The 72089-nt window shown below is 42.8% G+C and overlaps 1 pseudogene across 1 annotated transcript; it reads left to right on the top strand.

Moving 5' to 3' along the window:
- Positions 1-39290: 39290 nt before the first annotated feature.
- LOC308578162 lies at positions 39291-68440 on the top strand (annotated as a pseudogene). Its single transcript has 9 exons — positions 39291-39428; positions 52181-52260; positions 53934-54129; positions 56927-57067; positions 57848-57948; positions 62423-62576; positions 65024-65125; positions 65972-66151; positions 68249-68440. The product of its transcript is annotated as an uncharacterized misc_RNA (transcript).
- Positions 68441-72089: the final 3649 nt, after the last annotated feature.

Here is a 72089-nt window from a genome sequence, read left to right as displayed (position 1 = left end):
ATCCCAATGTCCATAATTTTTTAGCAACTTCTAAATATTCCTTTCCAACCTCTGTCGTCTTAATCTTTTCTATAATCTGGTCTTATATCACTGTATCCCTTTTTTCCTGAAAACCTCAACATTCTAGCATTCATCAAGTTTATAATAGTCCTTAAGATAGCTTTTAAATTTTCTCCATTCTTCTTCCGCCGTCTCTTTTCCCTGATCACGGATTCTGCCTGTCATCTCAGCCAATGTCATATAGTCCATCACCTTCATCTGCCATTCTTCCAGAGTGGGTAGATCTTGTGTCTTCCAATACTTTGTGATGAGTATTCTTGCTGCTGTTGTAGCATACATAAAGAAAGTTCTATCCCTCTTTGACACCAATTGGCCGACAATGCCCAAGAGAAAGGCCTCTGGTTTTTTAGGGAAAGTACATTTAAGTACCTTTTTCATTTCATTATAAATCATTTCCCAGAAGGCCTTAATCTTCGGGCATGTCCACCAAAGGTGATAGAAGGTACCTTCAGTCTCTTTACATTTCCAACACTTATTATCAGGCAAATGATAAATTTTTGCCAGCTTGACTGGGGTCATGTACCACCTGTAAACCATTTTCATAATGTTTTCCTTTAAGGATATGAGTTTCTTCACTGCTTTAGCTTCCACTGGAGACACCCATCTGGGGGTTTTGTTTTCCAACAGATCTTTATATCTTATCCAAACATTAAACAATGCTTTTCTGACAATATGATTTTTAAAGGCCCTATGCAGCTTAATTTTATCATACCATAGATATGCGTGCCAACCAAATGCATTATTAAAACCTTCCAAATCCAAAATGTCTGTGTTCTCGAGGAGCATCCACTCTTTCAGCCAGCAAAACGCTGCTGCCTCATAGTACAATTTTAAGTCCGGCAGGGCAAAACCCCCTCTTTCTTTAGCATCTGTCAATATTTTAAATTTGATTCTGGGCTTTTTGCCCTGCCAGACAAATTCCGAGATATCTTTCTGCCACCTCTTAAAACATTCCATCTTGTCAAGAATCTGCAAGGTTTGAAACAAGAATAACATTCTAGGCAATACATTCATCTTAATCACTGCAATTCGGCCTAACATTGACAATTTCAAATTTGACCATATTTCTAGATCTTTTTTAATTTCTGACCAACATTTTTCATAGTTATCCTTATACAAATTCAAATTTTTAGATGTCAAATAAACCCCTAGGTATTTCACCTTCTTGACCACCGTCAACCCTGTCTCCTCTTGGAATTTCTCCTTCTCCATATCTGTTAATTTTTTTCCTAAAACTTTAGTTTTTTGTTTATTCAACTTAAATCCGGCTACCTGGCCAAACTGTTGGATTATTTCTAGCACCTTTTTCGTACTAGTGTTTGGCTCTTGCAAAGTCAATACTAGGTCATCTGCAAATGCTCTTAACTTGTAATGTTTAGCTCCGACCTGTACACCTTTGACCTGCTGGTCATTTCTAATCATATTCAGCAACACCTCCAGAACCAAAATAAAAAGCAATGGGGAAATTGGGCACCCCTGTCGTGTTCCTTTTTCTATCTTAAGTTCCTCAGTTATTACATTATTTACAATCAACTTAGCTTTTTGTTCAGAATATATTGCACCCATACCATTCTCAAAACCTTGGCCTACCCCCATCCCATGAAGATTCTTTGTCATAAAACTCCAAGAAATATTGTCAAAGGCTTTCTCCGCGTCCACAAAAATCAATACTGCTTTAGTATTTATATTCACCTCTAACTTTTCCAAAATGTCTATTATATTCCTTACATTGTCTGCTAGGTGTCTTTTTGGGAGAAAGCCTGCTTGGTTCTTATGAATCTTTTCCATCAACACTTTTTTAAATCTTTTTGCCAAAATGTCTGCAAAAATTTTGTAATCCACATTAAGTAGTGATATTGGGCGGTAGTTCTTCAATTGAGTCTTTTCAGTCTCTGTCTTTGGTATGAGTGAAATATACGCTTCTTTCCATGATTCAGGTGCCTTTTTTCCCTCTAGAATCTCATTACAGACTTCTTTTAATGGTTGAATCAACCACTCCTTCAAAGATTTGTAGTATCTGGAAGTCAGTCCATCTGGTCCTGGAGATTTGCCCAGTTGCATATTCTGAATGGCAGCCTCTATCTCTTGTTCTGTTATTCTCTGATTCAGATCCATCTTACTTTGATGAGAGATTTTTTGTAATCCATATTTGTCAAGGAATTTATCTATATCTTCTTCATTTTGCGGTCCTTGAGTCCCTTTTTTAAAGTAGCTCAAAAAGCAATTTCTAATTTCATTAGGTTTAGATATGTTCTTTCCATCCACTTCTAGGCTTGTAACTGTATTTAGTTTCTGCCTTTTCTTCAATTGCCATGCCAGGAGTTTGCCACATTTATCTGCCGATTCAAATGTCTTTTGTTTCATTTGCTTTATCTTCCATTCAATCTCTTGGTTCATCAATTCCATATATTGTGCTTGATATAACTTAATCTCTCTTAAAATCTCCTGGGACTTTGGTTTTACTCTTAATTTTTTCTCTCCTTCCTTTATCTTTTCCAAAATCTTTTCCTTTTTCTCATTCTGTTTCTTCCTCTTTATTGAGTTTTGTTGAATCAAAAAACCTCGCATCACAGCTTTGCTTGTGTCCCAGATCACTCTTTTTTCCACATCGGCCCTTAAATTTATTTCAAAATAGTCCTTTAAAGTTTTTTGGGCCTTCATGAGGATCTCCTTATCTCGAAAGAGGGTGTCATTCATTCTCCATCTAAATTGACCAGTTGTTGTAAGTTTCATTTCCATCTTCACAGCGTTATGGTCGGAGCAAGTTTTTGGGCAGATTTCTACCTTCTTAATCTTTGGAGCCATCCCACTAGTAATCCAGATTTGGTCGATTCTGGTCCAGGTCGTCATTGCTTGGGAGAAAAAGGTTCCCTCTCTCTCAAGAGGGTTCCTTGTTCTCCATATGTCTATTAAGTCCATATTTTCCGTCATTTCAAAAAAAGTCTTAGGAAGTCTCCCTTCCTTGGTAACTGTCAGTCTTTGTGCCTTGTCCATGTTAGTGGAGACCACACCGTTCATGTCTCCCATAATTATCATATTATAATCCAGATAGTCCGTCAAAGTTTCATGAAGTTTCTTGAAGAATTCAGCTTTACCTTCATTTGGTGCATAAATTCCAACTATCAAAAATTTTTCTCCTTGTACTTGTATCTCAACTGCCAAATATCTCCCTTGTTCATCTTTAAACATCATTTTTGGAGCCCATTTCTCTTTTACATAGATCACAACTCCTCTTTTTTTGACTTTGTCTGATGAGATAAATTCTTGTCCTAGTCTTTTGTTTATAAGTAATCTCCTGTGAGCTCTGGTTATATGGGTTTCTTGTAGGCATATCAAATCCAGTTGTTCTCTGTTCAGAATATGAAAAACTTGTCGTCTCCTCAAAGGCATATTGAGCCCATTACAATTCCAACTAAGGAATTGCAGAGCCATCTTGTTATTTTTCTGACACTCCTCCAACAGCTCCAAGTTGTTGCTCTTCCTCTGATGGTGGTGGAATGTGTCCAAACGAAAGATTCAAAATGTCTATTGCTCTCCTCTGTTCTGCAATTGGGTCCACAGTTCCCTTCTGTAGGTCCTCTCGGTTTCTTTCCAAAAATTTCTCTTTGTCTTGTATAGTCTTTATTTTCACCTTCTTCCCCTTGTAATCGAAAGACAATCCCTGTGGAAATTCCCACCTAAAGAGGATGGTATTCTTCTTTAACAAAAAAACCAGATCCTTATAGAAGGTTCTCAGATCCAAGATATATTTTGGGATGTCTTTAAAAATCTGTACAGCTGAATTTCCAATTTGCAAGGCCTTTCCAAAATGTAGTCTTAATATTTTGTCTCTTTCTTCCTTGGATCTAAGGGTAATCAAACAATCCCTCGGGGTCTTTCTGTTCTGTTTTTTACCCAGTCTAAACGCTGTTGTGATTTTAAATTCGTCTTCCTCCAAATCTTCCCAGCAGTCAGCAAACTCTTGTGTTAAAAACTCCATGAGATTGTCACCTTCGTTCTCTGGAATTAATCTCAATTTCAAATTTCTCTCTTTTCTCTGTAATTCCCACAAAGCCAGAGTTGCGTCATGCTCGTGCACCTTTTTGGCAATCGGTTCTAAGTTCTCTTGAGTCTCTCCAGCAATAGCTCTAGCTTCTTCCGCAATTTTACGTGTTGCAGAATTTTCATGGACCAATTTGTTTATAGATTCTGTGTTCAGATCTAATCTTGCTGATAACTCTGTTAATTTTTGTGTATTTTCTGAGCTCTGCTTTGTTAGAGTCTCCAGGGATTGGTTTATCTTAAGTAAAGCTTGTGTCACAGCATCCATGGAGACAGCTGTCACTTTTTCTTGTCCTGTTATTCCTGTAGGTCCTGTAGGGGTTGCGCCTGTAATCGAGCCTCTCTTCTTTTGTTGCTGTTGCTGTTGCTGGTGCTGTTGTTGTTGTCTAGTCTTAGCTCTTGTGGCTATCTCTTCTAGTGGACCACTCATGTCCCAAGGTCGTTTCCCACGGGAACCGTTTCCGGATGGAAAATTCCACTGTCTTGAGCTATATCGGCCTTTACTTTACCCTCTAGGGGGAGCAAATCAAAATGTCCAGATACAGAGACAAAGAAAATGTCCAAATACAAAAAGAAAGAAAGAAAGTTTAAAACAAGTATATCAGGAGGCTTGTAAATATAAATTGCAGCAGTTTTCCAGTAGATACTGTCTCAGCCTACTCTGGTATACTGTAGCAAAAGAATCCAGGAACTTTGTATCACAATGTAACCTTCACAGGGAAAAGTCAGTTCAGTGCCCTATTGTCTTATTTAGCAGTCCGTTTCAGGTTATTGAGGCAGCAGAAATTTTTTTCTTTTAAATAGATCATGCAGTTACTAATGTCTCTTTTGCCTCCCCTCTGCCCTGCTAGCTAGAGGGGAGATCTAAAGTCCAAATGTCAGATTTAATTAATCAAAGGCAATGTCTCTTGCGGATGCAGCTTTAAAGTTTCGTTGCTTTCACTTTCATGCAGTCGGGGGAAGGCAGACTTCCTTAATTTTCACCTCCCCGTTTTCAGCCAAATTTCCAGACTTTAGTTTCAAATAGACGTTCAGTCTTACTCACGGGTTTTTTCAGTCCGAAATTTACAGGAAGGAATCGGCGCTCTCCGCTAATAGCGACGCGGCTTCACCCTGCGGGCTGGGTAGCGATTCTCAGCACCGCGCTCCCCCGATGTCGTTCCGGAGCCTTTAAAAAGGCTCTTTCTGCGGTAAAGGGGGGGCGCTCCTGGTGCCCACCGAATCTCCTCGTTCACAGGCTTCCGCGCCTGTGATTTTAGGGGTCCCCCGCTTGCCGTAGCGGGTCAGACCCGAACTCGCAGAGCAGTCCTCCTCCGGAGCTCGGAAAGAGGACCGCCATTAGCGCTGGCGCCGACCGGAAGTCACCCAGGATCCTGATCTCTTGTGGCAGAGAGTTCCACCAGGCCGGGGCCAAGGCTGAAAAGGCCCTGGCCCTGGTCGAGGCCAGCCTAATCTCCCTGAAGCCCAGGACCTCTAACATTTTTTTATTTGCAGACTGTTAGATCCTCCGTGGAGAGGCGGTCCTAGGCTGTATTCATTCGTTTGGCCCAACGTGGGGCTCGTACCCATGACCCCAAGATTCAGAGTCTCAGCGCTCTGCCGCCTGAGCTACTCACACAGCTGCCCTCTTGTGCACCTCACCTCAAATTTGTCCGATTTGTGCATGCCTGGGATTGACTGCATGAGATGGGAGGTGGGGTGGTACCCAAAGTCAGAGCTCAGGTAGCCAACGCGGAGCCGGCCCTCACTGCCTTTCAGGTCCTTGGGGTGCTCGTAAGGCGGCTTGTGGAGCACGTTGATCTAGCAAGGGGATTCAAGAAAGCCGGGTTACGGAAATGACATGGGGGTGGGGGACATGAGGCCACATCTTTGAAGTTGTTCCAATGTTACAAATATACATACCTTTGACTTGACAGCCCAAGAAAGACATGCAGAAAATCTATGCTTTAACCGACTCTCCTCATTCCGCCATTTGAACGAATTTGGGCTCCACCTCCCTCCATGAGCCAAGAAGCAGGAAGTCATGTAGGCAGCAGGAACAGGGCATCCCGCCAGAATTCCCCAAGCCTGAGAGCACATACACGGCACCCCACCGAGGGAGGGACCAAGGGGGCAACCATAGACATCTGCCAAGGCAGTTTAGCAAGGCAGGTGTTCTGAATGCCCATCTCCAGACAAGTCCAGTGGGAAAGGACGTGTCAAGAGTTTTATTGTTCTTTCAGTGATGGAGATTTAAGGGGTCTGATAAAGGGACCTCATAGTGAATGCATAACCCTTGTATACCCCTCCTCATTTGTGATGTGCTAGTGATGTAGTGATGATGTATCAACGATGCTGCTTGAAGTGTATTCTGGGGGGAAGAAGGAAGTTATAAAAGTTGACATTGCCCCATGCTCGGGGTTCTTACTCCTGGGCAGACCTGTGGTGCAACAGTAAGAATCATGGTCTACTGACCACTGTTTTGCTCCAAATTACCGGGCTGGGACTTCCTCCTTTTACTGACAGCATGGACCCATGGGGGACAAGTGCCCCGGTGAGCTAGGCTGTCAAGGAGTCACTCACCCTGGAATTTTTTCGCTTAACAGCCATTGGCGCCAATACAGAGCAGGCTTCCTAAACCTTGGCCCTCCAGCTGTTTTCAAACTACAGTGCCCATCATCCCTGACCACTAGACCTGCTAGCTAGGGACCATGGAGCTGTAGGCCAAAAGCATCAGGAGGGCCAAGGTTGAGGAAGCCTGATAGAGAGCTCTACCTCTCTTTCAAATCAGAGCCGGCAAAGGCGGTGGAGTTCCTGCGCGGGTGCCTCGAGGCGGTTGGAGGGTGGATGGCAGCTAACTGGTTGAGGTTGAATCCTGACAAGACTGAAGTTCTGTGGTGTGTGGGTGGGTGGGGGGGACTCCCTGGTCCTGAACGGGGCAACTGTGCCCCTGAAGGACCAGCTGCACAGTCTGGGGGTCATTTTGGACCCATGGAGGCACAGGTCTGTTCTGTGTCCAGGGCAGCTCTATCTGGGATGCAGGATAAGACCCTCCCTGCCCACGGACTCTCTTGCCAGAGTGGCGCATGCTCTTGTTATCTCCAGCTTGGACGACTGCAATGCGCTCTATGTGGGGCTACCTTACTGCAATTAATCCAGAATGTGGTAGCCAGACTGGGGGCCGTGAACAGCCGCAGAGACTACATAACACCAGTCTTGAAAGACCTGCATTGACTCCCAGTACGTTTCCGGGCACAATTCAAAGTGTTGGTGCTGACCTTGAAAGCCCTAAACAGCCCAGCAGATGAAACTTTCCTCTGGTTGTCAATATTAAGAGGATGCCAGCAAGATCAAGCCTTTCTGTAAAATAAAGGATTTAAATCCAGTCTGACTGAGACCACATACCACCGGTCCCAAGAGATCTGCTTTGGCTCCCAGTACGTTTCCAAGCACAATTCATAGTGTCGGTGCTGACCTTGAAAGCCCTCAATGGCCTCGGCCCAGTAGACCTGAAGGAGCATCTCCACCCCGGACACCGGGGTCCCTCTCCCGAGGGCCTTCTGGCGCTTCCCTCCCTGCAAGAAGCCAAGTTACAGGGAAGCAGGCAGAGGGCCTTCTCGTGGTGACGGCCGCCCTGTGGAACGCCCTTCCATCAGATGTCAAAGAAATAAGCAATTATCTCACTTTTAAAAGACATCTGAAGGCAGCCCTGTTTAGGGAAGTTTTTAAATATTTAATGCTGTCTTGTGTTTTTAATATTTGGTTGGCAGCCACCCAGAGTGGCTGAGGATACCCAGACAGATGGGCAGGGTAGAAATAATAAATTATTATATATTATTATATATCCAAAGCCAACATGAAAGCATTCAAACTCTGACGGAACGGAGCGGCGCACACCTCTTCACAGCATAGACCCACCTTGTCCAGGCAAAGGTTCCCATGTCTCTCGGCAATAGCCTTTCGGAAGCCGTGAGACAGTGGATACAGCATGCTGTGATGGGGGTGCACCGAAGGGAGCCGGTTCTTCTCCAGCTGGTCAGCCACAATACTGACAAGCTTCTTCATTCTCTCGTCGTAATCGGTCCAATCACAGACGATCTGAAAGGGGGCAAAGAAAACCAGGGTTCTAGATTCAGGTAGGTAGCCGTATTGGTCTGATGAAGTCAAAATATATATAAAAATTGTCCAGTAGTGCCTTAGAGACCAACAAAGTTTGTTCTTGGTATAAGCCAGGCACCCCAAGCCTTCGGCCCTCCAGATGTTTTAGACTACAATTCCCATCATCCCCGACCACTGGTCCTGTTAGCTAGGGATCATGGGAGTTGTAGGCCAAAACATCGGGGGGGGCGCAGGTTGGGGATGCCTGATATAAGCTTTTGTGTGCATGCACACTTCTTCAGATACACTGAAGCGGAAGTCCCCAGACCCTGATATACAGAGGGAGAAGTCCCCAGACCCTGCTATATAAGAGTAAGGAGAAGCCCCCAGACCCTGATATATAGTGGGAGGGTGAGTTGGGGTTTTTCTCCGAAGGGTAGTATGTGATAGGAATTTTATGGTTTTAGATATATAGTAATGTTCATAACTGCACATACATAGATCAGTACAAGAAGGCCGACCTGGAACCATTTTGATTCCTAAACTGACCAAATCCTTTCTCTGCAAGGTTAAAAATGGAAAAGCCTCCCCATTGTCTCTTCCTTTAATCTGTGTTTGAATAAGGTGTGAGCCTGTGACCTGGCCCAGGAAATAAGTATTTTAGCATTACAAAGGAATGGCCAGGCTCCCCAGAAAATCCAATCAAGTAACCTGCTAGACAGGAGATAAACAAGGAGAAGAGAAAAACAACATTTAAATTTCTGTGATGTAGGTGGGATGTATCTGAGGGGTGGTCTTAGGTTACACCCCTTCTGTGATGTATGCATAATGTTTCTGGGGGTGGTCCTGATCTAGAGAAGGGGAATTTCAAAAGTCTTTATAAGGCCTCGCAGGCCATTGTTCTGGGTCCTCTTCCTCTCCTGCGTGTGAGGGGGGTACCCTGTTGCAACAGATCAATAAAGATCAAGCTTACTAGCTGCTTTGCTTCTCAATATTCTCTGGTTGGCCTCTGTTATTTTCTCCTACCAATAGGGAACCTATGTAAGGACTCTATATGGGCTCTTGGATACCCCATAAGGGAAAAGGGCATATTTTTATTTACAACAGATGGCGACCACGCACGAAGGGACTTTTGGTTACCCGGATTCTGGAAACGAGGAAGGACTGGTTATCCAGCGTGCACCAGGCAGTTTGCCAGGAGGAATAACCAGTCTTCCATCGGTCCCAGGGTCTGGCAATAACTGGAGTTTCAGCGGGGCTAACCAGAGGAAGCAAATCTTGATCAGGCCGGCCTTAAAAAAACCAGTCAAGAGATCCCGGGATCACCAGGACAGCGCTTGTGAAGTGAGTATGAGTAGGAAAAATGGGTAGTGGGGTGGGATTCTGCAAACCACAGCAAACCTATACTTCTCAAATCCTTACTTCTTTCCTCACTTTAACTCTTGAAAAATTGCCTTCTCCTCCTTTCTGTCCCCTCGATCTCAACACCAGCCTTAGCCCTTCGGAGTATGCCCAGGCAAGGGTTGTGTGTGACTTCTTTCACTTAATTCTTTATGCCGACCTATTCCTTCGGAGTTTTGCCCAGAAAGGTCGTGCAATTTCTTCTGCACTGAAAACTATAATTCCCAAGACTATAACTCCCAGCGCAGCCGCACCTCTGCCATGGCGATCTTTGTTAGAAATGACCTGTGAACAGAGAACGCAAGGGCGCTGAATTCCTTTCCATCTTTCATATTCCAGAGTCTCAATCTGGCATTGCAAGTGTGCAAGCGTTCAGTAGGGACTCTGAGTTAGATTGTAAAAGGCAGGGAGGTTGCTGTGAGTTGTAGAATAGAGATTTGTCCAGGTATCCCCAGGTTTTTTCCCTTGGATCCCCAAGTTTTCCCCTCGGAGATTTGTCCAGGTATCCCCAAGTTTTCCCTTGGATCCCCAAGTTTTCCCCTCGGAGATTTGTCCAGGTTTCCCCAAGTTTTCCCCTCGGATCCCCAGGTTTTCCCCTCGGAGATTTGTCCAGGTATCCCCAGGTTTTTTCCCTTGGATCCCCAAGTTTTCCCCTCGGAGATTTGTCCAGGTATCCCCAAGTTTTCCCCTCGGATCCCCAGGTTTTTCCCCTCGGAGATTTGTCCAGGTATCCCCAGGTTTTTTCCCTTGGATCCCCAAGTTTTCCCCTCGGAGATTTGTCCAGGTTTCCCCAAGTTTTCCCCTCGGATCCCCAGGTTTTCCCCCTCGGAGATTTGTCCAGGTATCCCCAGGTTTTTCCCATCGGAGATTTCTCCAGGTATCCCCAAGTTTTTTTGTCCAAGTTTCCCCTTTTCCGGACCCTTCGGAGTTTTGCCCAGGTCCAAAACCCTTTTAATTGAAAATGGGTGCACCTCAGTCAAAAGAAAAATAGTCCCCAGACCCCTGGCGTGAAAGAAGCCCAGTTGGTGCTTACTTCCCGCCTGGACTCTGACAGTCCCCTTCAATTTGTGTTTAAGAAACGTTTTTCCTGTGTTTAAATTGTACTTAGGTAACATCCAGCAGCTGCTTATCTTAAATGTGCCATCTAAAATAAGAATGCAAGCTTGCTCCAAATTCTAAATCTAAGGAAGCCATGTTGAACCTTATCAGTCTTAAAAACAAGACAAAATGGAGAATGGAGTGTGCAAATGTTTATTTGAGAGAGGCTCTAAAAGAGTTTTCCTCCCAAGTGGTAAAATCCTGTATACGTGCTACTTGTGTTCTGAAAGGAGGATTACCCCACCTCCTTTCTCTAGTTTCAGTGGGGAGGGTGATTTTAAGTCTAATGGTAAATGTTGTGTTGTAACTTTTGAGTTTGTGAGTACATCTGTGTTCCAGTCTAAGTTAACCTAATGTTTCTAGTTAACCTAATGTTTCTGCTGCAAAAGCCTAGTTGAGCCAACTGCTCTCTCAAGCTAAAATGCAGTGTATGTATTTCATTAAGCATATGCCTATGAAAGTATGGTGTTCCTTCTAAGAAAAATATCTGAGTCCAGTTTTAACTTTGATCTGGTTGGACAGAAGAGTTATTGTAAGGCTCCTGATATCAGTCTCAATAAGATGTCCTGGCCTTTTTTCTTAGAAAATGCCCCCCCCCCTTGTTTCATTCTCTCTTTCAGGTTTTTTCCTTCTCCTTCTTATTCTGTGCCAGGTGTTGTAAATAAAAATATGCCCTTTTCCCTTATGGGGTATCCAAGAGCCCATATAGAGTCCTTACATAGGTTCCCTATTGGTAGGAGAAAATAACAGAGGCCAACCAGAGAATATTGAGAAGCAAAGCAGCTAGTAAGCTTGATCTTTATTGATCTGTTGCAACAGGGTACTCCCCTCACACGCAGGAGAGGAAGAGGACCCAGAACAATGGCCTGCGAGGCCTTATAAAGACTTTTGAAATTCCCCTTCTCTAGATCAGGACCACCCCCAGAAACATTATGCATACATCACAGAAGGGGTGTAACCTAAGACCACCCCTCAGATACATCCCACCTACATCACAGAAATTTAAATGTTGTTTTTCTCTTCTCCTTGTTTATCTCCTGTCTAGCAGGTTACTTGATTGGATTTTCTGGGGAGCCTGGCCATTCCTTTGTAATGCTAAAATACTTATTTCCTGGGCCAGGTCACAGGCTCACACCTTATTCAAACACAGATTAAAGGAAGAGACAATGGGGAGGCTTTTCCATTTTTAACCTTGCAGAGAAAGGATTTGGTCAGTTTAGGAATCAAAATGGTTCCTGTGCTGATCTATGTATGTGCAGTTATGAACATTACTATATATCTAAAACCATAAAATTCCTATCACAATATTCCCCCCTTTGGGGCTAGAATTTTTCTTAAAAATTTTTGCCCCACAAATAATAACATCGTATGTTGTAAATGGATGTGTTTGTATAAATATATCATAAAAATAACACATGTTGCGTTTTGCTACTAAATTACTTGTGGCATTCTAACACTTTGGGAGAGACCATTTACTCAATAGTGTTCTATGCTTTACACCTAGCAGGAAGGTAAGGTCCACTAATGACTGAAAAGTGCAGTTTGCTTCCCCCCCGCCATTTTTGTGTTCTCAGGTGTCAAGGTAGCTCTTCTGAGGTCTCACACTGACATAGTGCTACAGCAACACATCCTGTCTGTTGAATCCCCTCAGGGCTTTCATTTAACCATGTCGCCTGGCATTCACCATAGCTGGCACAGGTTTGGGCATCTCGTGAGGGAGAGGTCTTCGCCTTGGCCTTTAGCTATGGGATTTTATTATAGGCTGTGGTCTCGCACTCGCACAATGGGAAGTTGCTCACTTGCACTTAAAGGACCAAAAAGCTAATTGCAGCCTGGATACACTTGCCCAATTCAAACTGAGTCCAATTTGAATTTATCTTGCCCCATGGTTCTCAACTCTTCAAACCAATCTGTTAAAGAAAACCATTCTTAAAAAGGGCACTTTGTCCAAATAAGTCAATTTAACTCTATAAGGGATCATTCCTGCTAAACTAAAGCATATCCACCTTCATGTACCTGGTGTTTTATGGATCCAGAAGTTTGTCCTTGGCAAAACGAGGTTTAACACATATTAAAATGGATAGGGAAAGATTGGCATAGTGTCAGGTGGGACAATGAAATGTGGTTATCTAAACATTGGACTACACAATAGTGTGAGCTATTAGAAAGTATAAAATGCATGAGAATTCTCCATTGGTGTGTAAGCAATAAGACATTAAACATAAAAACAGTTACACACAATATTCCCCCCTTTGTGGAAATTACACTGTCAGACACATTTCAACATTCTTACATAATAACACATAATACAAAAAAAAAAACTAATTAAATATCTGTTACATATCTTGACACAATTGTGATCTTTTACGTATGTATCTTTTGAATCCTGGAGCAGAGGCTTGAGGTTCAAGTGAAAAAATGTCCTTGCAATTCAACTCCTCCCCCCTTTGTCAGCCCCCCCCCCCGTCAGTCTATAGCCTTTGAAAGAGATAACTGTGGGCACTTTGAAAACTCTGGTGTTGCAGGTCTTGTGAGTTGAGGGGTTGTTGCTGCTTTTCATCATTGCACATCTGTAGAAGTGATATCCTGTAAGGGGGCAGGGTTTTGGGGAGACTTAAACACACAGTTAGACAAGGATGGGGGAAAAGGCAAAAGGGATGTCCTTGAGTTTTCCGTGGGAAGCTGCAGATAATAACAATCTTAGTGGATTAAACATTTTATTCATTATCACATTTCCATATAATTACTGTTATTATCTGCTAAGTTTGTTTGCTTTCTTTCACTTAATAAAAAATTACTCCACATGTAGAGAAAGAGAACTGTAAAAAATACAAGAAAGGTTAAAAAATAAAAAGAAAGCAAAAAATTAGATTACCAGTTAGATGAAAATGGACTTGACACAAAGACATCAGATTCAGAAAATAACTATTATTAAATAGTACAAAGATATTATCAAAACCACACATATTACTACTGGACTGAAAAAAAAAATGGGAAACCAATGGGGAAAACTTAAAATTCACCATGTGCTATCCAATAAAAGAACTTCATGAGACTGACTTTCAACATGTGATGAACATGTCCCCAAAGTAAAACACACACACACACAAATGACCTATGAGGAACCAAAAATAAATAAATGCTAAGACACACAATTAATAAGCAACCTGAAGTAACCTGAAGTAATCTGTTTTGGCATTCTAACATCACAAATGAAAATAAAAGTGTTTCTTGATGTGACATCAGCTGTAATGTTAATAGCGGAATATTGGGAAATGAGTTAATACCAATAAAAATGAATGGCAATTTAAAGTTGTGCAGGTACCTTGCACTAGCCAAAATGACAGAATTAGTAAGAAATGCTCAAACAATGTTTGGTTGTGCTTCGATTAACTTCATAGACATCATGGAGAAACTGATTAAATAAATGAAAACAGATTATTTGTAACTTAAAGTGTCAAAGGCACAAAGAGATGGAAGTTACTAATACAGCAGGGATTCAGACTTGTTTCACAGAACAGAAAGAAAGTTGCTGTTTGGCTTTAAGGGAAGAAAGACAAAAAGAAAAACAAATGCAATTACTTTTTATAGAGTATTTAAATCACTGTTTGCATCCCCTCATTATCATTTGTGCTGTGGGAGAAAAGAAAGGACACTCTGTTGAAAGGGAAAATTATTTCATGTGAGAGGTCTGTCAGGAAATGCTGTTCCTAAAATGCATAGGCATATACACACCTGTTGAAAGGGAAAATTATTTCATGTGAGAGGTCTGTCAGGAAATGCTGTTCCTAAAATGCATAGGCATACACACACACACACACACACACACACACACACACACACTGTTATAAAATCTACTCAAGAGAGGAACTCACAGTGGGAGTGCTTTGATATTACCTGTGAAAAGAATTTGACATGTCCAGTACTTAACTCTTTTGTATTAAGTAGCCCCTGGAGCAAAACACATTAAGGGTGATTTCCCTCAATGGCTATTTGGAAAGGTTTCTCCCTGCAGCACACTGCTCTCCAAACCTTCTCTCTCCCCCCTCCAATCTCTCTCTCTCTCTCTCTCTCTCTCTCTCTCTCTCTCTTTTTTTAAGCTGATCTAGCCTCTGTGCATGTGCAGAGTTCATGCCTCAGCAAACCTTTTATACCATTGAAAATGTTGCATCTTTTGGCTCAATTAGAATAAGGAAGGGAAAGGTAAGGAGTAGATTTTAAAAATATGGTTAGATTTTAAAACAAAAAAGAGAAACTCAGCAATTCAAGTATTCACCATTCAGCCCAAGCAAAGGAGTGCTTCCTTTATGTACAGGAAAGGGCTAATATCCCTCTGGCCATTCGCGGAACAATCAACCGCTCTCTTATTTATGAGTAAAAATGGCCAGAGAGTTAGAATTCATAGGATTATTTTATTTTATTTTTTTAACATTCTCAGTCATGGTCAAGGCTAATTCTACTTAACTATATGAATTTTTATGTGCTTAAACTTTGAGTAGACTTTTAAGTCTGATTTTTGTAAATAATAGACAAAATGATAAACACTAATCACTTAAATGCCTGATATCACCAGTTCTGCTTCAAACATCACGAGCAAATCTGGGCTGAATTTCAACACATCAGTTACAAATTGGGAAAGTTGAAAGGGACCTGGGGTCATCTAGTCCAACCCTAAAATACAGGGTTCATAGCAAGATTTGTACTACCAGAAACACACACATTCACCTCTCACCTTTAAAAACAAAGAGCAAATCTGGGCTGGATTTCAACTCATCAGCCACAAATTGGGAAAGTTGAAAGGGACCTGGGGTCATCTAGTCCAACCCTAAAATACAGGGTTCATAGCAAGATTTGTACTACCAGAGAGACACACACATACTTATGTACACAGACACAACTGGGGAAGAGACCACAAGCCATGCGCCTATCATGTACTATGGAAGAGGAAAATAAAAGTACCCAACCCTTTTAGCAGATCTTGAAGCTAGTTTGAGTGAGTGTTTACTTCCTTAGACTAAAGAGTGAAAGTTCCTAGATAAATTATCTTTAAAGACTGAAGTGAACATTTTTCCTAAGATAGGGAGAGGATCTCTTATAAAGCATAGTTAAAACAACCATAGATTTGATTTAAAAGGAATACAAAAGTGACAATTTTCCTGAACTTGCAGAGGAATAGTAAGCCTAATCTATGCCCCCCCCCCTTTGCAGTTCCAGTGTTCCAGTCTAAGTTAACCTAATGTTTCTGCTGCAAAAGCCTAGTTGAGCCAACTGCTCTCTCAAGCTAAAATGCAGTGTATGTATTTCATTAAGCATATGCCTATGAAAGTATGGTGTTCCTTCTAAGAAAATCTGAGTCCAGTTTTAACTTTGATCTGGTTGGACAGAAGAGTTATTGTAAGGCTCCTGGTATCAGTCTCTATAAGACGTCCTGGCCTCTTTTCTTAGAAAATGCCCCCCCCCCCTGTTTCATTCTGTCTCTTTCAGGTTTTTTTTGTTTTTTTTCCCCCTTCTCCTTCTTATTCTGTGCCAGGTAAATTTACTCCCGAGTAAGCTTCCTTTAAAGGAAACTGCACTTTTGTATTCCTTTTAAATCAAATCTATGGTTGTTTTAACTATGCTTTATAAGAGATCCTCTCCCTATCTTAGGAAAAATGTTCACTTCAGTCTTTAAAGATAATTTATCTAGGAACTTTCACTCTTTAGTCTAAGGAAGTAAACACTCACTCAAACTAGCTTCAAGATCTGCTAAAAGGGTTGGGTACTTTTATTTTCCTCTTCCATAGTACATGATAGGCGCATGGCTTGTGGTCTCTTCCCCAGTTGTGTCTGTGTACATAAGTATGTGTGTGTCTCTCTGGTAGTACAAATCTTGCTATGAACCCTGTATTTTAGGGTTGGACTAGATGACCCCAGGTCCCTTTCAACTTTCCCAATTTGTGGCTGATGAGTTGAAATCCAGCCCAGATTTGCTCTTTGTTTTTAAAGGTGAGAGGTGAATGTGTGTGTTTCTGGTAGTACAAATCTTGCTATGAACCCTGTATTTTAGGGTTGGACTAGATGACCCCAGGTCCCTTTCAACTTTCCCAATTTGTAACTGATGTGTTGAAATTCAGCCCAGATTTGCTCGTGATGTTTGAAGCAGAACTGGTGATATCAGGCATTTAAGTGATTAGTGTTTATCATTTTGTCTATTATTTACAAAAATCAGACTTAAAAGTCTACTCAAAGTTTAAGCACATAAAAATTCATATAGTTAAGTAGAATTAGCCTTGACCATGACTGAGAATGTTAAAAAAATAAAATAAAATAATCCTATGAATTCTAACTCTCTGGCCATTTTTACTCATAAATAAGAGAGCGGTTGATTGTTCCGCGAATGGCCAGAGGGATATTAGCCCTTTCCTGTACATAAAGGAAGCACTCCTTTGCTTGGGCTGAATGGTGAATACTTGAATTGCTGAGTTTCTCTTTTTTGTTTTAAAATCTAACCATATTTTTAAAATCTACTCCTTACCTTTCCCTTCCTTATTCTAATTGAGCCAAAAGATGCAACATTTTCAATGGTATAAAAGGTTTGCTGAGGCATGAACTCTGCACATGCACAGAGGCTAGATCAGCTTAAAAAAAAAAAAGAGAGAGAGAGAGAGAGAGAGAGAGAGAGAGATTGGAGGGGGGAGAGAGAAGGTTTGGAGAGCAGTGTGCTGCAGGGAGAAACCTTTCCAAATAGCCATTGAGGGAAATCACCCTTAATGTGTTTTGCTCCAGGGGCTACTTAATACAAAAGAGTTAAGTACTGGACATGTCAAATTCTTTTCACAGGTAATATCAAAGCACTCCCACTGTGAGTTCCTCTCTTGAGTAGATTTTATAACAGTGTGTGTGTGTGTGTGTGTGTGTGTGTGTGTGTGTGTGTGTGTATGCCTATGCATTTTAGGAACAGCATTTCCTGACAGACCTCTCACATGAAATAATTTTCCCTTTCAACAGAGTGTCCTTTCTTTTCTCCCACAGCACAAATGATAATGAGGGGATGCAAACAGTGATTTAAATACTCTATAAAAAGTAATTGCATTTGTTTTTCTTTTTGTCTTTCTTCCCTTAAAGCCAAACAGCAACTTTCTTTCTGTTCTGTGAAACAAGTCTGAATCCCTGCTGTATTAGTAACTTCCATCTCTTTGTGCCTTTGACACTTTAAGTTACAAATAATCTGTTTTCATTTATTTAATCAGTTTCTCCATGATGTCTATGAAGTTAATCGAAGCACAACCAAACATTGTTTGAGCATTTCTTACTAATTCTGTCATTTTGGCTAGTGCAAGGTACCTGCACAACTTTAAATTGCCATTCATTTTTATTGGTATTAACTCATTTCCCAATATTCCGCTATTAACATTACAGCTGATGTCACATCAAGAAACACTTTTATTTTCATTTGTGATGTTAGAATGCCAAAACAGATTACTTCAGGTTACTTCAGGTTGCTTATTAATTGTGTGTCTTAGCATTTATTTATTTTTGGTTCCTCATAGGTCATTTGTGTGTGTGTGTTTTACTTTGGGGACATGTTCATCACATGTTGAAAGTCAGTTTCATGAAGTCCTTTTATTGGATAGCACATGGTGAATTTTAAGTTTTCCCCATTGTTTTCCCTTTTTCCCCCAGTCCAGTAGTAATCTGTGTGGTTTTGATAATATCTTTGTACTATTTAATAATAGTTATTTTCTGAATCTGATGTCTTTGTGTCAAGTCCATTTTCATCTAACTGGTAATCTAATTTTTTGCTTTCTTTTTATTTTTTAACCTTTGTATTTTTTACAGTTCTCTTTCTATACATGTGGAGTAATTTTTATTTTATAATATGAAAAGAACAACAACAACAAAAATTAAGTGAAGGAAAGCAAACAAACTTAGCAGATAATAACAGTAATTATGTGGAAATGTGATAATAATATTGAAATAAATAAAATGCTTAATGTGCTAAGATTTTTATTTATCTGCAGCTTCCCACGGAAAACTCAAGGACATCCCTTTTGCCTTTTCCCCCTTCCTTGTCTAACTGTGTTTAAGTCTCCCCAAAACCCTGCCCCCTTACAGGATATCACTTCTACAGATGTGCAATGATGAAAAGCAGCAACAACCCCTCAACTCACAAGACCTGCAACACCAGAGTTTTCAAAGTGCCCACAGTTATCTCTTTCAAAGGCTATAGACTGAGGGGGGAGTGGGGCTGACAAAGGGGGGAGGGGTTGAACTGACAAAGGGGGGAGGAGTTGAATTGCAAGGACATTTTTTCACTTGAACCTCAAGCCTCTGCTCCAGGATTCAAAAGATACATACGTAAAAGATCACAATTGTGTCAAGATATGCAACAGATATTGAATTATTTTGTTTTGTATTATGTCTTATTATGTAAGAATGTTGAAATGTGTCTGACAGTGTAATTTCCACAAAGGGGGGAATATTGTGTGTAACTGTTTTTATGTTTAATGTCTTATTGCTTACACACCAATGGAGAATTCTCATGCATTTTATACTTTCTAATAGCTCACACTATTGTGTAGTCCAATGTTTAGATATCCACAATTCGTTGTCCCACCTGGCACTATGCCAACCTTCCCTACCCATTTTAAAAAATGTGCTAAACCAAGGAGAAGCTTCTAAGAAACATGAGGGTGGATATGCTTTGGTTTAGCAGGAATGATTTCTTATAGACTTAAATTGACTTATTTGGACAACTGCCCTTGTTAAGAATGGTTTTCTTTAACAGATTGGTTTGAAGAGTTGAGAACCATGGGGCAAGATAAATTCAAATTGGACTCAGTTTGAATTGGGCAAGTGTATCCAGGCTGCAATTAGCTTTTGGTCCTTTAAGTGCAAGTGAGCAACTTCCCATTGTGCGAGTGCGAGACCACAGCCTATAATAAAAAACCATAGCTAAAGGCCAAGGCGAAGACCTCTCCCTCACGAGATGCCCAAAACCTGTGCCAGCTATGGTGAATGCCAGGCGACATGGTTAAATGAAAGCCCTGAGGGGATTCAACAGAAGGGATGTGTTGCTGTAGCACTATGTCAGTGTGAGACCACAGAAGAGCTACCTTGACACCTGAGAACACAAAAATGGCGGGGGGGGGGAAGCAAACTGCACTTTTCAGTCATTAGTGGACCTTACCTTCCTGCTAGGTGTAAAGCATAGAACACTATTGAGTAAATGGTCTCTCCCAAGGTGTTAAAATGCCACAAGTAATTTAGTAGCAAAACGCAACATGTGTTATTTTTATGATATATTTATACAAACACATCCATTTACAACATCCGATGTTATTATTTGTGGGGCAAAAATTTTTAAGAAAAATTCTAGCCCCAAAGGGGGGAATATTGTGATAGGAATTTTATGGTTTTAGATATATAGTAATGTTCATAACTGCACATACATAGATCAGTACAAGAAGGCCGACCTGGAACCATTTTGATTCCTAAACTGACCAAATCCTTTCTCTGCAAGGTTAAAAATGGAAAAGCCTCCCCATTGTCTCTTCCTTTAATCTGTGTTTGAATAAGGTGTGAGCCTGTGACCTGGCCCAGGAAATAAGTATTTTAGCATTACAAAGGAATGGCCAGGCTCCCCAGAAAATCCAATCAAGTAACCTTGTAGACAGGAGATAAACAAGGAGAAGAGAAAAACAACATTTAAATTTCTGTGATGTAGGTGGGATGTATCTGAGGGGTGGTCTTAGGTTACACCCCTTCTGTGATGTATGCATAATGTTTCTGGGGGTGGTCCTGATCTAGAGAAGGGGAATTTCAAAAGTCTTTATAAGGCCTCGCAGGCCATTGTTCTGGGTCCTCTTCCTCTCCTGCGTGTGAGGGGGGTACCCTGTTGCAACAGATCAATAAAGATCAAGCTTACTAGCTGCTTTGCTTCTCAATATTCTCTGGTTGGCCTCTGTTATTTTCTCCTACCAATAGGGAACCTATGTAAGGACTCTATATGGGCTCTTGGATACCCCATAAGGGAAAAGGGCATATTTTTATTTACAACAAGTAGGAGTCAATGGGTATGGTCCACCTGCTGGCAACTGTGAATGACTGAAAAAACAAGGGATGGTACGCAGATGACCTGAAATAGTTTTAGGATATGTAATGAGACACAGTCGTCCACAGGTTGACCATACCGATTGAGTCCTACTACCGTTCAGAGAAATACCCCGCCCCACCCTCCCTCTAAATATCAGGGTGTGGGGACTTCCGCTTCAGTGTATCTGAATAAGTCTGCCTGCACATGAAAGCTTAGACACAGAACAAACTGAGTTGGTCTCTAAAGTGACATTGGACAATTCCTGAATTAGGTGACGCTTTTACCATTACCGTGGTACCTTGGGACTCAAACGCCTCGGTTCCCAAATGCCGGAAACCCTGGGAGTGTTGGCCCTTAAAACTCTGCCTCACCTGCAAACAGTGCGCCAGGTTGCAGTAAGCGTCAGGAAAATCCGGCTTCAGTTTCAAGGCGGTGCAATACGAAGCAATTGCCTCTGGGATGTTTCCGGAATCCTAGAAAGGGAGGGATATTTCAGCAATTGCCACTAGCTTTTTTTCTCAACCATCAAAACCAAAGATGAAGAACAGACAGAAGGCACGATGATCCACACCTGGTAGACTTATAAAGTAACATTCAACAATCATTGGAATAGAACAGGGGTCGGCAAACTTTTTCAGCAGGGGGCCGTCCACTGTCCCTTAGACCTTGTGGGGGCCAGACTAGATTTTGGGGAGGGGGGAAAAGGAACGCATTCCTATGTCCCACAAATAACCCAGAGGTGCATTTTAAATAAAAGGACACATTATACTCGTGTCAAAACATGCCGACTCCCGGCTAGATTGAGAAGGCCATGGGGCCGTAGTTTGCCTCCCCATGCTATAGAATAATATTGAGTATCAGCATGTAAAAATTCAATAGAAACCTACTCTTAACAATTACAATAAATTGTAATTAATCGTACAATAAATGAATATTACAATGAATGATTATTGTAATTGATCATAGAATAAATGTTACAATAAATGGTTATAAAACAATGGCAAGTCACAGTGTCTACAATAGCCGCAGCGAGAATCTTAACAGACAAAGGATGGAAAGGAGAATCCCATCCCTACTAAGTTGGCGTAGCTAGCAAAAAGGCTAAAATACGCAGAATTAGCAAGATTATAATACAGGCAGAATTACGAGAGGTTTTGGAAGAAACATTTCATAGAGAACAGGACACTTGCAGAGTACAGTGGTACCTCTGGATGTGAATGGGATCCGTTCCGGAGCCCCGTTCGCATCCTGAAGCGAATGCAACCCGCATCTGCACGTCGCAATTCGCCGCTTCTGCGCATGACATCATTTTGAGGGTCTGTGCATGCGGCGAAACCCGCAAGTAACGTGCTCCATTACTTCTGGGTCACTGCGGAGCGCAACCCAAAAATATTCATCCTGAAGCATATTTAACCCGAGATAGGACTGTATTGTCTAAATTTACAGGGGTGCCCAAATTTTCCCAAAGAGGGCCAGATTTGACATGAGGGCGGGGCAAATTTGTTGAGCTGTTTTAGGATTTAACCCCAAGGTTGTTGAGCTCTTTTTAGGATTGAAGTTGTTGAGCATTTGGGGGGGGGGGGGTTGCCCCAGTAAGTAAACCAGGTTACGCTCCCCGGCCACACGCTGGACATGTGTGGTCTAAAAAAAAATGTTGGGAAAATTTAAATTCTTTGGCAGGTGTGGATTGACAAAGGACAGCAGGAAATATGACAAAACCAATGCATTTTGAGATCTAGGAGAGACGAGCAAAAGGGCGCCATCGGAAATGTGACGTAGGGGTGATTGGAAGTCACAATGAGATTTTTGGGTGTGGAACTCCACCATACTTTCCGTCTATATAAGCCACCCTCTATTTGGGGGGGCTCAAATTTAAGAAAATGAGCCATTCACCCACCCAATCACCCGTATAAGACCTCCCCCCCCCATTTTTATTTCAAAGTAAAAATAGCAATTTTTTCATTTTCCTTTTAAAAAAATTATTTACAAACAAACACATAGACACAAAACAAAATTCGTATTACCCTACCACCCAAAATTTCAGACATTAAAACCACCCTCGTGGCTTCCCTCCACCGCCCCTCACCCTCCTATATAATATTTCACATTGCCATTTTTATTTCCCCCCTATTTATTTATTTATTTTTGATTTCATTTTACATGCTAGTTGCCGTACATTTTCAACACTATACATTACATATATGGATTCCCCACATCTAACCCTATACACAACTCAGCATTTACCCAAATACCCACGTGACTTCCTTCACTCACATTCACATTGCAATTTTTATCTAAATTTATATTTCTTAACTCTTTTAACTTACTATTTATTATTATTATAAACCAGATTTACAAACATTAAACCAAACATATCAACATGTTAGTTTTTGAGCAGTACTTGAACACATAATCTTCAAACCATTTCCATTATATTTTTATTTTCCAGTTTGATTGGTACCTTATTACTGCACTTGACCTTGCCAGTTCTATAAATTCAATTAGTTTCTTTATCCAGTCATCCTTTGTGGGTATATATTTCCTGTTCCAGTTTTGTGCAAGGAGTAGCCTTGCTGCAGCTGTCGCGTATAAGAATAATATCTTCCCATCTTGTGGTATTTCTTTACCTCTTATACTCAGTAAATATGCCTCTGGTTTTCCCCTCTAAATTAATTCTGATCATCTTTTTTATTTCCTCATGAATTTTTTAACGTTTCTGTAGCCCCACCATAAACGTATCGGCGTGCCCTCTGCCTCCTCACACTTCCAGCATAAATTCCAATTCTCCCCTTTTTCTTTTTGTGCCCCATCTCGGTTTGGGACGGCTTTTGCCAGTTGTTTTCCTTTTGTAAAAACTAAGATTCCCCTGCTGCCCCCCCCCCCAGTTTTTTTTTTTTTAAATAGATTTAGCAGAGACACAAAGCTTACCTTATGGATGGAAGTGAGGTTGCTGTGGGCATCGGCAAACGCAGGATTTATCTGGATTGCTCTTGTGTAGCATTGCAGAGCTCCCTGGACGTCTTGCATTTCCTTCAAGGTGTTCCCCATGTTGGAATAGGCGTCTGCAAAAGTGGGACTGATTCTGACATGGAGGGGGAGAGAAAAAGTGCCATTTTGGTACAAAAATACTCTGAAGTTACGCTGGAAATGTAAGGGTCAAGAAGGCTCTTTCTATCCTATACGGTGGTCTTTAGGGCAGTTCATTAAAAAAACTTTTTTAAAAAATGCCTTCTCCAAAGCCTTCACAAAATAGGAAAACGTCCAAGAAAACAGCTATTTTCATGGAGGGTTGAGATATTAACTGATATGCACAAAATTTCAGATATAGCTATATAATCCCTAGTGTAGTAAGATAAGACCTTGGGAGCAGGCATCTTCAAAAAAGTGTTTTTTATGAACCACCCTAGTGGTCATGTGAGACAGTGAGACCTTGGTTCTCAAATGTTTTTTATACAGGTTTCTTTATACAGAAGGTTTTTTATACAGAAAGGTTCAGCATTGTGGCATCCTCTTCATACGGACAAGCAGCACTTTCCTTTTGGGAAATTCCATGCTCCTCAATTCTGGCAATTATTAATCACTCTCAATTCCACCCTAATAATTGCCACCTGCCCGGATTTTAACTTGTCTGAATTAATTTTTATTTGAATTACTTGATGTCTGCTTTTAGGCTCGTTGTGTTGTTTTTATGATGTTAGCTGCTCTGAGCCCAGCCTTGGCCGGCGAGGGTGGGATACAAACAAAAACAAATTATTATTATTATTATTACTACTACTCAAACGCTTTGGTTCCCAAATGCCGAAAACCCAGAAAAAGTGTTCCAGTTTCCAGGCGTTTTTCGGAAGCCAAACATCAAATTTGGCTGTCAGCTATTCTTTCTGGGGCGCCTGCACCAATCAAACAGACTTCGGGAACAGATTAAGTTTGGTGCTTTGGTTTTTGCAATTTATGTGGTGTTTTTGTTTCGGAGGCTTTTTTGGTTCATTTGTTTTTGCGACTGTGCGGATCCCAGTTTAGTTACTGATTGATTGATTGATTGATTGATTGTGTGATTGCAGAAACGGATAGAAGCCCCGGTCCCCATCCGAACAATGACTATCATCAGTGCAGGTGAGAAAAAAAAATAATTTTCATTTTTATCATTTACAAGACTGTTGTATTTATTTTAGAGTACAGTACATGGATGACTGCTTTCATTTTAGGGATCAGTGGTCTCGTTAGATAGTAAAATTCATGTTAAATGGCTGTTTTAGGGATTGTTTTTCAAAGTCTGGTACGGATTAATCCGTTTTGCATGACTTTCTTTTTTTTTTATATAATAATTTTTATTACGTTTTTTTCCAGATTACAAATAGAAAAGAAAGAACATAGACAGTAGAAAGAAAGAAAAAACAGAAAATCTCAACCATTTCAACAACTTATTTCAGATTTCTATCGGGCTTCCCCACATCTCCCACATAGTGCATTCTTAACAATAAAATTATCAGCAAATTATAACCTTGTTTCATGTGTTTCTTTTTACTTTCAATTGCAGTTTAAGTTTAAATCTCTTGTTTTCAATTTACTTTTAAAATATAACATATTGTCATTTTTACCCATTTAAACCTTGATTCTTTCGTAAAAATTATCCAATTTCTTATATAAACCATTTTGTTGCTGGGGCTGATATTCCAAATCATACGGCGTCTTAAGATTCATATAACTTATAATACTTTTGCAAATAGTCCTTAAATTTACACCAGTCCTCCTCCATTGCTTCTTCTCCCAAGTCTCGAATCCTTGCAGTCATCTCGGCTAGTTCCATGTAGTTCATCAGTTGCGTCTGCCAGTCCTCCAGTGTGGGCAAATCTTGAGTCTTCCAATGCTTAGCGATAAGAATCCTTGCTGCAGTAGTAGCATACATAAAAAGAGTTCTATCCTTCTTTAACACCTTCTGGCCGACAATGCCCAGGAGGAATGCCTCTGGTTTCTTAGGGAAAGTGTATTTAAACACCTTTTTTAACTCGTTATATATCATTTCCCAGAAGGCCTTCACTCTTGGACAGGTCCACCAGAGGTGAAAGAATGTCCCTTCAGCCTCCTTACATTTCCAGCATTTATTATCGGACAAGTGGTAGATCTTAGCAAGCTTGACTGGGGTCATGTACCACCTGTATACCATTTTCATAATGTTTTCTTTCAAGGCATTACATGCCGTAAACTTCATACCGGTGGTCCATAACCTTTCCCAGTCCTCAGACATGATGTTATAACCAATGTCCTGGGCCCATTTTATCATGGCTGATTTAACTGTCTCATCCTGAGTGTTCCATTTAAGCAGCAAATTATACATTCTCGATAATAGCTTGGTCTTTGGTTCTAACAATTCTGTCTCAAGTTTCGATTTTTTCCACCTGGAATCCTGTTTTTTTATCTAGCTTAAAAACCTCATTAATTTGGGCATAATGAAACCAATCTTGCACTTTACCCTTTAACCTTTCAAAGCTCTGCAACCTCCAATTATCTCCAATGTTTTCTATTATTTCCCAATATTTCGGCCAACCGGCCTCCATATTGGGTTTTTTCCGAGCCTTGGCCTCTATTGGTGATACCCACCTCGGAGTTTTGCTTTCTAGTAAGTCTTTGTATTTTTTCCAGACCATAAATATTGCTTTCCTGACAATATGGTTTTTAAACATTCCATATGTTTTTGCCTTGTCATACCACAAATACGCATGCCAACCTAACGAGTTATTAAAGCCTTCCAGATCTAGGACATCAGTGTTTTCCAACAAGATCCAATCTTTCATCCAGCAGAAGGCTGCAGCTTCGTAATATATCCTTAAGTCCGGCAGGGCAAATCCCCCTCTTTCCTTTGCATCAGTTAGTATTTTAAACTTTATTCGGGGCTTTTTGCCCTGCCAGACAAATTTAGAGATATCCTTCTGCCACTTTCCAAAACATTCCACTCTGTCCACAATCTGCAAGGCCTGAAACAAAAACAACATCTTTGGCAAAACGTTCATTTTTATAGCTGCAATTCGGCCTAACAAGGACAACTTCAGTCTTGACCAAATTTCTAGATCCTTTTTAACTTCTGACCAACATTTCTCATAATTATCTTTAAATAAATTCAGGTTCTTGGAGGAGAGATTGACCCCCAGGTATTTCACTTTTTTAACAATATTTAGTTCTGTTTCCTTCTGAAACCCTTCTGTTTCAGTAGCTGTCAAATTTTTCCCTAACACCTTAGTTTTTTGTTTGTTCAACTTGAAACCCGCCACCCGACCAAATTTCTGTATCAGTTCCAGAACTCTTTTTGTACTAGATTCTGGCTCCTGTAATGTTAAAACCAAGTCATCTGCAAATGCTTTCAGTTTATATTGTTTCACTCCGACCCGTATTCCTTGTACCTGCCGATCCTTCCTTATCATGTTCAGCAAAACCTCCAGGACTGAGATAAACAATAAAGGGGACAGGGGGCACCCCTGACGTGTACCTTTTTCAATCTGAAGCTCTTCTGTCACCACATTGTTCACTATTGTTCACTAGATAGAGTTTTGCATGACTTTCTATGGGAAAGTGCACCTTGGTTTTGGAACACATTCAGTTTGAGAACCAAGGTACCACTGTATAATTAACTGGGGGGGGGAGAGAACATTTGTGTAAAAACCAGAAGCCTTTCTAATAGGTTTAACGGGTGAAGAAATACCAAGAGACCTAAAAAGACAGTGTATTCTATTTATGCCAGAATGTTCTTAGCCCGGATGTGGAAGGAAGAGAAGGTCCCAACAAAAGAAGAGTGGATTATCAAAATGACTGTGAAGATCAGACATCAAGATGATAGGAAATTTAAGCAAAGAAAAAAGTTAAAAGGACAAAATGGGGAAAATAATGAAGATGAAATGTGAAAAAGCATGGTGCAAAAACCTTAAGGATATAACCATCGTTAGTTCAAAGATGGCAAAATTAAGGGAGAATGAGATAGGCAGGAGAAGTAAATATTTAAAAAACCAGAAGAGGGAAGCTGGGGGAGATTGGGATTCATCTATGCTGTCTGCAAGAATGATGTTTGTGTTGAATATAAAATGCTAAAACTTAATAAAAACTATTTATATATATAAAAAAATTAAACAAGAATGGGAAAAATTTATTGAATACCTTAAAGATACATATTTAGAAATAATAATAATAATAATAATAATAATAATAATAATAATAATAATAATAATAATAATTGTATCCCGCCCTCCCTGGCCGAAACCGGTCTTAGGGCAGCTAACATCAAATATATAACATTAGTATAAAATCAAACAATAATTAAATTACCTCCTAAAAACAAATCGGGATCAAATTAAAATCGAATTAGATGGTTTTCCACAGGCAGGATTGATATAACATTGATGAAGCCAAAGTAGCAAATAAGGAAATGGAATAGAACGAATCATTGTAATTACATGCAAGAAAAGATGGCAAAATATGGAAACGGGGGGTGGGGGGTGGGGGAGAGTCCAAGGGGTTTGTATAATCCCAGTATTGTATATATTGAAAATGTTTGGAGTGTATGGAAATAAAATGATAAAATAAAAAAACTGAATAATAATAATAATAATAATAATAATAATAATAATAATAATAATAATAATAATAATAATAATAAAATTATTTATATCCTGCCCTCCCCAGCCGAAGCCGGGCTCAGGGCGGCTAACAACAATCAAAATAGTCCAACATTTTAAAACATTCATTATAAAATTAATTAAATCAAATTAAAATCAAATTAATGGCAACCATCAAGCAAAATTCTGTGCAGGTTGCCAGAGGAGGGAGTCAGTCTGCGCCCTGACCAAAGGCCTGGTGGAACAGCTCTGTCTTGCAGGCCCTACGGAAGGATGTCAGGTCCCACAGGGCCCTAGTCTCTTGTGACAGAGCGTTCCACCAGATTGGAGCCGCAGCCGAGAAGGCCCTGGCTCTAGTTGAGGCCAACCTAACCTCTCTGTGACCTGGGATCTTTAGGGTGTTTTTATTTGCAGACCGTAAATTTCTCTGTGGGACATACCAGGAGAGGCAGTCCCATAGGTACGAGGGTCCTAGGCCGTATAGGGCTTTAAAGGTTAAAACCAGCACCTTAAACCTGATCCTGTACTCCACCGGGAGCCAGTGCAGCTGGTACAGCACCGGATGGATATGATCTCGCAGCAAAGACCCCGTAAGGAGTCTCGCCGCAGCATTCTGCACCCGCTGGAGTTTCTGGGTCAGTCTCAAGGGCAGCCCCACGTAGAGCGAGTTACAATAATCCAGTCTGGAGGTGACCGTCGCGTGGATCACAGTGGCTAGGTCAGGGTGAGAGAGATAAGGAGCCAACTGCTTAGCTTGGCGGAGATGAAAAAATGCCGCCTTTGTTATAGCTGTAATCTGCGCCTCCATGGAAAGGGAGGTGTCGAAGATTACACCCAAACTCTTAACGGACGATGCTGGCACTAATTGCACCCATGCAAGAGATGGGAGTTGCCCCCTCAATCCCATATCGCTCCGTCCCAGCCAGAGGACCTCTGTCTTCGAAGGATTTAACTTCAACCGGCTCCCACGTAACCATCCAGCCACAGCTTCCAGACATCTGGTCAGTGTATCTGGGGCCGAGTAAGGATGGCCATCCATCAACAGATAGAGTTGGGTGTCATCGGCATACTGATGGCAACCCAGCCAAAAACTCCGGACAAGCTGGGCGAGGGGGCGCATAAAGATGTTAAAAAGCATCGGGGAGAGTATCGCACTCTGAGGCACTCCACACACCAAGGAGTGGCGCGATGACAATTCCCCCCCCAAGCGCCACCCTCTGTCCCCGACCGGAGAGAAACGAGCGCAGCCATTGAAGGACTGTGCCCTGGATCCCCACGTCGGCAAGGCGGTGGTCCAGAAGTTCGTGATCGACCATGTCGAAGGCTGCTGACAGGTCTAGAAGAATCAGCAGCCCCGACCCGCCTCGATCCAGCTGCCTGCGGAGATCATCTGTTAGGGCGACCAGAGCCGTCTCGGTCCCATGACCAGCGCGGAAGCCGGACTGGAATGGATCGAGAGCAGATGTTTCATCCAGAAACCTACCAAGCTGTTCAGCAACCGCTCTCTCAATCACCTTACCCAGGAATGGAAGATTCGAAACCGGGCGGTAATTGGATAGATCTAAAGGATCTAATGATGTTTTCTTTAAGAGCAGACACACCACTGCCTCCTTCAGTTCCCCTGGGAATATCCCAGTGCCAAGGGACAAATTGATGATATCCCCCAGGGGGGCCCGCACCTCGTCTGGGCACGCTCTAATCAGCCAGGACGGGCACGGGTCAAGAGGACAGGTGGTGGGCTTTCCAGCTCGGAGGAGTCTGTCCACATCGGCTAGGGATATCCGGTCAAAGTGGTCCAATACTGGACCCGAGGACAGTCGAGGGGCCTCCAGTTCCTTTATTGTATCCAAATTGGCAGGGAGGTCATGGCGGAGCAACAGGACCTTCTCCGCAAAAAAGCTCGCAAATGCCTCGCAGCTGTGTGTCGAATTGTTATTTAAATTTGGCTGTCCTTCAAGGGACAAAAAATAAAATAAAAATAAAAATAAAAAATAAAAAAACCTAAAAGAAAAAGAGAAAGTGCTTTATCCACAAGAGGAGAGCTTTCCCACAGGCACCAGACCAGCGCATGAGGAGTAATAATAATTATTAACAACAGCAACAATAATTTATTATTTATACCCAGCCACTCTGGGCGGCTTCCAGCAAAAGATTAAAATACAGTAAGGAGGAGCTCTTTCAATCTATTTTCCCCATGGCTTTGGAAGCTCACCTGATGGCCTCCTTGTAGTGCATGAGGGCCTCCTGGAGCTTCCCCTGCTGTTGCAAAACACTGGCTAAATTTGAATGCGCAGCTGCAAACTCCGGGAAGACCTGCGGGGAAGAAGCTCACTCTTAGTTTCCCTGAGAAGCATTCTAAAGAGACGGAGGCTGCTCTTTGAGGCTCAAAGGTTGTGGGCGTGAAATAAATCCTCATTTGGATTGACTTGCAAAAATTAAGGAGGAGGAGGAACCTATGGACTGCCTTTTTAGCATGCATTGGAAATACTGTTGGGAGATCAGACTGTCAAATGACCAATGCCATATTTTAAAGAGCCCCTCTTTGATGCTCAAATGTGGCAGGGGCTGGCTGCAAAATAAATCACCGTTTGGAATGATTTGTGGTAATAATAATAATAATAATAATAATAATAATGGGCCTATGAACTGCCTTTTTCGTACGCATAGGAAATACTGTTAGAAAATAAGACTGTCAGGGGATCAAGCTCAGCCGACACAGAGAACAGCATGTGCCCAGCTTTTATTTCAATTTCTGTACCGTTCCTTAACACCTTGCATTGTTCTTCTGATGAAAAAGCAGATTTTTGGTCATTCCAGGAGGCCTAGGAATATAAAAAGGGGGACAGACCCTCTTCCTTCCAAAAGGGACTTATCGGACCATGCTTTGTCGAGCCTCAAAATGCTACTTCACTTTCACTTCTTCACCATTATTTCCGTTATTGATCAAGAAAAATTTGATCGGCGATTTTTAAAAAGACCCAGACTAGGAGTCCAGGGTACGCATGCCTAACCCTTATATGTCAATTTAATTGTTGTAATTCTCCACGCACGTACCTCAAGAGCTTTCCGGTAGAGGCGGACAGCCTCCTCGATATTCCCTTGTTCTCGCTTGATGTTCGCCAGGTTATTAAGAGAATCCGCGTGAGTCGGACATAAACGGAGAGCTGTATTGTAGCATTCCTCGGCTTCGGCAACCTTCGAAACACAAAACAGAGTTTTTACACGAATATTAGTATGTCTTTCACAGGAGCCCAAAAGGCTGCTCTGTGATGTGATGGCTGGATTGAGGTTTGATACGGCCCCTCAGCTCCTGACGGTAACTTGGTATTAGAGCGGTTCATAAAAAACTCTTTTTTTGAAAATGCCTGCTCCAAAGTTCTTCTCTTACCAACAGTAGAGATTATATAGCTATATCTGGAATGGCATGCATATCAGTTAATATCTTTTATATATATATGCCAGCTGTCCTTTGTCAACAACCAATTGTTGCTGTTTTTTATATTGAATATATGCTATATGGTAACTGTTGCACCTCATAGGTAACTCAAGCCTTCTGCACGTCACAAAAGATGTATTTTATCAAAGTCATTGTTGAACTGAAATACAATTAAGAAGTATATTAATAGTGAAATGCAATTAAGAAGAAGCATATTAACAGTAAAACCCCACAATTGTTGAGCCTTTTTTAAGGATTTGACCCCAGAGGTGCTGACCTTTTTTTAGGATTAAAGTTCTTGAGCTTTTTGGGGGGAAGTTTTGCCCTAGTAAATAAACCGCCACGAGGGCCGGATTAAATCGACCAGAGGGCCAGATTAGGCCCCTGAACTGGACTTTGGACATGCCTGGTCTAAAAGAACATTGGGAAAATTTAAATTCTTTGGCAGGATAGCAGGAAATATGACAAAACCAATGCATTTTGAGATCTAGGAGAGATGGGTGGAAGGCCCCCAAAGTGGACTTTGGACATGCTTGGTTTAGGGGAACATAAATACAAGAGCAGACTAATCCGATTCAAACTCTCTTTCCCGCACACTTACCGTCTTTTGCAAGATGTATTTAAGGAAGACAGTAAGGGAAATGGTTTTGGTCATACTAAATCAAAATTAAGAGACAGAGTTGCTAGATAGTAAAAGAAAATCATTGCCAAAAACGTATAAGAATGGCATACAAAGGATGAAGAAGTTAAGTCGGTTATGATTAAATGGGCTCAAGATTTTGGTCATAACATTGAATTAGATAAGTGGGAAAGATTATGGGCAAAAACAATTTATTGAATGTACAGCACTAATTAAAAATTTAATGAAGGTGACGTATAGGTGGTATTTGACGCCGACTAAACTTGCTAAAATATATATAACTCAAGATAAGGCACGCTAGAAATGCAAGGAGAAGGAAGGGAATTTCGTCCATAGGTGGTGGATGTGCACTAAAGTCAAAGTCTACTGGGATATGATTTACAAAGAATTGAAAAAGATCTTTAAATATACTGTTATTAAAAAAACCAGAGGCTAATTTTTGAAAGTGATTTACAAATGCTAAAGTAAATTGTTTTAAGTAGAGTAAGAAGGTAAATAGGGCGATATATGTTCAGGTAGGCAGCTGTGGTGGTCTAACGCAGTTGAAATATATAAAAAATATATAAATTGTCCAGTAGCACATTGCAGACCAACTCAGTTTGGTCTTGGTAGAAGCTTTTGTATCTGAAGAATTGGACCTGCATACAAAAAATTATACCAAGAAGAAGCCAAGTTTAGCAAGCCCTGTTTAGGGAAGCTTTTAATGTTTGACGGACTATTGTATTTTAATATTTTGTCGCCAAGAGTGGCTGGGGAAACCCAGCCAGATAGGCGGGGTATAAATTTTATTATTATTATTATTATTATTATTATTATTATTATTATTATTATTATCATCATCATCAGGTGCTACTGGACAATTTTTAAAGGGTGATATAGAAATGCTAAGAGGATCGTGACTGCTTAAGAAAGCCAGGGAGTGGGAGCGGGGGAAGGGGGAGGGGAGTCGACGCTTGGTATGAGCAAAGTTGTATGTGACGATATGACAAAGGAAAAAATAAAAGAGGACTTCTTCTAGGTTCTGTACCCCAAATCCCCCCCCCAAAGAGCCCAATTTCGAGGTCACCATCATCCGGAAGGCTTTTTTCAGCAAACCCTCTGACATACAGAAAGCAAAAGGGACCGGTTTCATTTTCTTTTTTTAATTTTTATTTTATTTATAACATAGTCCACAACAACTCATACATACAAACAGACCCACCACCATTGACTAATTATCAAAATTAAACTCCTATCCCCTTACACAAAGAAAACATAACATAAAAATAAAAGACTTTATTCTGTTAAATGGCCGCCTTATTTACCTCTTGTATACTATTTCTTTTGTATGGGATTATTACAATTTTTCCTAATTATGACTTAAACCACAAAGTCTCCTGTAGAAATTAATTGAAACAAGTCCAAGTGTATATTTTGGGGCACTGTTTGGTAAAGTATTCTCTGCATTTTCCCCATTCCTTTTGGAATTCTTGTCTGGGTTGTGCCCTAATTGTCTCTGTTAATCTGGCCAATTCAGCATGGGGTAAAAGCCTAAGAAAAAGCTAAACAACTTCAATCCTAAAAAAAGTTCAACAATTTAAACCCTAAGAAAAGAGCTCAACAACTTCAATCCTTAAAAAAAGTAAACAACTTTGGTCGGCCCTTATGGCCCTTCACTTCATCAAATCTGGCCCTCTTTGAAAAAAGTTTGGACACCACTGCCTAATAGGAAAGTTTCTGTATTTTTTTTTCACAGGCCCACCAGAAATGTATAAGTGTCCCTTCTTCTTTACTGCACCTCCAGCACAGTTTTTTTGTTTTATACATTTTAGCTATTTTGGCAGGTGTTAAGTACCATCTATAAAACATCTTTTATATAGATGTTCCCCCCACCCCAAGGCAAAAGGGACCAGTTTCTTACGCTGCCTTTCTCTTTCAGCGCGTTGGCCAGGTTGCAGTAGGCGTCAGGGAAGTGGGGCTGGAGCTCAATGGCCCTCTTGTAGGTATCGATTCCCAGATCGATCAGCCCCTGTTCGTAATACACACATGCCAGGTTGCCGTGGACAACAGCGTGGTTGGGACTCAGGCTCAGGGCCCGTAGGTAGGCTGCAACGGCTCTGAAATGAGATCAAGGACTGGTTCAGTTTCATTGTCACCAGGGTGGATAAAAATCTGTTTTTTAAAAAATAAAATGCTTTGGGAGGACGATTAAGAGGATCGAGGCGGGCCGGGACTGCTGATTCTTTTAGATTTGTTAGCGGCCTTCGACATGGTCGATCACAAACTTTTGGACCACCGCCTTGCCAACGTGGGGATTCAGGGCACAGTCAGACAATGGCTGTGCTCCTTTATCTCAGGTCGGGGACAGAGGGTGGCGCTAGGGAGGGAGTTGTCGCTGCGGCACTCCTTGTTGTGTGGAGTGCCGCAGGGCACAATCCTTTCCCAGATGCTTTTCAATATCTTTATGCGCCCCCTTGCCCAGATTGTCCGGAGTTTAGGGCTGAGTTGTCGTCAATATGCTGATGACACCCAACTTTATCTGTCAATGGACTCGGCCCCAGACACACTGACCAGATGCTTGGAAGCCGTGGCTGGGTGGCTGCGTGGGAGCCAGTTGAAGTTAAATCCTTCGAAGACAGAGGTCCTCTGGCTGGGTCAGGACAACATGGGGTTGGGGGGCCAACTCCCATCTCTTGTGGGGGCGCAATTAGTGCCAGAGCCTTCTGTCAAGAGCTTGGGTGTAACCTTCGATGCCTCTCTTTCCATGGAGGCACAGGTTGCAGCCACAGCAAAGGTGGCATTTTTCCACCTCCGCCGTATTAAGGAATTGGTTCCTTACCTTTCTCGCCCTGATCTGGCCAGTGATCCATGCGATGGTCACCTCCAGGCTTGATTATTTTAACTCGCTCTATGCTTAGACTCACTCTGACACCCTATATGGGATTTGGTATATAAATTTTCCCGTGGCTTTTTTTGCTGGCCCATGTAGCACCAGCATGGATAGCTGGCTTGGGTGAATAGCTGATGTTTCCTCCCTTTGTAGTCTTGATGAGGCTGCATTTTAAGCTGTATTTTAATTAACTGGGGTTTTTTTCTATTCTATTTTATTGTAATTTATATTTGGTGTTAGCCGCCCTGAGCCCGGCCCTGGCCAGTGAGAGCGGGGTAGAAATAAATAAATAAATAAATAATTCGGGGAAGAATTATTTGTTTTAAGTTTTTCATGTGTGCGAAAACTCAGTCCAAGTTTTTCTTGGGGAAAAATGTTTCAGCACATCAGTTAAGCAACATGGATACATATGCTACCATGTTACTGTTTAAGTGAAATAAATTGCTTAAATTGTTATGAAGGAAATGTTTCTTTTCTCCTTCCAATCAAGTGCAGCAGAAAAGTTGTTCAAATAAAAAGTGTTCACTTATTAAAACTCACCATCATTTCGTCACAATCGGGCTGTATATAGCAGAACCAAATCATTTTGATATAACTGTAGAAAAGACTCTGAAGTTAGGATTCCAAAAAGGAAACCTGCCTCCGTTTGTCAATATTAAGAGGATGCCAGCAAGGCTGAACCTTCCGGTAAAAGGGGGATTTAAATCAAGTCTTATGGATTTGGGATTTAAATCAATTTGCTTTAAATAAAATCAACCCTCTAGGCAACAATGGGAGTTAGTTTGGGTATGGGTGCAACCACTAAACTGAGAATATAAGACGTAATGTGATTATACGCAAAACCAATAAAAAACATTTATATAAAAAAGAGAATATAAGCTCTATGCCTATTTGCTTACCTGTCAAATATACGCGCCTCCTTCAAGACGTTCCCCAGATTAATGTAAGCATCCAGGAAGTTGGGGTCCAGGGTCACCGCCTGAAAATATTTAAGATAATAGATTTTTGTTACTAATAAAGTCATACCTCAGGTTGAAGTAGCTGCGGGTTAAGCATTTTCGGGTTGTGCTCCGTGGCGACCTAGAAGTAACAGAGCGCGTTACTTCCGGGTTCTGCAGCTTGCGCACGTGCAGACACTCAAAATGATGCCACACGCATCTACGGAAGCAGCAAATTGTGACCCGAGCATGTTCGCTTCAGGATGCGAACGGGGCCCCGGAACGGATCCCGTTCGCATCCAGAGGTACCACTGTATAACAGCATGGTTACTTTTAAATAAGTGGGTCAACTTTGACCTAGGCTGCCTCCTACCTACCTTCCTACCTTATCGATCTACCGACTTTATCTTATTATCTATCTACTTGCCTACCTATCTTATCTATCTATCTATCTATCTATCTATCTACCTACCCTATCTATCAAATCTATCTACCTACCTACCATCTAATCCAGGTGTGGCCCAACTTGGCCCTCCAACCCCCATCATCCCTACCTAACAGGACCAGTGGTCAGGGACAATGTGAGTTGTAGTCCCAAAACAGCTGGAGGGCCAGGTTTGGCCATGCCTGAATCTATCTACCTACTCAATCAATCAATCTAACTAATCTATCTATCCATCTACCAACCTTTCTTATATATGTATCTATCTAATCTACCTACCTAATCTATCTATCTAATCTAATCTAATCTAATCTAACTATCTATCATCTATCTAATCCAGTGTTTCCCAACCTTTTTTGGGCAAAGGCACACTTGTTTGATGAAAAAAATCTCGAGGCACACCACCATTACAGCCCCGTGACGTCAGCGCGCAGCGTCACTTGAGCTCCTTCTCCTGCTCGTTCAGGGCCGCAGTGGCGTAGCGTGGGTTGTCAGCACCCGGGACAATGCAAGTAATTTGCGCCCCCTAACCCGTGGATTTGCGCCCCCTAACACTAACCCCCAGATGTTGCGCCCGGTGTGGCCGGCCCCCCCTGCACCCCCCACGCTAGGCCACTGATCCATAGCTAAAAGCAGAAGTCAACAAATGTGTCCTGTTTTTTGCTCTTCAAAATGTGGCAACCCGAAGACCCCCAGGGACCGTCCAACCAGCCTAGGAAGTGTGCTCTGGTCGCGGGGGAGGAGACACGAGGCATTGCCATCCACACCTGGAATTGAGGAGGAGCTGGAAAGGTCCTTTGGTTTCACACCCAGGACCCATTTTTTCTCTCTTCTTTTGAGAAAGGGGTGGGAAACGGGATTTGGAGGGCGCATGTGTGCGTGTAGCTGAGCTCCAGTTGCTCTGGGCATTTCTGGACGGGGCCGGTAGCGTCTCTCCTAACCCCTCCCCACCCCGGTCTCCAGCCCCCCCCCGCCCAAAGGCTTCCCCCTACCTGGCCAAAGTTCCACCCGAAGCTGGAGATGCGGTTCGCGCTGCCCACGAAGAGGACGCCGAACTCGGAGAGGACGTATTCCTTGCGCTCAGCGCAGCGGCGCAGCTAGCCGCTCAGGGGCCCGGGGCGGCGCGCGCGTCCTGCAGCCAGGGGCGAGTGCCATGGGGGCGAGCCATGGCAGGGCGCGCTGCGTGGAGCCTCGCTGCAGCCTCCCCCTCAGCTGTAGGGAGGCTGAGGCGGTGGGCAGAGGCCAGAGCGGAGCTTGCGGGCAGTTCGCCCGCAGACGCATGGCTCAGGCACGCTGCAGGCACCGAGGTGTGGCGCCCAGTGCCCCCCGCCTCGCCTAGCTACCAGTGGCATAGGAAGGGGTCTGCGGTGGGTGCGGGGCTGAAAGGACAGACAAGGCTCCAGCAACCACCCCCACCGCCAAGTCCGCCGGTCCTGCAATCCCTTGCACGCTGACTTGGAAGTACAGTGGTACCTCGGGTTACATACGCTTCAGGTTACAGACTCCGCTAACCCAGAAATAGTACCTCGGGAGGGGCAGAGAGCTGCGAGTGCGCCCCCCGCAGATGTTGCGCCCAGTGCGGCCGGCCCCCCCTGCACCCCCCACGCTATGCCACTGCAGGGCCGGGTCGCCGCCGTGAGGGAAGGGCGCCGGGGCGCTGCTGCTGCTGCTGCTGCCGCCGCCACTCCCGGCAGGCATGGGCCCAGCTGAGGCGGCGGCGGCTGTTGTGGTGGTGGCGGCGATAGCGGGCGGAGGAGGGAGCGGCGGCGGGGCCGAGGTAGCCGGCGGCGGCGGGGGAGGCGGCGGCGGTGGAGCAGGAGGGCGGCCGAGGCCGGTGAGGGAGTAGGGTTGCCCGGGGCTTGAGGAGCAGTCGCCGGGAGTTGCTGCTGCTGTTGCTGCTGCTGCCCGGACATGCCGGCCACCTCCTTGTCCGCTGTCTCGCGCTCCTCCCTTTTGCGCGCGCTGCCCCACCGCCGCCCCATTGGCCGGGTCCTGTCAGCTGATCCTGTGTTATTTCCTATGTGTGTGTGTGAGGGGAGAATGGAGAGAGAAACCTCGGCACCACCACCGCGGAGCCGCCCCCGGCTCGACGCGGATCCTCGCCGCCGCCGCCCCGCCTCTCGCCGCCCGACTCGCCCGCCTCCCTCCCACGGCACACCAGGCAATCTCTCGCGGCACACTAGTGTGCCGCGGAACACCGGTTGGGAAACACTGATCTAATCTATCTATGCAAGGAATATCAACTGTACGAGAAATGGTACCAACTAATGGTACTAACAGGACACCGGAGGCCCATTGCAGCTGAAAAAATGCCTCCAGTTTTAATATAAAAAAGAATGGGAAACGTTTACTGCATATTGACAAAAGCAGTGCACACAGGTTAATACATTAGCAGGATTAATTTTTTTAAAAAACCCCACCTGTAATGGTTAAATTTAAAGTAGAATCATAGAATCATACAGCTGGAATAGACCACAAGGGCCATCGAGTCCAACCCTCTGCCAAGCAGGAAACACCATCAGAGCACTCCTGACATATGGTTGTCAAGCCTCTGCTAACTGGGACTTTTCTCTTGCTTTTCTTTTGTGCAAATACCCCCTTCCCCCTGTACCTACCTACCTCTCGACCCTCCCAAGGCCTGCTACCTGAAAGCCATCGAGACCCAACCCAACTTTGCTGTGGCATGGAGTAACCTCGGCTGTGTGTTCAATGCGCAAGGGGAAATCTGGCTGGCGATTCATCACTTTGAGAAGGTAACTGTTACAGAGTTTCTGGGCTCTAGATGGGAAGGCCTGGAAAAATAATGATAATGATAACAATCCAATATAAGCCCCATTAATTGGGCTAGTAGCGTTCTCTCTTCTTCTGTTAAATAATGTTTTATTAATTTTTCATTAATCACAATCCATTAGAAGCCCCATTAATTGGGTTAGTAGCGTTCTCTCTTCTTCTTTTAAAGAATTTATTATTTTCATTCATAGCAATCTGATTTAAGCCCTATTAATTGGGCAAGTGGCATTCTCTTTGTAAATTATTTTTTCATTAATTTTTTCATTAATAACAATCCCATATGAGCCCCATTAATTGGGCTAGTGACATTCTCTTTTTAAATTATTTTTTATTAATTTTTTTATTAATAACAATCAAATATAAGCCACATTAATTGGGCTAGTAGCATTCTCTCTTCTTTTAAATATTTTTTTATCATTTCTTTCATGAATAACCTGATCTAAGCCCCATTAATTGGGCAAGTAGCATTCTCTTTTGAAATATTTTTTTACTAATTTTTTTCATTCATAACAATCCAATTTAAGCCCCATTGGGCTAGTTGCATTCTTGCTGCCGTCGTTGCAGACATAAGAAGTCTTATACCTAGTGAGAAGGCTTCTGGCTTTTTTGACAAATGTATTTTCAAACATTTTCTTTAAATTCATCATATATTATTTCCCAGAAAGCCTTGACCAATGTCACATAATAACAGATGCATATTAGTATATCGCTGCTTCGCAAGATGTTGCAGGGCTGAATGAAGTGGTTTGTAATAACACTGTCAAAATTGGATGCAATTTTTAAATATATACAGTGGTACCTCGTTTTACATAGACTTCAGGTTATACACTCCGCTAACCCAGAAATCGTGCTTCAGGTTAAGAACTTTGCTTCAGGATGAGAACAGAAATCGTGCTCTGGCGGCTCAATGGTAGCAGGAGGCCCCATTAGCTAAAGTTCAGGTTAAGAACAATTTCAGGTTAGCAAAGAAGGAAAACTACCCAAGACTTTCTTTTCAATGACGAAAAACTGTAATCTAATTGATGTTTGGAGACTTAGACATCCACTGGAGAAACAGTTTACATTTTATTCGGAACCAAATCAGTCAATGTCAAGAATAGATCAAATTTGGGTCTCGAATGAACTAACTCCAAGAATTCGGCAAATTGAAATTCAGCCAAGAGTAATTTCAGACCACAGTCCAATAAAATTGGAAATTAAAGGTTATGAAGAAAGATCATTTAGATGGAGAATTAACGATTACCTCTTGGGTGATCAAAAAATCATACAAGAGGCGCAAAAGAAGTTGATGGAATATTTTATGGACAATGCCAATAAGTCAGGTAAATGGCTCGCGTGGCAAATTAAGAAAAGAAAGGAACAAAACATAATCAACAAAATTATTGTGGATGGAGAAGAGATTGAGAACCCGAAAGGCATTAGAAAAGGATTCTTGGACTTTTATAATCATTTGTACAGCAACAGAGAAAAGAACAATTTGAAGAGAATAGAAAGATATTTAAAAGAAAAAAAGGTGCAAAAGATCCCGACAGAAAAGAAAGACAGACTGAATGCCCCAATTGAGAATGAGGAAATAATAGAGGTCATAAAAGAATTGAAAAAAGGAAAGGCTCCAGGACCAGATGGATTTACAGCCAGTTATTACAAAGAATTGAGGCACACCCTGACGGTACCACTGAAAGAAGTTATGAATAATATTTTGAAGGAAAAAGATATTCTGGAAACTTGGAAAGAAGCCTTCATCATACTTATTCCCAAGCAAGATTCTGATTTAACACACGATCTCATTGTTAAACACAGACTATAAGATTTTTGCTGGAATATTAGCAAAAAGATTAAAAAAGGTATTGAGAGAATTTATTCACGATGATCAAGCAGGGTTTCTTCCAGGCAGGCAGATGAAACATAATGTGAGAAATATAATAAATGTTTTGTAATATCTGTCTGCTAGGAATGAGAAACAAGCTATACTAATGTTTGTAGATGCGGAGAAGGCATTTGATAATACAGTGGTGCCTCGCAAGACGAAATTAATTCATTCCGCAAGTTTTTTCTTCTTGCGAGTTTTTCGTCTTGCGAAGCACCGTTTCCCATAGGAATGCATTGAAAATCAATTAATGCGTTCCTATGGAAACCGCTTTCAAGGCTGGCGGTGCGGAGAAGGGCTTTTCTCCCCACCGCAAGCCTTCAGGACAGATACGGGAACAGAGGGGAAGGGGCGCAGCGCTTCTCCTCTGTTCCCGGGGCTTGCGGTGGGAGGAGGGTTTTTCCTCCCCACCGCCAACATTCAGAACAGCATTCTGAATGTTGGCGGTGGGAAGGAAAACCCTCCTCCCACCGCAAGTCTTCAGGACAGCCACCCGAAGGCTGGCGCGGGGAGAAGGTCTCTCCGCCCCACCGCCAGCCTTCGGAGAGCCTTCCGAAGCCTGGCGGCGGGAGGAGGTCTCTCCGCCCCACCGCCAGGCTTCGGAGCAGCCTTCTGAAGGCTGGCGGTGGGGCGGAGAGACCTTCTCCCGCCGCCAGGCTTCGGAGCAGCCTTCTGAAGGCTGGCGGTGGGGCAGAGAGACCTCCTCCCGCCGCCAGGCTTCGGAGCATCCTTCCGAAGCCTGGCGGCGGGAGGAGGTTTCTCCACCCCACCGCCAGGCTTCAGAGCAGCCTTCCAAAGGCTGGCGGCGGGAGGAGGTCTCCACACCACCGCCAGCCTTCGGAGGAGGTCCGAGGACAGTGGGGAAGACGCGCTGCGCTTCCCCGCTGTCCCGGAGATTTCCCTATGGGCTTTCGTCTTGCGAAGGAAGCCCATAGGGAAATTCGTTTTGCGAAGCGCCTCCAAAACGGAAAACCCTTTCGTCTAGCGGGTTTTCCGTCTTGCGAGGCATTCGTCTTGCGAGGCACCACTGTATATCATGGGAATTTGTGTTAAAAAATTTAGAATTTATGGAAGTGGGGAACGATTTCTATAATGGAATAAGGGCGATTTATACAGAGCAAAGAGCTAAATTGATTGTGAATAATGTAATAACAGAAGAAGTGAAGATATGGAAGGGTATAAGACAGGGTTGTCCTCTCTCGCCACTGTTATTCATAATGGTTCTGGAAGTCCTCTTGAGTGCAATTAGACGAAATGAATTAATAAAAGGGGTGACAGTAGGTCAAAACGAATATAAAGTTAAAGCCTTTGCTGATGACCTGGTAATAACGATAGAAGATCCTTTAAAGAGTTTAAATGTGGAGATGGAATTTGGCAAGGTGGCCGGGTTTATATTAAATGTGGGAACCAGTTGACGGAAACCAGCCGTCATTTTGGGGTGCAAGGCAAAGAAAAAACACACACAAAGGCAAATGTCTCCATGGACGGAGGGCAAAAAAGCTCCTTCCTCTCTCTCCTCCGATTTTATTATCCTTTGTTCTCTCCAGCCGCATGGCAGCATTCCAATGTCTCACGTTACCTCATCCGGTCAAGCTTTAACCCACCCACAAACCATATAGGGTTACAGTGCCCAGAGGGGAGAACCTAACTCCTTATAGGGTCAATACATTCTAATACATTGTAAGCTCAGAGTGCTGGTCACCGAGGTCAGCAAGGCACCAGGTGGCACTACAAGCCTTTTCCATGACTTCCTGGCTCCCACATGCCCTCTTTCTTTATTTATTTAATCAGAGTCATATATGTCAGTACCAATACGGTTATATCGAGCGCGATAGGCGACTCTTGTGAGACCGGAAGCGGGCCGCGGACTGGAGAACCATGCAGTACATACAGAAATTAAAGAAGGAATACATTGTATACAGCAACACAAAATAATGCAAATAACTACTATAATGATCACTAAAATCAATAAATGTCGAAGCCAACTTCCATCCGGAAGCCAAGAATATAACCATGCCCATGGATCAACGGAAGGAGGGGGGGCAAACGGATTGTGGGCTACCATGGTTTCCATATGGTCGATTGTCGCAGATATGCTGACATTATTATCAGGAATAAACATGCAACAGTGAGAATGAACAAGCGCACAAACTCCTCCTTTTGAAGCTAAAATCACATTCAAAGTATAACGATTCTGTAAAACCACTTCTCTCATTGCAGACACCTCCTGGTTGAGTTCCTTCAAAGCTTTTATGGTATCATTGAATAATCCTTCAGTCCAATTTGCTAGCCGATGGAGGTCCCTATAGTTCATTGCTGCACCCACCGAGGGCAGCAAGGCCCGAGAGACCTGGGTACCGATATATTGATTTATGGGTGAATTTACCTCCCGACGATTTCGTAGTCTAAGAGAAGATGGTAACTTATCAACCTTATACAACAACGGAACCACGAGACCCAATGTACATGTGCCTGTGAGGTTTCGAGGAATGGCTTTGTATGCTTTTTCGCCACAAAGCAACCATAACTCTCTTTGGAGTAAATAGCTGATATTACTACTCTGTTGGGACCAATTAAAGGCTTCAGTAAATAAGGAACTGATATGAAATTGCTCATCTGTGGCATTTGCTAAGCCAGGGATAGAAGAATTCAGACTCCAATTTGCATGGTAGGTTTCTTTCCTAGTTTTTAGCCATGCACTGGTATCGCTTCTAAAGCACTGAGATTGGTCACTGTATGTTCCTGTAAGAGAACAAGAGCTATTAAACATGAATTTCAATGTATATTGACAGTTTGGATATATGCCCCATGATTCTTTCCCCTCTTTAATTTGAAAACAAATGGGGGCAGGCTCATGGAGGGTCAATTGTACTGGAGGCCAAAAAGTTTGCTTAGGGGATATAATATCAGTAAATTGAAAAGATCCATTGACAGGCACGCCATGAAGCATTATGCCTGAATGACTGGCAAAGGGCGGCATGTGCATACATAACCAACATTTAGAAGCATGCAATAAACTGGTAAACTTAATCATATCTTGTACAAAAATATTATTCCTCCATATCTTATGATAATTTTCTCCCCTAAAAGTCTTATTCAACAATGCTGTTCTTATAGTTCGAGAGTGGCTGAGCCGTGGATACTGCCAGCCAGAGTAGGATTCAGGCGACAGCTGCTTGCCAGCCGATAAGGTGAAATATGGTGGCTGCAACTGGATTGTGTCGTCTGCTTCTCATCCTTGTATAATGATGCAGCAAAAGATGGCAAGGCAAATGGTTAGGAAGGCACTTCTGTAGTTGAAGGGACTCGCCATGGCCGCACGCATCGAGCTGGAACCCACAAAGGCTTGTCCTCGACGTCCACTGCCGCGTACCCTCGTCCCCACGTGATCAGCGGAACAGGTCCATGCCACGCGGGATCAGGCAAGCGTCGGTACACCACCAAGGGGCGGGGGAGTGCCTCCTCCTTCCTAAAATGCAATTCCGCGGGAGTATGGGTCCTATTATGTGGATATAAAAGATGGTTAAGTACAAAAAGAACTTGGTGAACAGCCGAAGGGATATCTGCCGTTGGTATGCTTCGGCCGCCAAGCTGTTTAAGCAATAGTGTTTTGAACGTCAGGTGTGCTCTTTCCACTATAGCTTGACCTGTGGAGTTAAAGGGTATGCCATGAGTTAATTTCACATTCCACAACATACAAAATTCCGAAAATGTTTTAGAAATATATGCTGGACCATTATCAGTTTTGATACGCGCAGGTTTACCCATGACTGAGAAACAGCGGATAGTGTGCTGAATGACATGCCGAGCTGTTTCCCCCCTCATGGGCGTAGCCCATATGAATCCAGAGTGGGTGTCCACCGTGAGGTGAACCTTGGAGAGTGGAGCCAACACAGGTGTGTGTGTGACATCCATCTGCCAACACGCCAATGCAGACGTGCCCCTAGGATTGACAGCATCAAAAGGAATGGCCAGCTGAGATTTAGAACAAGAAGCACATTGGGAAACTATATCCCTTGCTTGGGCCAAAGGAATAGAAAAATGCTTTGCCAATGCTTTCGCAGGAAGGTGAAAGGTGTTATGACCTAGTATAGGGTCAGAAAAGAGAGAAAAGGTAGAAATGTCCCTCAGAGCCACATCTGCTCTTGCATTGCCCTCTGCTAAATACCCTGGGTGTGATGTGTGGGAGCGAAGATGTGCAACATAATAAGATAACTCTCTGTGCTGAAGTAAGGCCTGCAGGCCAAGAAACAAGGAAAACAAGTCAGAATCCAAGGAAGGAGTTATATAAGATATTGGTAAACTAGCAAAAAGGCGATATACATACTGAGTATCCACAATAAGATTGAAAGGTTGAGTAGGAAAGGATTGAAAGGCAAGAATCACAGCTGCTAGCTCAGCTCACTGGGCAGAAGACTGTGGAGGGGTATATAAACATTTCCATTTTCCTCCCTCCTCCCATGTCACCACCCCCCTACTTCTTGTTCTATCCATGAAGAGGGTTAGTGCAGAGGGGAGAGGTGTGAGAGACAAGGGGGTAGCCAAACATAGGTGACCTGTGTCAGAAATGTCAAACGGTCATCCTTTGGAGGGTTAAAAATGATGACACCTATAAAATCAGCTAAAGCAATTTGCACGTGAACGTCCTTTGATAACAATGTCTGATGTGGATTCAATTACTGAATAAATGTTCTTCGGTGGGGTATGTGGTAGATGTAACCATTCTATAATGCAGATAGTCTTCTTCTTGTTCCGCCTGAGCATATAAAATTCCTGTTGGCAACGATGTAGCAAATACGGCCAGGTGCAGCTCGTGTGCAGCACCTCTAGGTGGCGCATGTGGAAAGGTTTCAATGCTTCACCCACAAAATGTTGACAAAGTGTAGGGGAGTTCCGCATGCCTTGAGGACAATCCACTGATAACGTTGCGAATCGTGATATACTGGCAATGTAAAAGCAAACTGTTCCTTGTCTGCTGGAGCCAGTGGGATGAAGATGGTTCAATGTGGCCGAAAGTCAATTGTTCAGAGATAAGCTGTTCAGAAACAGGATGGTGCCATTGCTGCGGATTTTTCTTTTGGTGGAGGCCACCGTTCTACCCACACTGAGGTATCGGTGATCCTGGTTCGCCACGCTGGAAACGTTGTATCGGTGGCTACAGGCTGGTTTTCATTGAGCGCTGCTGCTAGCAGATGAATCTTGTGGGTGGCTGTATCACCAGACTGACAAATGCGAAGCATGGCTGCTGTGTCTGTGGCAGGATTGTGTATTATCGGTCTTAACGCAACCTTACAATCCTCTTTGGCATATTCAAAGGCCAATTGTTTGATAATTATTTGTTTGGCTTCAGGATTTTCAATTTGTCTACTCACTGCTGTAATCAGCCTGTCCATAAAGGAAGAATATGATTCTCTTGCCTCTTGCCTGATTGAACCCCACCTTGATTGAATACTGGTGGGTTCTGGGATTTTTCTCATTGCTTGTTGAGCAGCAAGAGCAGTATCCCTCAATAAAATCTGCAGCAGTGTGGCTTGTACTGAAGCCTGAGCAAAGGGCCCACGGCCCATCATAGCATCCATCACATCTGCGAGGGTAATATTAGGATTATTCCCTCTTGCTTGTTGCAGTAAGGCAGGAGCATAACCATGACAGGCGATTTCCCATTCATGAGCAAATAATACACCAGCTGATGGAGGTAAAACTGTACGTGCCAAAAGCTTGATGTCATCTGGAACCAACAGCTGGGCTAATGTGGCTTCCAAAAGAGCCTGTGTGAATGGTGCTTGCAGTCCATTTGTCCTGACTGACAATTGGAGCTCTTTCAAGATTTTAAAGTCAAAAGGTTGGTGCTGGGCTTGAGTTCCTGCTGGAGCACCAGCAGGGGGCACAATAACAGGGAATGCCATGGTATCCTGAGATAAGGAACAGGCAAGGGCTGCACGTTGAAAGGGGGTAGCTGGTTCTGCTGCTGAAAGAGCAGGGTCATTTCCAGCCAGACCACGATATTTTTGCAGGATTGGGTCCTCTAGTGAGGAACTATAATCTGGAGGCTTGGGTTCTGGAGCTGCTGGCAGGGCAAGGATTGGAACAAACTCTAACACAGCAGACTGGATTAAAGAAGCTGGAGGTTGTGATGGCAATGCAGCCAGGGAGATATTTTTTGGTGATAAAGAGCCCATAGCGTAATGAACCTTGCACCATGCATTTAAAATCCGAGTACTGATGCTGGGGAGCTCATGAAAATGTTCACCAATCTTGTCCCAAAGTTTCAGTTCCCAAGTCCCATTTGCAATTACACCCAAGTCCCAGGGAGAATGTTCATCAATGGCCAGAATGAGCTGTATCAAATCACCCTCGGGAACTTCCAGTTTGTTGGAGGAGAGGAGAAATTTTAAGTCTTTTAAAAATTTCTGTTGGGGAGTAGTCAAAGAGCTGCCCATTTTTCAAAAATCAATATAATAGAAGGGATCGAACTCACCGGGATCTTTTTTAAAGATGTAGAGCGCTTTGCAATCCTTGCCGGACGTAGTGAGTCGATGATAACCACTGCTTGGATCAAAAATCCTCTCAGTTTCTTTTAAAATCCTCTTAGTCTGCCTCAGACTGTTTGCTTCCAGTTGCTTCTTTTTTCCCTTTTAAAAACCTCAGCCGTATCCTTTTATTCTGCCTCAGAGAGGGCACCACTTGTGGGAACCAGTTGACGGAAACCAGCCGTCATTTTGGGGTGCAAGGCAAAGAAAAAACACACACAAAGGCAAATGTCTCCATGGACGGAGGGCAAAAAAGCTCCTTCCTCTCTCTCCTCCGATTTTATTATCCTTTGTTCTCTCCAGCCGCATGGCTGCATTCCAATGTCTCACGTTACCTCATCCGGTCAAGCTTTAACCCACCCACAAACCATATAGGGTTACAGTGCCCAGAGGGGGGAACCTAACTCCTTATAGGGTCAATACATTCTAATACATTGTAAGCTCAGAGTGCTGGTCACCGAGGTCAGCAAGGCACCAGGTGGCACTACAAGCCTTTTCCATGACTTCCTGGCTCCCACAATTAAATAAGAAAAAAACCAAAGTAATGATTAAGAATATGGACCAAAGTGCAATAGAAGTAATGCAACGAGAATCAGGGATTGAAGTGGCGAAGAAGGTAAAATATCTGGGAATATGGTTAACTCCAAGAAATATTGATTTATTTCAAAACAACTATATACCGGTGTGGAACAGAATCAAAAAAGTTTTGTAAGTTTGGGGAAGGATGAAACTTTCTTTTTGGGGTAGAATCTCAACGATCAAAATGAGTGTGCTTCCAAAGATGTTATTTTTGTTCCAAATGATTCCTATAATTAGGGGGACAACGACTTTCAAAGAGTGGCAAATTCAAGATATATCTGGCAGGGCAAAAAGCCAAGAATACAATGTAAGTTATTGACAGATGCAAAGGAAAGAGGAGGCTTTGCGCTGCCAGATTTGAAATTATATTATGAAGCGTCTTGTCTCTGCTGGTTAAGGGAATGGATAAAATTAAAAAACAATAAACTGTTAGAGTTAGAAGGATTTGATAATAGATTTGGGTGACACGTGTATTTGTGGTTGGAGAAGAAGAAAAGTCACAAGGGTTTTGAGAATCACATTTTCAGGAGCTCCATAATAGAAATATGGGATAGGTGTAAAAATATATTAGAACCCAAAGTTCCACACTGGTTGTCTCCATTAGAGGTTATGAGTGTAAAGAAAATCAATATGAGAGGGAATTGGATCACTTACGGAGAGCTAATAATTAAAGAAGGGGGGAAATGGAAAATGAAGCCATATGAACAAGTAAAAGAACATGTGTTTGATTGGTTGCATTATTTTCAGGTAAATGAAATGTTTAAAAAGGATTTAAAAGAGTGGATATACGGAAAAAGAATCGAAATTTCAAATAGAGATGATAAACAATGATTATAAGATATTGTCAAAAATGTATAAAATGTTGTTGGATTGGCAAACGATGGACGAGGAGGTAAAGTCGGTTATGATACATTGGGCCAGAGACTTTGGTTATAATATACAATTGGCTGACTGGGAAAAATATTATGAAAATGGAAAAAGGAAAATATTATGAAAATGGTATATAGATGGTACATAACACCGGTTAAGTTAGCAAAAATGTTCAAAACATGTAATAAGTGTTGGAAATGTAAAGAAAAAGAAGGATCTTTTTTCCATATGTGGTGGGAATGTAAGAAGGTAAAGGGTTTCTGGGAAATGATATATAATGAGTTGAAGAAGATGCTTAAATACACATTTGTAAGGAAACCAGAAGCCTTTTTGTTAGGAATAACTGGAAGAGAGATAAATAGAAAGGATTACAAACTTTTCCAATACGCAGTAACAGCGGCAAGAATATTAATGGCCCAAAAATGGAAACAAGAGGAGCTACCGACCCTTGAAGAGTGGAGAATGAAACTTATGGACTATGCAGAACTGGATAAACTGACTGGGAAGATTAGATATCAATGGGATCACAAGTTCATCGAGGACTCGGGAAAGTTTACAGATTATCGGAAAAGCATATGTGACGAACAGACAACGCTAGTGGGATTTAAAGAGGCTTTGTGAAAGTTAAAGATGTATTGTAAAAAAGAAATAGAACTGAAAGGATAATATTAAATGGCAATATAAATTTAGAGAATGCATAAAAATAGAAAATATGGATTGGTGGAAAAGCTTGTGGAAGTCCAAAAAGTTGAAATTTGTGAATACTGTTTGGGATGGCGAATTTGTAAATAGGAAAATTTAATAAAAATTATTATTATTATTTAAAAAAAGAACAATTTCAGGTTAAGAACAGACCTCCGGAACGAATTAAGTACTTAACCCAAGCTACCACTGTATAATATTTTTTTAGTTTTCACAAAAAACCAAATCATTAAATTAAATAATATTTTTTTAAAAAACAACTGTATACACAATCAATGTTAATCCCACATTATGGGATTATTTGACTTGCCTCCCCTGGTTCCTTTGTATTATCATCATTCATTATCATCACTGGAGAGCCAGTGTGGTGTAGTGGTTAAGAGCGGTAGACTCATAATCTGGGGAACCGGGTTCGCGTCTCCACTCCTCCACATGCAGCTGCTGGGTGACCTTGGGCCAGTCACACTTCTCTGACGTCTCTCAGCCCCACTCACCTCACAGAGTGTTTGTTGTGGGGAAGGAAGGGAAAGGAGAATGTTAGCCGCTTTGAGATTCCTTAAAGGGAGTGAAAGGCGGGATATCAAATCCAAACTCTTCTTCTTCTTCAATAAAATCATCATCACTAATTTAAGGTTATCAGATTTTTTTTCAATGAGTCCGGGGATACTTTTCAACTTAAATGGATTTTGTATGGGGACTGATTTGTAAATCCGGGGACTGTCCTTACTCCAGAGGAGGGCAACCAAAATGGTCAAAGGCCTGGAAACGATGCCTTATGAGGAACGGCTAAGGGAGCTGGGCATGTTTAGCCTGGAGAAGAGGAGGTTAAGGGGTGATATGATAGCCATGTTCAAATATAGAAAAGTATGTCACATAGAGGAGGGAGAAAGGTTGTTTTCTGCTGCTCCAGAGAAGCGGACACGGAGCAATGGATCCAAACTACAAGAAAGAAGATTCCACCTAAACATTAGGAAGAACTTCCTGACAGTAAGAGCTGTTTGACAGTGGAATTTGCTGCCAAGGAGTGTGGTGGAGTCTCCTACTTTGGAGGTCTTTAAGCAGAGGCTTGACAACCATATGTCAGGAGTGCTCTGATGGTGTTTCCTGCTTGGCAGGGGGTTGGACTCGATGGCCCTTGTGGTCTATTCCAGCTGTATGATTCTATGATTCTACTTTAAATTTAACCATTACAGGTGGGTTTTTTTAAAAAAATTAATCCTGCTAATGTATTAACCTGTGTGCACTGCTTTTGTCAATATGCAATAAACGTTTCCCATTCTTTTTTATATTAAAACTGGAGGCATTTTTTCAGCTGCAATGGGCCTCCGGTGTCCTGTTAGTACATTAGTTGGTACCATTTCTCGTACAGTTGATATTCCTTGCATAGATAGATTAGATAGATGATAGATAGTTAGATTAGATTAGATTAGATTAGATTAGATTAGATTAGATTAGATTAGATTAGATTAGATAGATTAGGTAGGTAGATTAGATAGATACATATATAAGAAAGGTTGGTAGATGGATAGATAGATTAGTTAGATTGATTGATTGAGTAGGTAGATAGATTCAGGCATGGCCAAACCTGGCCCTCCAGCTGTTTTGGGACTACAACTCACATTGTCCCTGACCACTGGTCCTGTTAGGTAGGGATGATGGGGGTTGGAGGGCCAAGTTGGGCCACACCTGGATTAGATGGTAGGTAGGTAGATAGATTTGATAGATAGGGTAGGTAGGTAGATAGATAGATAGATAGATAGATAGATAGATAAGATAGGTAGGCAAGTAGATAGATAATAAGATAAAGTCGGTAGATCGATAAGGTAGGAAGGTAGGTAGGAGGCAGCCTAGGTCAAAGTTGACCCACTTATTTAAAAGTAACCATGCTGTTATACAGTGGTACCTCTGGATGCGAACGGGATCCGTTCCGGGGCCCCGTTTGCATCCTGAAGCGAACATGCTCGGGTCACAATTTGCTGCTTCCGTAGATGCGTGTGGCATCATTTTGAGTGTCTGCACGTGCGCAAGCTGCAGAACCCGGAAGTAACGGGCTCTGTTACTTCTAGGTCGCCACGGAGCACAACCCGAAAATGCTTAACCCGCAGCTACTTCAACCTGAGGTATGACTGTATTAGTAACAAAAATCTATTATCTTAAATATTTTCAGGCGGTGACCCTGGACCCCAACTTCCTGGATGCTTACATTAATCTGGGGAACGTCTTGAAGGAGGCGCGTATATTTGACAGGTAAGCAAATAGGCATAGAGCTTATATTCTCTTTTTTATATAAATGTTTTTTATTGGTTTTGCGTATAATCACATTACGTCTTATATTCTCAGTTTAGTGGTTGCACCCATACCCAAACTAACTCCCATTGTTGCCTAGAGGGTTGATTTTATTTAAAGCAAACTGATTTAAATCCCAAATCCATAAGACTTGATTTAAATCCCCCTTTTACCGGAAGGTTCAGCCTTGCTGGCATCCTCTTAATATTGACAAACGGAGGCAGGTTTCCTTTTTGGAATCCTAACTTCAGAGTCTTTTCTACAGTTATATCAAAATGATTTGGTTCTGCTATATACAGCCCGATTGTGACGAAATGATGGTGAGTTTTAATAAGTGAACACTTTTTATTTGAACAACTTTTCTGCTGCACTTGATTGGAAGGAGAAAAGAAACATTTCCTTCATAACAATTTAAGCAATTTATTTCACTTAAACAGTAACATGGTAGCATATGTATCCATGTTGCTTAACTGATGTGCTGAAACATTTTTTCCCCAAGAAAAACTTGGACTGAGTTTTCGCACACATGAAAAACTTAAAACAAATAATTCTTCCCCGAATTATTTATTTATTTATTTATTTCTACCCCGCTCTCACTGGCCAGGGCCGGGCTCAGGGCGGCTAACACCAAATATAAATTACAATAAAATAGAATAGAAAAAAACCCCAGTTAATTAAAATACAGCTTAAAATGCAGCCTCATCAAGACTACAAAGGGAGGAAACATCAGCTATTCACCCAAGCCAGCTATCCATGCTGGTGCTACATGGGCCAGCAAAAAAAGCCACGGGAAAATTTATATACCAAATCCCATATAGGGTGTCAGAGTGAGTCTAAGCATAGAGCGAGTTAAAATAATCAAGCCTGGAGGTGACCATCGCATGGATCACTGGCCAGATCAGGGCGAGAAAGGTAAGGAACCAATTCCTTAATACGGCGGAGGTGGAAAAATGCCACCTTTGCTGTGGCTGCAACCTGTGCCTCCATGGAAAGAGAGGCATCGAAGGTTACACCCAAGCTCTTGACAGAAGGCTCTGGCACTAATTGCGCCCCCACAAGAGATGGGAGTTGGCCCCCCAACCCCATGTTGTCCTGACCCAGCCAGAGGACCTCTGTCTTCGAAGGATTTAACTTCAACTGGCTCCCACGCAGCCACCCAGCCACGGCTTCCAAGCATCTGGTCAGTGTGTCTGGGGCCGAGTCCATTGACAGATAAAGTTGGGTGTCATCAGCATATTGACGACAACTCAGCCCTAAACTCCGGACAATCTGGGCAAGGGGGCGCATAAAGATATTGAAAAGCATCTGGGAAAGGATTGTGCCCTGCGGCACTCCACACAACAAGGAGTGCCGCAGCGACAACTCCCTCCCTAGCGCCACCCTCTGTCCCCGACCTGAGATAAAGGAGCACAGCCATTGTCTGACTGTGCCCTGAATCCCCACGTTGGCAAGGCGGTGGTCCAAAAGTTTGTGATCGACCATGTCGAAGGCCGCTAACAAATCTAAAAGAATCAGCAGTCCCGGCCCGCCTCGATCCTCTTAATCGTCCTCCCAAAGCATTTTATTTTTTAAAAAACAGATTTTTATCCACCCTGGTGACAATGAAACTGAACCAGTCCTTGATCTCATTTCAGAGCCGTTGCAGCCTACCTACGGGCCCTGAGCCTGAGTCCCAACCACGCTGTTGTCCACGGCAACCTGGCATGTGTGTATTACGAACAGGGGCTGATCGATCTGGCAATCGATACCTACAAGAGGGCCATTGAGCTCCAGCCCCACTTCCCTGACGCCTACTGCAACCTGGCCAACGCGCTGAAAGAGAAAGGCAGCGTAAGAAACTGGTCCCTTTTGCCTTGGGGTGGGGGGAACATCTATATAAAAGATGTTTTATAGATGGTACTTAACACCTGCCAAAATAGCTAAAATGTATAAAACAAAAAAACTGTGCTGGAGGTGCAGTAAAGAAGAAGGGACACTTATACATTTCTGGTGGGCCTGTGAAAAAAAAATACAGAAACTTTCCTATTAGGCAGTGGTGTCCAAACTTTTTTCAAAGAGGGCCAGATTTGATGAAGTGAAGGGCCATAAGGGCCGACCAAAGTTGTTTACTTTTTTTAAGGATTGAAGTTGTTGAGCTCTTTTCTTAGGGTTTAAATTGTTGAACTTTTTTTAGGATTGAAGTTGTTTAGCTTTTTCTTAGGCTTTTACCCCATGCTGAATTGGCCAGATTAACAGAGACAATTAGGGCACAACCCAGACAAGAATTCCAAAAGGAATGGGGAAAATGCAGAGAATACTTTACCAAACAGTGCCCCAAAATATACACTTGGACTTGTTTCAATTAATTTCTACAGGAGACTTTGTGGTTTAAGTCATAATTAGGAAAAATTGTAATAATCCCATACAAAAGAAATAGTATACAAGAGGTAAATAAGGCGGCCATTTAACAGAATAAAGTCTTTTATTTTTATGTTATGTTTTCTTTGTGTAAGGGGATAGGAGTTTAATTTTGATAATTAGTCAATGGTGGTGGGTCTGTTTGTATGTATGAGTTGTTGTGGACTATGTTATAAATAAAATAAAAATTAAAAAAAGAAAATGAAACCGGTCCCTTTTGCTTTCTGTATGTCAGAGGGTTTGCTGAAAAAAGCCTTCCGGATGATGGTGACCTCGAAATTGGGCTCTTTGGGGGGGGGGATTTGGGGTACAGAACCTAGAAGAAGTCCTCTTTTATTTTTTCCTTTGTCATATCGTCACATACAACTTTGCTCATACCAAGCGTCGACTCCCCTCCCCCTTCCCCCGCTCCCACTCCCTGGCTTTCTTAAGCAGTCACGATCCTCTTAGCATTTCTATATCACCCTTTAAAAATTGTCCAGTAGCACCTGATGATGATGATGATAATAATAATAATAATAATAATAATAATAATAATAATAATAATAATAATAATAATAATAAAAATTATACCCCGCCTATCTGGCTGGGTTTCCCCAGCCACTCTTGGCGACAAAATATTAAAATACAATAGTCCGTCAAACATTAAAAGCTTCCCTAAACAGGGCTTGCTAAACTTGGCTTCTTCTTGGTATAATTTTTTGTATGCAGGTCCAATTCTTCAGATACAAAAGCTTCTACCAAGACCAAACTGAGTTGGTCTGCAATGTGCTACTGGACAATTTATATATTTTTTATATATTTCAACTGCGTTAGACCACCACAGCTGCCTACCTGAACATATATCGCCCTATTTACCTTCTTACTCTACTTAAAACAATTTACTTTAGCATTTGTAAATCACTTTCAAAAATTAGCCTCTGGTTTTTTTAATAACAGTATATTTAAAGATCTTTTTCAATTCTTTGTAAATCATATCCCAGTAGACTTTGACTTTAGTGCACATCCACCACCTATGGACGAAATTCCCTTCCTTCTCCTTGCATTTCTAGCGTGCCTTATCTTGAGTTATATATATTTTAGCAAGTTTAGTCGGCGTCAAATACCACCTATACGTCACCTTCATTAAATTTTTAATTAGTGCTGTACATTCAATAAATTGTTTTTGCCCATAATCTTTCCCACTTATCTAATTCAATGTTATGACCAAAATCTTGAGCCCATTTAATCATAACCGACTTAACTTCTTCATCCTTTGTATGCCATTCTTATACGTTTTTGGCAATGATTTTCTTTTACTATCTAGCAACTCTGTCTCTTAATTTTGATTTAGTATGACCAAAACCATTTCCCTTACTGTCTTCCTTAAATACATCTTGCAAAAGACGGTAAGTGTGCGGGAAAGAGAGTTTGAATCGGATTAGTCTGCTCTTGTATTTATGTTCCCCTAAACCAAGCATGTCCAAAGTCCACTTTGGGGGCCTTCCACCCATCTCTCCTAGATCTCAAAATGCATTGGTTTTGTCATATTTCCTGCTATCCTGCCAAAGAATTTAAATTTTCCCAATGTTCTTTTAGACCAGGCATGTCCAAAGTCCAGTTCAGGGGCCTAATCTGGCCCTCTGGTCGATTTAATCCGGCCCTCGTGGCGGTTTATTTACTAGGGCAAAACTTCCCCCCAAAAAGCTCAAGAACCTTAATCCTAAAAAAAGGTCAGCACCTCTGGGGTCAAATCCTTAAAAAAGGCTCAACAATTGTGGGGTTTTACTGTTAATATGCTTCTTCTTAATTGCATTTCACTATTAATATACTTCTTAATTGTATTTCAGTTCAACAATGACTTTGATAAAATACATCTTTTGTGACGTGCAGAAGGCTTGAGTTACCTATGAGGTGCAACAGTTACCATATAGCATATATTCAATATAAAAAACAGCAACAATTGGTTGTTGACAAAGGACAGCTGGCATATATATATAAAAGATATTAACTGATATGCATGCCATTCCAGATATAGCTATATAATCTCTACTGTTGGTAAGAGAAGAACTTTGGAGCAGGCATTTTCAAAAAAAGAGTTTTTTATGAACCGCTCTAATACCAAGTTACCGTCAGGAGCTGAGGGGCCGTATCAAACCTCAATCCAGCCATCACATCACAGAGCAGCCTTTTGGGCTCCTGTGAAAGACATACTAATATTCGTGTAAAAACTCTGTTTTGTGTTTCGAAGGTTGCCGAAGCCGAGGAATGCTACAATACAGCTCTCCGTTTATGTCCGACTCACGCGGATTCTCTTAATAACCTGGCGAACATCAAGCGAGAACAAGGGAATATCGAGGAGGCTGTCCGCCTGTACCGGAAAGCTCTTGAGGTACGTGCGTGGAGAATTACAACAATTAAATTGACATATAAGGGTTAGGCATGCGTACCCTGGACTCCTAGTCTGGGTCTTTTTAAAAATCGCCGATCAAATTTTTCTTGATCAATAACGGAAATAATGGTGAAGAAGTGAAAGTGAAGTAGCATTTTGAGGCTCGACAAAGCATGGTCCGATAAGTCCCCTTTGGAAGGAAGAGGGTCTGTCCCCCTTTTTATATTCCTAGGCCTCCTGGAATGACCAAAAATCTGCTTTTTCATCAGAAGAACAATGCAAGGTGTTAAGGAACGGTACAGAAATTGAAATAAAAGCTGGGCACATGCTGTTCTCTGTGTCGGCTGAGCTTGATCCCCTGACAGTCTTATTTTCTAACAGTATTTCCTATGCGTACGAAAAAGGCAGTTCATAGGCCCATTATTATTATTATTATTATTATTATTATTATTATTATTATTATTATTATTATTATTATTATCATCATTACCACAAATCATTCCAAACGGTGATTTATTTTGCAGCCAGCCCCTGCCACATTTGAGCATCAAAGAGGGGCTCTTTAAAATATGGCATTGGTCATTTGACAGTCTGATCTCCCAACAGTATTTCCTATGCATGCTAAAAAGGCAGTCCATAGGTTCCTCCTCCTCCTTAATTTTTGCAAGTCAATCCAAATGAGGATTTATTTCACGCCCACAACCTTTGAGCCTCAAAGAGCAGCCTCCGTCTCTTTAGAATGCTTCTCAGGGAAACTAAGAGTGAGCTTCTTCCCCGCAGGTCTTCCCGGAGTTTGCAGCTGCGCATTCAAATTTAGCCAGTGTTTTGCAACAGCAGGGGAAGCTCCAGGAGGCCCTCATGCACTACAAGGAGGCCATCAGGTGAGCTTCCAAAGCCATGGGGAAAATAGATTGAAAGAGCTCCTCCTTACTGTATTTTAATCTTTTGCTGGAAGCCGCCCAGAGTGGCTGGGTATAAATAATAAATTATTGTTGCTGTTGTTAATAATTATTATTACTCCTCATGCGCTGGTCTGGTGCCTGTGGGAAAGCTCTCCTCTTGTGGATAAAGCACTTTCTCTTTTTCTTTTAGGTTTTTTTATTTTTTATTTTTATTTTTATTTTATTTTTTGTCCCTTGAAGGACAGCCAAATTTAAATAACAATTCGACACACAGCTGCGAGGCATTTGCGAGCTTTTTTGCGGAGAAGGTCCTGTTGCTCCGCCATGACCTCCCTGCCAATTTGGATACAATAAAGGAACGACTGTCCTCGGGTCCAGTATTGGACCACTTTGACCGGATATCCCCAGCCGATGTGGACAGACTCCTCCGAGCTGGAAAGCCCACCACCTGTCCTCTTGACCCGTGCCCGTCCTGGCTGATTAGAGCGTGCCCAGACGAGGTGCGGGCCCCCCTGGGGGATATCATCAATTTGTCCCTTGGCACTGGGATATTCCCAGGGAAACTGAAGGAGGCAGTGGTGTGTCTGCTCTTAAAGAAAACATCATTAGATCCTTTAGATCTATCCAATTACCGCCCGGTTTCGAATCTTCCATTCCTGGGTAAGGTGATTGAGAGAGCGGTTGCTGAACAGCTTGGTAGGTTTCTGGATGAAACATCTGCTCTCGATCCATTCCAGTCCGGCTTCCGCGCTGGTCATGGGACCGAGACGGCTCTGGTCGCCCTAACAGATGATCTCCGCAGGCAGCTGGATCGAGGCGGGTCGGGGCTGCTGATTCTTCTAGACCTGTCAGCAGCCTTCGACATGGTCGATCACGAACTTCTGGACCACCGCCTTGCCGACGTGGGGATCCAGGGCACAGTCCTTCAATGGCTGCGCTCGTTTCTCTCCGGTCGGGGACAGAGGGTGGCGCTTGGGGGGGGAATTGTCATCGCGCCACTCCTTGGTGTGTGGAGTGCCTCAGAGTGCGATACTCTCCCCGATGCTTTTTAACATCTTTATGCGCCCCCTCGCCCAGCTTGTCCGGAGTTTTGGGCTGGGTTGCCATCAGTATGCCGATGACACCCAACTCTATCTGTTGATGGATGGCCATCCTTACTCGGCCCCAGATACACTGACCAGATGTCTGGAAGCTGTGGCTGGATGGTTACGTGGGAGCCGGTTGAAGTTTAATCCTTCGAAGACAGAGGTCCTCTGGCTGGGACGGAGCGATATGGGATTGAGGGGGCAACTCCCATCTCTTGCGGGGGTGCAATTAGTGCCAGCATCGTCCGTTAAGAGTTTGGGTGTAATCTTCGACACCTCCCTTTCCATGGAGGCGCAGATTACAGCTATAACAAAGGCGGCATTTTTTCATCTCCGCCAAGCTAAGCAGTTGGCTCCTTATCTCTCTCACCCTGACCTAGCCACTGTGATCCACGCGACGGTCACCTCCAGACTGGATTATTGTAACTCGCTCTACGTGGGGCTGCCCTTGAGACTGACCCAGAAACTCCAGCGGGTGCAGAATGCCGCGGCGAGACTCCTTACGGGGTCTTTGCTGCGAGATCATATCCATCCGGTGCTGTACCAGCTGCACTGGCTCCCGGTGGAGTACAGGATCAGGTTTAAGGTGCTGGTTTTAACCTTTAAAGCCCTATACGGCCTAGGACCCTCGTACCTATGGGACTGCCTCTCCTGGTATGTCCCACAGAGAAATTTACGGTCTGCAAATAAAAACACCCTAAAGATCCCAGGTCACAGAGAGGTTAGGTTGGCCTCAACTAGAGCCAGGGCCTTCTCGGCTGCGGCTCCAATCTGGTGGAACGCTCTGTCACAAGAGACTAGGGCCCTGTGGGACCTGACATCCTTCCGTAGGGCCTGCAAGACAGAGCTGTTCCACCAGGCCTTTGGTCAGGGCGCAGACTGACTCCCTCCTCTGGCAACCTGCACAGAATTTTGCTTGATGGTTGCCATTAATTTGATTTTAATTTGATTTAATTAATTTTATAATGAATGTTTTAAAATGTTGGACTATTTTGATTGTTGTTAGCCGCCCTGAGCCCGGCTTCGGCTGGGGAGGGCAGGATATAAATAATTTTATTATTATTATTATTATTATTATTATTATTATTATTATTATTATTATTATTATTATTATTCAGTTTTTTTATTTTATCATTTTATTTCCATACACTCCAAACATTTTCAATATATACAATACTGGGATTATACAAACCCCTTGGACTCTCCCCCACCCCCCACCCCCCGTTTCCATATTTTGCCATCTTTTCTTGCATGTAATTACAATGATTCGTTCTATTCCATTTCCTTATTTGCTACTTTGGCTTCATCAATGTTATATCAATCCTGCCTGTGGAAAACCATCTAATTCGATTTTAATTTGATCCCGATTTGTTTTTAGGAGGTAATTTAATTATTGTTTGATTTTATACTAATGTTATATATTTGATGTTAGCTGCCCTAAGACCGGTTTCGGCCAGGGAGGGCGGGATACAATTATTATTATTATTATTATTATTATTATTATTATTATTATTATTATTATTATTATTTCTAAATATGTATCTTTAAGGTATTCAATAAATTTTTCCCATTCTTGTTTAATTTTTTTATATATATAAATAGTTTTTATTAAGTTTTAGCATTTTATATTCAACACAAACATCATTCTTGCAGACAGCATAGATGAATCCCAATCTCCCCCAGCTTCCCTCTTCTGGTTTTTTAAATATTTACTTCTCCTGCCTATCTCATTCTCCCTTAATTTTGCCATCTTTGAACTAACGATGGTTATATCCTTAAGGTTTTTGCACCATGCTTTTTCACATTTCATCTTCATTATTTTCCCCATTTTGTCCTTTTAACTTTTTTCTTTGCTTAAATTTCCTATCATCTTGATGTCTGATCTTCACAGTCATTTTGATAATCCACTCTTCTTTTGTTGGGACCTTCTCTTCCTTCCACATCCGGGCTAAGAACATTCTGGCATAAATAGAATACACTGTCTTTTTAGGTCTCTTGGTATTTCTTCACCCGTTAAACCTATTAGAAAGGCTTCTGGTTTTTACACAAATGTTCTCTCCCCCCCCCCAGTTAATTATACAGTGGTACCTTGGTTCTCAAACTGAATGTGTTCCAAAACCAAGGTGCACTTTCCCATAGAAAGTCATGCAAAACGGATTAATCCGTACCAGACTTTGAAAAACAATCCCTAAAACAGCCATTTAACATGAATTTTACTATCTAACGAGACCACTGATCCCTAAAATGAAAGCAGTCATCCATGTACTGTACTCTAAAATAAATACAACAGTCTTGTAAATGATGAAAATGAAAATTATTTTTTTTCCTCACCTGCACTGATGATAGTCATTGTTCGGATGGGGACCGGGGCTTCTATCCGTTTCTGCAATCACACAATCAATCAATCAATCAATCAATCAGTAACTAAACTGGGATCCGCACAGTCGCAAAAACAAATGAACCAAAAAAGCCTCCGAAACAAAAACACCACATAAATTGCAAAAACCAAAGCACCAAACTTAATCTGTTCCCGAAGTCTGTTTGATTGGTGCAGGCGCCCCAGAAAGAATAGCTGACAGCCAAATTTGATGTTTGGCTTCCGAAAAACGCCTGGAAACTGGAACACTTTTTCTGGGTTTTCGGCATTTGGGAACCAAAGCGTTTGAGTAGTAGTAATAATAATAATAATAATAATAATAATTTGTTTTTGTTTGTATCCCACCCTCGCCGGCCAAGGCTGGGCTCAGAGCAGCTAACATCATAAAAACAACACAACGAGCCTAAAAGCAAACATCAAGTAATTCAAATAAAAATTAATTCAGACAAGTTAAAATCCGGGCAGGTGGCAATTATTAGGGTGGAATTGAGAGTGATTAATAATTGCCAGAATTGAGGAGCATGGAATTTCCCAAAAGGAAAGTGCTGCTTGTCCGTATGAAGAGGATGCCACAATGCTGAACCTTTCTGTATAAAAAACCTTCTGTATAAAGAAACCTGTATAAAAAACATTTGAGAACCAAGGTCTCACTGTCTCACATGACCACTAGGGTGGTTCATAAAAAACACTTTTTTGAAGATGCCTGCTCCCAAGGTCTTATCTTACTACACTAGGAATTATATAGCTATATCTGAAATTTTGTGCATATCAGTTAATATCTCAACCCTCCATGAAAACAGCTGTTTTCTTGGACGTTTTCCTATTTTGTGAAGGCTTTGGAGAAGGCATTTTTAAAAAAAGTTTTTTTAATGAACTGCCCTAAAGACCACCGTATAGGATAGAAAGAGCCTTCTTGACCCTTACATTTCCAGCGTAACTTCAGAGTATTTTTGTACCAAAATGGCACTTTTTCTCTCCCCCTCCATGTCAGAATCAGTCCCACTTTTGCAGACGCCTATTCCAACATGGGGAACACCTTGAAGGAAATGCAAGACGTCCAGGGAGCTCTGCAATGCTACACAAGAGCAATCCAGATAAATCCTGCGTTTGCCGATGCCCACAGCAACCTCGCTTCCATCCATAAGGTAAGCTTTGTGTCTCTGCTAAATCTATTTTTTTTAAAAAAAACTGGGGGGGGGGCAGCAGGGGAATCTTAGTTTTTACAAAAGGAAAACAACTGGCAAAAGCCGTCCCAAACCGAGATGGGGCACAAAAAGAAAAAGGGGAGAATTGGAATTTATGCTGGAAGTCTGAGGAGGCAGAGGGCACGCCGATACGTTTATGGTGGGGCTACAGAAACGTTAAAAAATTCATGAGGAAATAAGAAAGATGATCAGAATTAATTTAGAGGGGGAAACCAGAGGCATATTTACTGAGTATAAGAGGTAAAGAAATACCACAAGATGGGAAGATATTATTCTTATACGCGACAGCTGCAGCAAGGCTACTCCTTGCACAAAACTGGAACAGGAAATATATACCCACAAAGGATGACTGGATAAAGAAACTAATTGAATTTATAGAACTGGCAAGGTCAAGTGCAGTAATAAGGTACCAATCAAACTGGAAAATAAAAATATAATGGAAATGGTTTGAAGATTATGTGTTCAAGTACTGCTCAAAAACTAACATGTTGATATGTTTGGTTTAATGTTTGTAAATCTGGTTTATAATAATAATAAATAGTAAGTTAAAAGAGTTAAGAAATATAAATTTAGATAAAAATTGCAATGTGAGTGAAGGAAGTCACGTGGGTATTTGGGTAAATGCTGAGTTGTGTATAGGGTTAGATGTGGGGAATCCATATATGTAATGTATAGTGTTGAAAATGTACGGCAACTAGCATGTAAAATGAAATCAAAAATAAATAAATAAATAGGGGGGAAATAAAAATGGCAATGTGAAATATTATATAGGAGGGTGAGGGGCGGTGGAGGGAAGCCACAAGGGTGGTTTTAATGTCTGAAATTTTGGGTGGTAGGGTAATACGAATTTTGTTTTGTGTCTATGTGTTTGTTTGTAAATAATTTTTTTAAAAGGAAAATGAAAAAATTGCTATTTTTACTTTGAAATAAAAATGGGGGGGAGGTCTTATACGGGTGATTGGGTGGGTGAATGGCTCATTTTCTTAAATTTGAGCCCCCCCCCCAAATAGAGGGTGGCTTATATAGACGGAAAGTATGGTGGAGTTCCACACCCAAAAATCTCATTGTGACTTCCAATCACCCCTACGTCACATTTCCGATGGCGCCCTTTTGCTCGTCTCTCCTAGATCTCAAAATGCATTGGTTTTGTCATATTTCCTGCTGTCCTTTGTCAATCCACACCTGCCAAAGAATTTAAATTTTCCCAACATTTTTTTTTAGACCACACATGTCCAGCGTGTGGCCAGGGAGCGTAACCTGGTTTACTTACTGGGGCAACCCCCCCCCCCAAATGCTCAACAACTTCAATCCTAAAAAGAGCTCAACAACCTTGGGGTTAAATCCTAAAACAGCTCAACAAATTTGCCCCGCCCTCATGTCAAATCTGGCCCTCTTTGGGAAAATTTGGGCACCCCTGTAAATTTAGACAATACAGTCCTATCTCGGGTTAAATATGCTTCAGGATGAATATTTTTGGGTTGCGCTCCGCAGTGACCCAGAAGTAACGGAGCACGTTACTTGCGGGTTTCGCCGCATGCACAGACCCTCAAAATGATGTCATGCGCAGAAGCGGCGAATTGCGACGTGCAGATGCGGGTTGCATTCGCTTCAGGATGCGAACGGGGCTCCGGAACGGATCCCATTCACATCCAGAGGTACCACTGTACTCTGCAAGTGTCCTGTTCTCTATGAAATGTTTCTTCCAAAACCTCTCGTAATTCTGCCTGTATTATAATCTTGCTAATTCTGCGTATTTTAGCCTTTTTGCTAGCTACGCCAACTTAGTAGGGATGGGATTCTCCTTTCCATCCTTTGTCTGTTAAGATTCTCGCTGCGGCTATTGTAGACACTGTGACTTGCCATTGTTTTATAACCATTTATTGTAACATTTATTCTATGATCAATTACAATAATCATTCATTGTAATATTCATTTATTGTACGATTAATTACAATTTATTGTAATTGTTAAGAGTAGGTTTCTATTGAATTTTTACATGCTGATACTCAATATTATTCTATAGCATGGGGAGGCAAACTACGGCCCCATGGCCTTCTCAATCTAGCCGGGAGTCGGCATGTTTTGACACGAGTATAATGTGTCCTTTTATTTAAAATGCACCTCTGGGTTATTTGTGGGACATAGGAATGCGTTCCTTTTTCCCCCTCCCCAAAATCTAGTCTGGCCCCCACAAGGTCTAAGGGACAGTGGACGGCCCCCTGCTGAAAAAGTTTGCCGACCCCTGTTCTATTCCAATGATTGTTGAATGTTACTTTATAAGTCTACCAGGTGTGGATCATCGTGCCTTCTGTCTGTTCTTCATCTTTGGTTTTGATGGTTGAGAAAAAAAGCTAGTGGCAATTGCTGAAATATCCCTCCCTTTCTAGGATTCCGGAAACATCCCAGAGGCAATTGCTTCGTATTGCACCGCCTTGAAACTGAAGCCGGATTTTCCTGACGCTTACTGCAACCTGGCGCACTGTTTGCAGGTGAGGCAGAGTTTTAAGGGCCAACACTCCCAGGGTTTCCGGCATTTGGGAACCGAGGCGTTTGAGTCCCAAGGTACCACGGTAATGGTAAAAGCGTCACCTAATTCAGGAATTGTCCAATGTCACTTTAGAGACCAACTCAGTTTGTTCTGTGTCTAAGCTTTCATGTGCAGGCAGACTTATTCAGATACACTGAAGCGGAAGTCCCCACACCCTGATATTTAGAGGGAGGGTGGGGCGGGGTATTTCTCTGAACGGTAGTAGGACTCAATCGGTATGGTCAACCTGTGGACGACTGTGTCTCATTACATATCCTAAAACTATTTCAGGTCATCTGCGTACCATCCCTTGTTTTTTCAGTCATTCACAGTTGCCAGCAGGTGGACCATACCCATTGACTCCTACTACCCTTCGGAGAAAAACCCCAACTCACCCTCCCACTATATATCAGGGTCTGGGGGCTTCTCCTTACTCTTATATAGCAGGGTCTGGGGACTTCTCCCTCTGTATATCAGGGTCTGGGGACTTCCGCTTCAGTGTATCTGAAGAAGTGTGCATGCACACAAAAGCTTATATCAGGCATCCCCAACCTGCGCCCCCCCCCCGATGTTTTGGCCTACAACTCCCATGATCCCTAGCTAACAGGACCAGTGGTCGGGGATGATGGGAATTGTAGTCTAAAACATCTGGAGGGCCGAAGGTTTGGGGTGCCTGGCTTATACCAAGAACAAACTTTGTTGGTCTCTAAGGCACTACTGGACAATTTTTATATATATTTTGACTTCATCAGACCAATATGGCTACCTACCTGAATCTAGAACCCTGGTTTTCTTTGCCCCCTTTCAGATCGTCTGTGATTGGACCGATTACGACGAGAGAATGAAGAAGCTTGTCAGTATTGTGGCTGACCAGCTGGAGAAGAACCGGCTCCCTTCGGTGCACCCCCATCACAGCATGCTGTATCCACTGTCTCACGGCTTCCGAAAGGCTATTGCCGAGAGACATGGGAACCTTTGCCTGGACAAGGTGGGTCTATGCTGTGAAGAGGTGTGCGCCGCTCCGTTCCGTCAGAGTTTGAATGCTTTCATGTTGGCTTTGGATATATAATAATATATAATAATTTATTATTTCTACCCTGCCCATCTGTCTGGGTATCCTCAGCCACTCTGGGTGGCTGCCAACCAAATATTAAAAACACAAGACAGCATTAAATATTTAAAAACTTCCCTAAACAGGGCTGCCTTCAGATGTCTTTTAAAAGTGAGATAATTGCTTATTTATTTGACATCTGATGGAAGGGCGTTCCACAGGGTGGCCGTCACCACGAGAAGGCCCTCTGCCTGCTTCCCTGTAACTTGGCTTCTTGCAGGGAGGGAAGCGCCAGAAGGCCCTCGGGAGAGGGACCCCGGTGTCCGGGGTGGAGATGCTCCTTCAGGTCTACTGGGCCGAGGCCATTGAGGGCTTTCAAGGTCAGCACCGACACTATGAATTGTGCTTGGAAACGTACTGGGAGCCAAAGCAGATCTCTTGGGACCGGTGGTATGTGGTCTCAGTCAGACTGGATTTAAATCCTTTATTTTACAGAAAGGCTTGATCTTGCTGGCATCCTCTTAATATTGACAACCAGAGGAAAGTTTCATCTGCTGGGCTGTTTAGGGCTTTCAAGGTCAGCACCAACACTTTGAATTGTGCCCGGAAACGTACTGGGAGTCAATGCAGGTCTTTCAAGACTGGTGTTATGTAGTCTCTGCGGCTGTTCACGGCCCCCAGTCTGGCTACCACATTCTGGATTAATTGCAGTAAGGTAGCCCCACATAGAGCGCATTGCAGTCGTCCAAGCTGGAGATAACAAGAGCATGCGCCACTCTGGCAAGAGAGTCCGTGGGCAGGGAGGGTCTTATCCTGCATCCCAGATAGAGCTGCCCTGGACACAGAACAGACCTGTGCCTCCATGGGTCCAAAATGACCCCCAGACTGTGCAGCTGGTCCTTCAGGGGCACAGTTGCCCCGTTCAGGACCAGGGAGTCCCCCCCACCCGCCCACACACCACAGAACTTCAGTCTTGTCAGGATTCAACCTCAACCAGTTAGCTGCCATCCATCCTCCAACCGCCTCGAGGCACCCGCGCAGGAACTCCACCGCCTTTGCCGGCTCTGATTTGAAAGAGAGGTAGAGCTCTCTATCAGGCTTCCTCAACCTTGGCCCTCCTGATGCTTTTGGCCTACAGCTCCATGGTCCCTAGCTAGCAGGTCTAGTGGTCAGGGATGATGGGCACTGTAGTTTGAAAACAGCTGGAGGGCCAAGGTTTAGGAAGCCTGCTCTGTATTGGCGCCAATGGCTGTTAAGCGAAAAAATTCCAGGGTGAGTGACTCCTTGACAGCCTAGCTCACCGGGGCACTTGTCCCCCATGGGTCCATGCTGTCAGTAAAAGGAGGAAGTCCCAGCCCGGTAATTTGGAGCAAAACAGTGGTCAGTAGACCATGATTCTTACTGTTGCACCACAGGTCTGCCCAGGAGTAAGAACCCCGAGCATGGGGCAATGTCAACTTTTATAACTTCCTTCTTCCCCCCAGAATACACTTCAAGCAGCATCGTTGATACATCATCACTACATCACTAGCACATCACAAATGAGGAGGGGTATACAAGGGTTATGCATTCACTATGAGGTCCCTTTATCAGACCCCTTAAATCTCCATCACTGAAAGAACAATAAAACTCTTGACACGTCCTTTCCCACTGGACTTGTCTGGAGATGGGCATTCAGAACACCTGCCTTGCTAAACTGCCTTGGCAGATGTCTATGGTTGCCCCCTTGGTCTCTCCCTCGGTGGGGTGCCGTGTATGTGCTCTCAGGCTTGGGGAATTCTGGCGGGATGCCCTGTTCCTGCTGCCTACATGACTTCCTGCTTCTTGGCTCATGGAGGGAGGTGGAGCCCAAATTCGTTCAAATGGCGGAATGAGGAGAGTCGGTTAAAGCATAGATTTTCTGCGTGTCTTTCTTGGGCTGTCAAGTCAAAGGTATGTATATTTGTAACATTGGAACAACTTCAAAGATGTGGCCTCATGTCCCCCACCCCCATGTCATTTCCGTAACCCGGCTTTCTTGAATCCCCTTGCTAAATCAACGTGCTCCACAAGCCGCCTTACGAGCACCCCAAGGACCTGAAAGGCAGTGAGGGCCGGCTCCGCGTTGGCTACATGAGCTCTGACTTTGGGAACCACCCCACCTCCCATCTCATGCAGTGAATCCCAGGCATGCACAATTCGGACAAATTTGAGGTGAGGTGCACAAGAGGGCAGCTGTGTGAGTAGCTCAGGCAGCAGAGCGCTGAGACTCTGAATCTTGGGGTCATGGGTACGAGCCCCACGTTGGGCCAAACGAATGAATACAGCCTAGGACCGCCTCTCCACGGAGGATCTAACAGTCTGCAAATAAAAAAATGTTAGAGGTCCTGGGCTTCAGGGAGATTAGGCTGGCCTCGACCAGGGCCAGGGCCTTTTCAGCCTTGGCCCCGGCCTGGTGGAACTCTCTGCCACAAGAGATCAGGACCCTGTGGGATCTGACATCTTTCTGCAGGGCCTGTAAGATGGAGTTGTTCCGCCGGGCCTTTGGTTCAACCTGACTCCCCTTCTCTTTTTGTGTAAGGACTAGTATGAAAGAGGCCTCCCAGTGTTCTCACAGGCCCATATAAGAGTTGGGCCTGATGAGCGTTTACTGTTCCCAACCCTAATCCTGCGGAAAGCCATCTAATTGGATTTGAATTTGATCCTGGCTTGTTTTCAGGAGGTAATTTCGTTATTGCTTGATTTTATACCAGTGTTACATATTTGGTGTTAGCCTCCTTGAGCCCGGTTTCGGACGGGGAGGGCAGGATACAAATAAAAGTTTTTTTTATTTTTTATTTATTATTATTATTATTATTATTATTATTATTATTATTATTATTATTATTATTATTATTATCATCATCATCATTATCATTATCCTCTTAATTTGCATCAGCCCTTGGTTGTAGCAATAAAACAACGAGATGATCTGCAAGGAATAGAAATGAAAAATCAATGATATCAAATACATTTGAGGGTTTTGAATCGAGAGTGGACCTTATTCTGACTGCCCCAGCTCAAAACCCGGCCGCCTTTGCCGTCACCTGCTCCTCTTGATCTGCCAAGAGAGGACTCTGGGGTAGTGGTTGGGCAACCCGGAACAGGCAATAAAGGAGGGGTAATCATCTCACGACAAACCTAGACAGCATCTTAAAAAGCAGAGACACCACCTTGCCAACAAGGTCAGTATAGTAAAAGCTATGTTTTCCCAGTAGTGATGTATGGAAGTGAGAGCTGGACCATAAAGAAGGCTTTAGTCATGGAGAGGGAGAGGTTCCAGAATGAAACAGGTTTGACAGTGGTTAAGAAGGTGAAATATCTAGGGGTTCATTTGACATCTAAGAATTTGAACTTGTATAAAGATAACTATGAAAAATGCTGGTCAGAAATTAAAAAAGATCTAGAAATATGGTCAAATTTGAAATTGTCCATGTTAGGCCGAATTGCAGTTATTAAGTGAATGTATTGCCCAGAATGTTATTTCTGTTTCAAACATTGCAAATTCTTGACAAGATGGATTGTTTCAAGAGGTGGCAGAAGGATATCTCGAAATTTGTCTGGCAGGGCAAAAAGCCCAGAATAAAATTTAAAATACTGACGGACGCAAAAGAAAGAGGGGGATTTGCCCTGCCGGACTTAAAACTGTACTACGAAGCAGCTGTGTTTTGCTGGCTGAAAGAGTGGATGCTCCTCGAGAATACAGACATCTTGGATTTGGAAGGTTTTAATAATGCATTTGGTTGGCACGCATATCTATGGTATGATAAAATTAAGGTGCATAAGGCCTTTAAAAATCATATTGTCAGAAAAGCTTTATATAATGTTTGGATAAGATATAAAGATTTGTTGGAAAACAAAACCCCTAGATGGTTGTCAGCCTTGGAGGCTAAGGCGTTGAAAAAACTTAATATGGAAGCGGAATGGCCAAAGTATTGGGAAATTTTGGAACAAGATGGAGATAAGTTGAAGTTACAGAGTCACGAGAAATTGAAACCCAAAGTACGAGACTGGCTCCATTATTATCAAATAATGGAGGTGTATAAACAAGACAGGAAAATTGGCTTCCAGGTGGAGAAATCAAAATTAGAAACTGAATTGTTAGAACCCAATACTAAGAATCTGTCAAGAATGTATAATTTGCTGCTGAAATGGAATACACAAGATGAAACAGTTAAATCAGCTATGATTAAGTGGCCACAGGACATTGGTTATAACATTATGTTTGCTGGCTGGGAATGGTTGTGGAACACCGGGATAAAATTCACGGCATGTAATGCCTTAAAGGAAAATATTATGAAAATGATTTACAGGTGGTACACGACCCCAGTCAAGCTAGCAAAAATTTACCATTTGCCTGATAATAAGTGTCAGGGGTTCAGGAGCAGAGGCAAGGGCAAGGGAGGAAACAGAGAGCGAGGGGGAGGAGGCAGAAGAAAAGATGAGTGATGACGACGACCTGAGATCTCCGAGTCTTTCCAGTGAATCGGAAGATTCACAGAAAGGAGCACCAGTGGCCAGGGCAAGGGGGGAGCCTAGGGGGACACCCCAGCAAGATAGAGCCAGAGGGGACTCAGAGGAGAGCAGTTGGAAATCGGGACCAGCGTCACCGCCAGAGAGCAGGGAAGAGGAAGGGAGCCAGGGATTAAGCGCTGCCAGCTCACAACAGGGGGGAGGGCATGAGTCAGGAGTGGCCACACCTCCATCGGGGAGCGAAGAAACGGTCAGACGGAAAGTGGAAGGTTGGGCGCGCGCGCCAAGTTCAAATGCACAGGAAAGTGACGCAGTAGGCAGCCCTGAAAGAGAGCCAGGTCCTAAAGCCCGGCGCAAGGAGACAGGAGGGTCCGGGGGGTCGGCGTCAGAAGAATCCAGGAAGGAAGAGACCCCGGGGGGCAGAGGGACCCAGAGGAGAACAGTCAGGCGGAAAAGGTGGAGCAGGGCTAGGATATTAAGTTGGTGCACAAAGGGCGGAGACTCAGACGGAGCTTCGCCGATCTAGCCACTAGACGTAGAGTTGCACGCAGTAGCTTGAGAATGGAAACTGTAACTCAATAAAGACTTTTACTTAATGATCGCTGGCTAGCGTGATCCTCTGTGAGCTAGGATCTGGAAACAGCTCTGACAGTAAGCTCCGTCTCTTAATTGTGGGCATCTACAGCCTCGAGGTGAGGAGAGAAGCAGGTGCCTACTAGCGAGCTCACGAACGGCAGACGACATGACGGCTGAGCAGCAGATAGCGGAACTCAGAGAAGCAGTGTCACAACTGAATGCCAAGGCTCTCGCATCCAGGAAGAGAGAGGAGGAGGCAGCTGCCGCCTGCAGGGATCTCCAGGTCAGGTTGGACATGCTTACTAAGCAAGGGCAACTGACACCCAAACAGGAGGGAATTGGGTTGGCGAGACGAACAGGCGGTCTGGTCTCTCACTTCGATGGGAATCTGCAACAGTACCCCAACTTTAGAGCAGATGTAATGTGTGCACTGCAACTGCTGAAAAAAGACTTTAGAGATGAGCAAGAGAAAGTGGGATTCATCATGTCCCATTTGCATGGAGATGCAAAAGCATGGCTGCGCAATTTGTGGAGGGATGGGGATCCGGCGCTCCAAAATGCGGATGCCTTTATTAAAGCGATGGATGGGTGTTTTTTATCAAGCATTGACGTGGATCTTGCTCGGCAGCAGATACATGGACTGAAGCAAGGGAGGGCCAGCGTCAGGCAGTACCATGCACGCTTTTTCGCTTTGGTCAGTGCCCTGGAATGGGACAGAGATTCGGCTCCTGTAAGAGACCTGTTTTGGGAGGGATTGCACGGCTCTGTTAAAGATGAAATTGCGAGGGGGGACAGACCCCGGACCACG

Source organism: Podarcis bocagei (assembly GCF_964188305.1).
Source record: "Podarcis bocagei genome assembly, chromosome: W".
Classification (NCBI taxonomy): domain Eukaryota; kingdom Metazoa; phylum Chordata; class Lepidosauria; order Squamata; family Lacertidae; genus Podarcis; species Podarcis bocagei.
Note: the sequence above shows the minus strand (reverse complement) of the source record. Positions and strands in the feature narration are given on the sequence as shown.